This window comes from Topomyia yanbarensis, chromosome 2 (assembly GCF_030247195.1).
Source record: "Topomyia yanbarensis strain Yona2022 chromosome 2, ASM3024719v1, whole genome shotgun sequence".
Taxonomy (NCBI): domain Eukaryota; kingdom Metazoa; phylum Arthropoda; class Insecta; order Diptera; family Culicidae; genus Topomyia; species Topomyia yanbarensis.
The window spans coordinates 187,715,781-187,787,869 of record NC_080671.1 but is presented as its reverse complement, the minus strand read 5'-3'; the positions used below and the strand labels follow the sequence as shown (position 1 = coordinate 187,787,869).

Here is a 72,089-nt window from a genome sequence, read left to right as displayed (position 1 = left end):
TGATGTAAGGTATGATAACTATGCTCAATGGAACTATTCAAATCAGTCTTGGATCACATACATTTGGAGCAATATCAGATGTTGCTTCAAGATGTATTTATTTTATTTATTTATTTATTTAAAGGCTTTAACCTCATAGGTCATTCGCCTTGCGAGAAAGAAAAAATATGTTAATTAACATCGCATTATATACATTTACAAGTTTGTTATATAGGTTTTGTTGCTTGGTGTGGTTGATTCCTCAGAGAAGGTCGAAAAGTCCCGCATTTTTGAGAAAAGATAGTAGCACTTCCTCTCGGGCGTGGTCGTTGGCAAGAATCTCTCTAATGGAGTTCGGTAGATTATGGTGCTGTCGGAGGTCACTGTACTCCGGACAGTTCACTAAGATATGTTCCACCGTGGTTCGGACTCCGCATGTGACACATGTTGGTGGAGGGACACGCGATACGGTGTGGGCATGGGAGACTTTTGTATGCCCAACTCTGAGTGGCGACAGTACTCGTTGTTCTCTTCTGTCGATCCGATCCGTCCAGCGGTCGAGCGAGCCTTTGATGCGCTGGAGGTGTCCGCTATTGCTTCGCCAATGACGCACGAAACTTTCGGCTATCTTTAGCTTCAACTTGCCTAATATATCTGCGGCTGGGACGAGTCTGGTGAGGTGTCGGCGGGCGTGTCTCCCTCTGGCCGCCAATCGGTCAGCCCTTTCGTTACCGTCGATGCTGCAGTGACCGGGGACCCAGCAGATTGTTGTGAGTGGGTCGTACTCGGCCTCGATAGCCTGGATGAAGGGGTGGCGGGATTTTCCCGACTCGAGGGCGGAGATGACTGATAGAGAATCCGACAACAAGACGACGGGTGTATCTTCCGGTTTCTGGACCATAGCGAGGGCGATAGCTGACGCCTCCGCTGAGAAAACCGAGCATTGTGCTGGTAGGCGAAAGGAGAGTCCTTCCCCTATTCCGCTTACTCCTATACCGACCTCATCGCCAATCTTGGAGCCGTCGGTGAAAATCCGCACGTGATTGCTATACCTGGTAGCCATTAGACGATTGTATTTGGCTCTGGCTTCACTGCCAGCTGCGCCGGCCCTCAGTTCTGCAGACAGACTTGTGTCTAGGTTGGGTCCGCGGACGTGCCAGGTCCGGTCACGAACTCGGTGTAAGCGGGCGATCGGTGGCAGATCCACGTCTGTGTATTCCTGGTGGATCTCGTTAGCTGTCTGTAGCAGGAAGCAGTCCTCTCCGGAGGTTCGTTCTAAAAATGCCAATGCTCTTCTAGCTATGGTGAGTGCAGCCGCCCAACGAAGGGGGAGAATCCCGGCTTCCATGCAGGCCGCCTCAGCAGGCGTGCTGGGTAGCAGACCAGAGGCGGCACGAATTGTTCCGTGGTATAGCGGGCCTAAAATGTTGGTAAGTCCTTCCGTATTGCAACATGTCAGCTCAACCCCGTAGAATATCTTGCTGTGAACTAGGGCCTGGCTAATATTCAATGCGGTGTATCGATTGCAGCGCTTGTGCCGGGAGCAGATTGTTTTAATTAGTCGCAACCGGCTCCGGCAGTCGGCTTTGATACGTTGGAAGTGTGGCGCGAAAGTGAGCCGACGGTCCACGGTTATCCCCAAGATCTTCGGTTCCTTACGGTAAGGAACGACCGCCCCGTCCAGAAGGATCGGCCTCCCTGTTGCAATGTGGTTTTTGTTGCAGCAGTGTGTAATTACGCTTTTTGCGGGTGCCATGTTAAAACCGACTGATACTGCCCATCGGCTCACCGCGCTTATGGCAGCTTGAAGTTTTCGACGGGTTCGCCCGATTGTCCTTCCTATGGAGACCAACACGATGTCATCGGCGTAGACAAAAACGTATATTCCAGCCGGCAGGTTGGCGAACAAAGAATTCATGGCCACCAGGAACAATGTTACAGCGAGAACGGATCCCTGGGGGACGCCGTTGGCTTCCGGAAAGGCGTTGGATTGGGCACCCCCTATTCCTACGCGGAAGGTACGGTCGGATAGGTAATCGCTTAGGAAGCGGCCCATTTGTCCGGTGATCCCCCAGTTGGCCAGCTGTTGCAGTACTCCATGACGCCACACGGTATTATATGCCTTCGCAACGTCGAGTATCGCGATGTCGGCGTGCAGGCCGTCGTTTACGGATTGGCGTACCACCTCTCCGAAGCTGGCGAGGTGGAGACCGGTTCCTGCTCCACGTCGGAACGCGAACTGGCGATGATCCAGAAGTTTTCGCTCCTCCAGTAGGTCCACCAGCCGTCTGTTGACCATTCGCTCCATTGTCTTGGCAAAGCAGGGGAGTAAACTGATTGGGCGGAAATCATCTGGCGTTCTGCTCCCCTGACATCGCTTTGGGATGGGGATTACTAGGGCTTGTTTCCATGAAGCGGGCATCGGTTCCCCGCTCCAGATGCGGTTAATACTGTCCAAAATCGCCCGCTTGGCTACTGGTGGGGAATGTCGAAGTAGAGGGTAACCAACGTCATCCAATCCGGCAGACTTGCCGTGTACCGATTCTAGTGCCGTACATAGTTCGCTTCCGGTGAAAGGTAGGTTGTATACTTGACCTGAATCAGGTTCGAAACGAACGGGCCTGCTCTCAGCCCTTCGCTTGATTCGCAGGAACGCGGCTGGTAGGGCGGTGTCTGCGGATAGGGAGGCGAAGTGTTTACCTAGTTCGTTACCGATGGTCGTGGGATCGATCGTCGTGCACCCGTTAACGGCGATGGCGTAGCCACTATGCCGCCGCTTTCCGCTTAGAGCGTTAACTCTCCGCCAGAGTTCTGTAGTCGATGAGTCAGGAGATATGCCTTCCAAAAATCTAGTCCAGCTGGTGTTTTTTGCCTCCTCTATCGCTTTCCTGGCCTCGTTTCTGGCCTTTCTGAAGTCATCAGCTCGCTGGCTTCGGTGTGGATCGTCCATAGAAGTCTTCTTTAGTGTCCGCAGCGCAGTTCGGCGTGCTCTGATGGCTCTCTTGACTTCTGGGCACCACCAGTGCACTGCCTGTCGGGGAGGGTTACCACTTGACCAGGGAATACAGGAAACCGCGGCCTTACTGAATATTTTGGTGAGTTCATCCGGAGTGTATGACTCGTCCCGATTCATAAGGTCGTCGACGATCCCTTCATAGCGCGACCAGTCCGCCTGATCGTAAAACCACCGCCTTCGACGGGTTGTAGCTGGTGGCGTCTGGGCGTACGTAACTTGGATAGGGAAGTGGTCACTGTTGCATGGGTCGGCAAGAACAGTCCACCCGCAACATCCTGCCAGCACTCCCGAGCAGATAGTGACGTCGATGGCGGATTCCGTCTGTCCGCGGATAAATGTTGAACTGCCGTCGTTGAGAACGACCGCGTCGTTGTTTTCGACTACTCCGGCGATGTCGTTTCCTGTCCTATTACACAGACGTGAGCCCCACATCGTATGATGCCCATTTACATCTCCCATGATGATGAATGGTGTCTCTACTTGGTCGATGAGACGCTGGAGTTTGCAACCCACGTTTCGAGTTCCGCCAGGAATATATAGGGATATAACGGTGCACTGAACTGGATATTCGATCCTTCGGGCAGCGGCTATTAGTTCGGTATCCAAAGTTATCGGACGGGAAGGTATATCGACCCGAATGGCGAGCCCCACCGTCCGGTAGATGTTGTCCCCGCTGGCGGCGTCCCACGAATACCGGTGTCCGAACCACGATGCTGGGTTCGTCTGATCCCGGATGTGTGTCTCCTGCAATGCCAGGCAGATGGGCTGAGTCTTGGCAATAATCATTTGCAGGTCGCCAAGGCATCCTCGCAGTCCATTTGTGTTCCACTGGATGGCCAGTGTGGTTGAATTGATGTTAGAGGCGGTAGACTGGGGGCTAGACGAGGGCTGGTCCAAATCCGCTTCACCATCTTCTCTACTTATTTCGATTCCGCCGAATGCTTCTTGGTGGATCGGCGAGGTGTTTCCGTAACCTTCGGTGGCATTGTTGGAGGTACCTGCGAGGGATATATAGACAGCAGACAGTTCCGGACTGAGTGTATCGTACGAGCTTACCCGGGGAGAGGCCGGGTCTCCCGCACCAGCAGCCGCCGGGGGCGCGTCGCGGATAGGCGGAACTTCCCCGGACAGGGCCGGCACAGGGAAGCGGGCGCTCGTGTTTAGGCCAGTTACGTTTTTAGTCGAGCTAGTAGTGTCTTCGGTCAGGGTACCGTTGCTCCCGTATTGGCAAGGATTAGTTTGCCACTGCTGTTGGGTGGTAGACTGTTCGCTGAGTGCTTCTGGGCTGTAACCTTTTCTGGTAGTGGTACCTGGGGGCGAAAATTTGCCGGCGGATGGATTTCGATCGGGCTTGGGTTTACAGGTACTTACCCGGGATGAGCCCGGGCCTCCCGCACCAGCAGCCGCCGGGGGAGCATCGCTGCAAGGCGGAACGTCCCCGGTCAGGGCCGGCACGGGGAAGTGGGCGTCACGATTGGTGACTACTGGATTCCTGGATGGTCTAAAACGTACCGGATGCCAAGAGCAACCGGGAACCGGGCTGAGGTCTCGTCGTACTCGTTGCTGTTGGTGAGTAGGAGTTTCCCGGCTGAGTGTTCTTCCCGGTGGTCCGCCAGGTGCGGGGATATCGGGAGACCTGAACCGGTTCTCGTTGCAGAGGAGTTGTTCGCTTAATTTTCCTGATACTGGTGTCATTTTTGAGATCAGGCGGGAAGATCGCCTACTCTGGGGCCCGGCAAGATGCGGGGCGCTGGAGGCGGTCGTGGTTCCCGTCGTTTGGGATTGCTGTGTTGGTGGATTTTCTAGATTTCTGTCTGGTTGGCCTGAGATGGATGGTGAATGCGTAAGTTGAATGCTAATGGGGATGTTAAAGGTACTTCCCTGTTGGTGCTCCAATGGTCCTGTGTCAACAGCCGCCGGGGGTGCGTCGGACGTATCCGGAACTTCCCCGGTCGGGGTCGACACAGGTAGGCTTTGTTTTATATTACGGTTGAATGTTGTGTTATTTGTTGTCATCCCAATTAACATCCTGTTGTTAGTTCAGTTATATGGAAATATCGAGCGACACTTGGGGCACGGGGTTTGGTGGTGCTTCGGTGTCCGAGATGTTCCAAGTTCCGACTGATGAAGGGCTGTTGTTGCGGGAGCTCGATCGGGTTATCCTTTGTGTTTTGGGTGGAGTTGGGTCTGTGGTGCTTTTTATCGGGCTTCTAGATTTTTCCCCATCACCTGCTCGATTGCGATTTTTTTGCTGCTTGCGTTCGTCACGTAGTCTGGGGTCTCGCTGGGTCGCGCTGCTCGTACTGGCTTTGTTGGCGTTTTCCTGATCTCCCTTTGCTCCAGTGTGTTGGTTGGTTTTGCTCGTTACCTCAAGTAGCTGTTGTTTGGCAATTTTGAGTTGGCGGAAAGCGTCCGTCAGGTGGTTTTTCAGACGTAGAATCTCGACGTCCCGGTCGTTTTCTGCCTTCAGTTTTGTTATTTCCTGCTTTAGTTTGGCGATGGTGCGGTCCTTCTCGTCTCCTTTCGGGTCCGTGCTGCTTCGAGCCTGTTCGGCGTAGCTGGGTCCTCTGCGAGTTTGGGCGATTAGCGCTTTTGCTTCAGGGAACGAAATATTCTTGGAGACTTTTAATTTAACGATGGCCTCTTCCTCCATATATTTGGGGCACGTTTTTGATTTAGTTGTGTGCTCGCCGTCACAATTTATGCACTTCGAGACGTTCTTACATGGGTTGTTTCGGTCGGATGAGTGTTTCTGACTGCAGTTTAAACAAGTTTCCTCGTTGGGGCACACCCTAGTACCGTGCCCGTATTTACCACAACGGTAGCATAACATGGGGGAAGGGTAGTAGGGCCGGACACTAGTGCGTACTAGGCCGAGATATATGTACTCGGGAAGAAAAGAACCGTTGAATGATATCACCGCTAGGGGGGTACTGCTTAAAACCCCGTCGTATAACTTGGTGATCCTACGAACCGATACAACTCCTTGACCTTTTAGCTCCGTTAGAAGGTCGTCATTGGCCATGTCTTTGGTGTCGATGTCGTAGATCACACCATGAGTGATGTTGAGCGTGGGGTGAGAGACCACCTCAACCTCTTGACCGTCGATTAACTTTTTCATGCTCAGCAGGGCGTAATATGCCTTTTTCGAGGTCGTTCTTAGGACATACCGAGCTCCTCTGCCCTCCTTCGTGGCCGAAACTACTTTTGTCGGATCGCATCCTAGTACGCCCTGTACCGATTTCAAAATCGTGAACGGGTTTGTAGTCAGTCGGGCGTCGGACTCACCGTCCGATGATATAGCTCTCAAAAGCAGAGTCTGTTTATTGATTATGTCACCTGAATTTAGGTACTCAGGCAACGTGCGGCTTAAAGGAGGGGCGTTGTTCCCCTGTTCAGGGGGAAGGGGGGGATCCCCCATTGGGTTGGAGGGTGTCTGTGCCTCGTAGGGTGGACACTTTGGGAAAACAACGCAAAATACTACACTACCCCGTCACCGATGCGCGTAGTGGAGACGGACGGTTGTTTTTACTCTCCGATGCGCGTAGAGGAGACGGACGGTTGTTCAGAGTTTGAAAATTGTTGTTTTGGTGGAGGCGCGTTGGCGCCCAACTCCTTCGGCGTCTGAGCTCCTGGTATCGGTAGTGACGAAAAGAAACGATTTTGCTTATGCTAAAAAAAAATCAAGTAGTCTTTGCACTGACGACGACACACTGGATCTAACACTCGCGGAAACGGGCCGAACGAAAGAAGGGTACTATATTACCCTGGTGGCTGAAGCCGAACTTCTGGATGTACACCGGTGGCTGAGACCGAGCAAAAGTTTTGGTTTCTAAACGCGGAGCTTGTGTTGATGACAACCAGCGGCTCCGAGTGATTGAACCTAACTGCTTCAAGATGTTCTCAACCCCGATTTGGCAGCTTTCACGCCGCCACCCACGTTACGGCTTGGTAAGGCTAAACTGGTGTCGAAAGGGATCAATTAAGGCTGTCTGACGTATTCTTGATGGTCACATCATTACCGTTTCATGCCTTTGTTGATTTTAAAATTAGGGAATATGTATGAATTGACATATAATATCTTTTTTTCTTCAGATAGTTGATATTTACACCACCAGAGTTCCAAAGAAAATGGCGGATTCGATGACAGAGATATCGATTCTATTGGGATTTTCGATTGATTGACATCGGTGTAGTGGAGTGCACTGGACCTGCACCATTTTTGCACTTTCTAGCAGAAGTGCAGAAAACTGGGTATGTTCCATTGACACTTCTGCTAGAAAGTGCAAAACCAGTGCACTCCACTACACCGGTGCGCATCAATCGAAAATCCTATATGTAAGTTTTAAAAGAGGACCCTGAGATGTAATCTGTAAGTAGCACTAACATACATTATTATTCCAGCTCAAACAGTTCAGGGACTGTACGGGGTGGCGCTAGGCCTGTGACCTTCGACTGGTATGGTCCATTCTCATTGGTTCGAATGTCTTCATGGCTGGTTGGTATACGTGTGCTTCTACTTACAAATGGATATATCTTTTCCCTTGGATGGAGGGATATGTGGATCCGGCGTCGGCGGTAAAACATGATGATGAGTTATGTTCTACCATAGACCATGCGGTAGACTTGGGTGCAACGCCCAACTCCTACTCTGCAGAAGGCAAAGAATTCTTCACATTTCCTTTCGATCATGCCCATATGAGCCTGCCTAGTTCTAGTTTTCCGTTCTAAGTTTATAACTGATTCGCTCCTATCCTATACCTATCCGTCTTTCAATTTCATTGCTTTCGTTTCTCTTAGTCTCAATTTTGCCGAAAATAGCCAACAAAATCGATACAGAAGGTTATGTTCGGCTTACGTTACAACATCTGTGTGCAGCTAGAGCGTACTATACCGGTAGGAGATGGAATGCACATGGAATGAATGTGTATCGTTCAGTAATCAGCTGGCTGATTTTTTACCGCGTGTTTCATTTGTTTTGAAAAACAAAAAGGTACAAATGTCCTAAACGAATCAAAATTCCGTGAAGAGAATCTATTCATCTGCTTATGCTAACATGCGTCCATACAGTGATACAATCTCTAAGCAATCTGAGCTAAGACATTCAAGTTTCAAACGATTTTGTCTTGCACGCCAATGCAATGTTTTGATTTTGACGGTGAAATAAAAAGAAGCAGAAACGACGGCAGCCATTTTCGCTGCCACCTTGTGACTCTGTTCAGGATGTCCTTAACTGCACATTTTGGTGTAACCTAATAAAAAAAAATTATACACGAACTTTAACCCATATAATCCAACGATTCCACATATTGTTTGGATTATACCATGAACAGGTCGTTAGGCTCTTGGATCATAATATGTTTATTAGGGTAGCCAATACAACAAAACAAACAATAGTGAGAATTGCGCATTGAATCCGCTTACGTCTCTTCCTAATTTTCTAAACGCTTTTTGTTTCCTTGGTTTGAAACGGATCAATCGACTGTTTATGAATGCGGTAAAAATACTCATCATTAGATTATTCTGACTAACTGGACAAATGAAGACATTTCAAAGTTTCACAAAAAGAATCTCTGCCCATAAAGAATTTGGGTAATACTTATTCGCGATTCCCCATAAAGTTTTCTCGAACCGAATGTCCATCTGGTTCGCCTTGAACAGATCATACCGACACCGACCCGAAAAGGCTACTCAGCATTTCTAGAAGCTGCTGTATTTGGTCGAGCTAAATAATCTTTCCTGATTTAGATTCATACCAAAGGTTAAAAGACTAGCAACGACAACTAGCAGGATCCACATGTCCCCCACCCAAGTGAATTGATCTATTCACTTGCACACATCTACCAAACCAGCCAAGAAGACTTCCGAACCAATGAGAATAGACTATGCCAGTCGAACGCCCCAGGTCCAGCGCCATCCCGTTCAGTTCCTGAAATTATATATGTATTAGTGCTACTTACAGATTTCATTTCAGTGGTAGTAAGTGTCTCAGTCCCTCTCTTCCAGCATTTCATCGAAACCTCCTTCGTAACTCGTATATGAGACGCTCAAGGAGCTTTGCTGGCGCAAAAAAGACATTATATATCACTTTATTCCCCACATTCCCTAATCTTATAATCAACAAAGGCTGTCTGCCAATTCTAATGCAGAAACGCTAATTATGTGACCATCAAGAATACGTCAGACAACGAAGTGAAAACTGCAAAATAGGAGTTGAGGACAGCTTGAAGCAAATGTATGTGATTCAAAACTGACTTGGATAGTTCCATTAAGCCTAGCTTGCAAAGCTTACATAACTAGTCTCACTTTTCTCCTTTCACCCACGAAAACAGCTTAGCAGCCATCATTTAATAAAAAATGTTTAAGTTTGCAGGTACATATGCAAAATGTATTGAGACTTTTCGGTGTTTGCTGGAATGGAACAATAAAATAAAATTCAAATCGTGTATAAAAATTCCTCTGAAGATGAGAAATTTGAATGAAAAGTTTTTGCGAAAAATGCATTTTCCCCTTAAATTGTTGTTCTGAACCACTGTCCATTCTATAAGGATTATGGTTGATGGACTTACTGCAATAGGTAGTAGTACCACAACATTATCAGCATAAATTACGATTTAGGAACACCTTATATAATAAAAACCATTGCTGTTTCCACTAAATTTAAAATTTGTTTTCAATAGGGAAAAGTTAAACGATGCGCCAACGTATAATAAATGGCTAAAATAATGACCCCAGAATGTTGATCTAAATTTAAATGCATGATCAAATTCAAAACCAATTGCTTTAAATTAGCAATCGCTTACAATCATAGATCACGACCTAGATTAGAGTGGTTCTTTATTCACAATTGATAAAAATAGGACATTATTATACGGTTCTAGCTAAACTTCTTTTGGTCTCACCAAAAAAAAATCTGTCTGTCGTTCGCCATAACAGACCAGACGGTGTTTTCCCGACGAAATGACAGATCCCCAATCAATACATTTCTCAAGCAGCAAAACTGCCCAAATAAAAAAAAAATTATACACAAACTTTAACCCATATAGTCCAACGATTTCACATATTATTTGGATGATACCCTGAACAGGTCGTTAGATTCTTAAATCTTACGTTGTAACACATTAGTAACATCAAAGCAAAAAAGTACTGATTAGGTGTTGAATGATACCTTTTAATGTGTAGTTATTACATATCAATCTAGTGTATATTAGGGTTACCAACCGTCCTTATTTTAAAGGATATGTCCTTATTTCCGAGGTTTTTGGAAAGCGTCCTTATTTTACCTCAAATGTCCTTAATTTTAGTATCAAACCTTGGCATATATAGGGTGGTTCAACATGAATTTTTTTTTAACAGGGCATTTTCTAGTAGTTAACGGGTACTTACTGCAAACTGTCATGCTATTGTAGTATAGTATTGTTTGCCATTTAATAATGGAACGACTTACACTGGCTCACCATCTTCAAATTATTCAACTATATTTCGAAAATCAGTGATCTGTGGGAAATGTGTTTAGTGAACTCCGACCATAGTATGGTCGACATCATCGGCCAACTGACTCAACTATTCGCTATACAACCAAAAAGTAAGCGTTGTAGTTCTTGTTATTGGATGATTAGCGAACAAATCGACCACATCTAGCACGCAGTGAAGAAAACATAGCGGCGGTGACATCCCCAAGCATTGAAAACCAACATTACTCGAGTAATTAGCCAGATACCACTTGAAATACTCGAATCCGTCATCAAAAATTGGACCAGTCGAATGGACTATCTGAAGCGCCAACATGGTCAACATTTAAAAGAAATTGTTTTCAAACAATAAATGGCAAAAAATGTTCTTTCGATTGACGAATAAACTATTCGCGATTCACTCAATTTTTCTTTTTTTTTTACCCTGTATTAAATTATATAGATCTCGATTGAAATTCAACATCCCAGTTCAACCGCTGGAAAATTAGTCACTGGCATAACATTTGGCAGGGATGTCCTTAATTTGCTCACAGTCTATTTGGTAACCCTATGTATATGGAACTGCGAATGAAACAAGATTTATATATTCGTAAGAACGCAGAAAAATTTATTTTCGAATTTCTGTGTCCAATGAAACAGTAACTACGAAACCTGGCATTCGAAAAAGAACTTCATGGTAGAGTAGATTAGTCATAACATTATTATTAAGCTTATTCTGCATTACGACGGATCAGTTTTCGAACGAATGTGATTCGCATTCTCAATATAACGACACGAGTCGGATTAAATCGAACCGCAATCGTTCAAAAAATCAAACCGTCTTAATACACAATAAGCTTGTTTAACTTTATACTTTTTAACGATTCATGCCGTTCTTTGATAATGCTACCAGTGCTTTTTACAAATACAAACTTATCAGTGAGCGTTTCCGTGTTAGTTTTTTAAACTAACAAAACTACTACAAATAGTTGTAATATGTTATACAATTGCTTTAAAAAGCAACAAATACGACGAATACCAGACAATCATAATATAAACGGACAACGATTCGATTTGATGTTTTTTTTCCACCGTCGTCATCTCTCATTTTTTTCTTCACTTTGTTGTCACCTAAAACGACTAACAGAATGCGGTGACACACCAGAATAGCGTGACAGAGAGTCACGTGAGTGACTCGTCTCACCTTAGGTGACTTCGGTGATCGCGCGAGTGAGAAAAAGTGTCACCTCACCTAAAGTGACTGTTCGGAATAACCCCCCGTGTCTCATTTTCGATTTCGCAAAGTGCTAGTGGTATGGAAAGAAGCTTCGTTCTTTCGTCAGTTTCGCCTGATTTTGGGAAATGAAAAAAAAACATTTTCCGACTTTGCATGCAATATTGAAGCAATTAATGTAACTTGTCTTTTAGCCTAAGCGAACACCCTTGTTCTTGGTTACGTATCGTTAATACTGTAATTTTTATTTCTCGATATTATTAAGTCCGCATCACGAATTCGAATTCATCTTCCTGTTGATTCCAAATAAATTATCTGTCTCAACAATAACAAAAAAATCAAGTAAACTATGGAGCCTTTAATTGGCTAATAGAATTGTCAACATGGTTCAAAATCCAAAAAATTCGATGGATTTGACAACCATACATATGATTGAATTTGTTTCTGGGAGTTAAAATTTGTTCGGTGTTGGCTTACACTAATTAGTTCAGGTGTTTGAGTTTCGATTTCGTCTCTTCAGATCCACGGCACTTGACCAATGCACCGGGCTGACGCTAAGTCCAAAATTGGAAACACTACTTGTGAACACAAAACGACTTATACCTTACGATGTCCCATAGGTGAAGAGGTTTATCAGCAAACAGAACCTCTTCACCTTCAGGATATCGTAAGTCGAAACGCAAACTAGTTAGGTTTTGTGCCATTCATGCATAAAGACGGTTTTAAACCAATTTTCTCCTTAGGGAGTAATATGACTTTCACTAATTTTGTTATGGCAGCTACCGATTCTACCGTTTTACAGAAATGTATGCACAAGTTACGCTGTAATAAGCTTTAAGAGTTGCACATTCACGGAAACATTTGACCAAGATGATACCAATTTATTTCACTAACTAGTAGTTCACTTTCTATACTCCCACCCCATTTTCATACCCGCTACCCTCTCCTAAAATGACCACGTGGTATATGGATGGCCCCTTACTTCATTAGAGCAAACAAAATTTGAGTTACAAGATGTTTGTTCCAGTACACTGAAGTCACTCCGGAGCAAAAAATACTTACTCCTTTTTACTCCGGTTTGCTACCAGAAGAAAAAAGAGAGTACAGGAACGATTTTCTCCGGAGTACTTCCAGTTTCTCCTTGTACTGGAACAAACCTAAGGTAGCATAAGCTTAATTTGGCATAATTCACCCTTATTGTTTACGACGAACGCGAGATTCGTTCAGAAGTGGTTCGAACGCCCATTTAATTTTGCCGTCGTTAACAAGAAGACGAACCACTTTCGTTCGAATCTCTCATTTGTCGTAAACAAGAATAAAGGTGATTATTGCACGATTAATTGCTTGTTTGATAGCTAATGCATTGCAGCTTGATGCTGAATGTTTTGAATGTCCTCAGTATGTTGTAGGCCTTCATCACGATGCCATGCACACGTCCAGGTTAGTTTGTTATCCATAAGTAGTCCGAGGGTTGTCACACGATTGCCGAGAGAGATGCTGTGCCACTGAACGTGACTTCTACTTCTGATACGACTGAACCATTTTTGCTGAAAACTATCGCTTGCGTTTTCTTTGGGTTCGGGAAATGGCGATTTCGCTTGGCCCAGTCGACGATCGAAACTAAGTCCTCGTTGATGGTCCGTACAAGTCGGTCTACTTCAAGCGCAGGTTCAGATAGGTATATTTGAAGGTCGTCTGCAAACAGTGGCCGTTCTAGGTAAGCTGTTAATGTAGAGACTAAACAGTGGACAGGATGCTTCCAACACGCACAACTTGAGAACGCCCTTCTAAAAATGATGCGATCAAGTTGCATGTAGCTTGAGAGGACTGGAATTCATTCGTTCCGTCGCGCTAGTGCACTGAGTGCACGCTGCTCTAAAAATCTAGCCAAATCGTCTTAGCGCACCAGCGACTGCTCGTTCAGTAGGCCATTTGCGCGACTTCCGGAGGGTTAAGCAACTTTTCCTTCAGAATCTGATGATCAACCTAGGGGCAGATCACTGGTGATGCATTTTTAAAACATACCACAACACCACATAGATCTTCATTCGTACCGTGACTCTCAGACAGTTCGGTTGTTTTTTAATCTCGGAGCAGTATGTGAATAGTCGCTTTGTTTCGGCTTCGCCTAGAGTTCAATTTTTCAAGGCCATTTTCGTCAAGCCTTCCCTCCCCTCGACCCAAACAATAACCAGAGACCTTGACCGGTCCCTTTGCGGTCTTTTTTCGAGCCAAACAAAATCGTTGAATCTCTTACCGATTTCTCGGCTGTGACCGAAATAAGAAAGGTCCGTTCAGACAAGGTCGAGGTCGAGATGATTAGGAACCATTCATAAATTACGTAACGCGTTTAGGGGGAGAGGGGGTACGACAAGTTGTGACATGGGGAGGGGGAGCAGAGATGCCAGATTTGCAGACAAATCTGCAAATTCGCAGACTTTTAATTTAAGCTGCAGATTTCTTCGATGGCGCAGATATTTGCAGATTTTTTAGTTTGGTTGCAGATATTTGCAGATTTTTTTAGTTTGGTTGCAGATATTTACAGATTTTTGAATGAAAAGGCTTTTGATTACACTAGCTTTCCTGACATTTTTGTTCTTCCCAGACTTTTAAAATTATTATTGCAGACATTTGAAAAAAGTACCTGGCATCTCTGAGGGGGAGTAAGTTAGATCGTTACGTAACGTGTTTTCACAGAACAAAAATTTTTTTTTGAGGGATTTGTTACGTAATGGGGGAGAGAGGGATAGAGAAATTTGTGACAATTTGTTACATGGGGAATGTTGGGCAATTTTCGCGTTACGTAATTTATGAACGGTCCCTTAATTCAAATCAGGCACACGGTATCAGGTTTGTTCCAGTACACGAAAGTTACTCCGTAGCAAACGAGCAAAAATACTTGCTCGTTTTTTCTCTGGAGAAGAAGAGAATACAGGAACGATTTTCTTCCTGCTGGCCCGAAGTACATGCAGTTTCTTCTGGTATTGGAACAAACCTATTGCTTGTTGCGAGCAGTTTACGCGGAACTATTATGTGTATATTCCAGCAGCAAGTGTACGTACTGAAGGCGTCGTCAACGATGAGAATTTGACAGACGAAGATCTACTGCAGATGTTTTAAAGACCGCTATACTTGATTGCAAGCATTTCAAAAATGCTGACCCACGTGGCTGAATTCACTGTCAAACGAAGACGCGTTTACATTTCTTTTTTAGAAAATCGATTAAAAATTATTCTGAAGTTTTAAGGGTGAACATAGCATAACAATGAGCTCTATCGGTTTATGTAATAAAAATCTCCTCTCCTAAACTTCCTTGTAAAGGCCAGAAGGTTTCCCTTGACGGGGCTATTACACTTCTTGGAAGTATTGCGATCAAACCGAAGCAAATAGTTCCTGGTCTCAGATGATTAAGCTGAGAAAAGGAGTTCCCAGTACTTTCCAGACCATCAAAACCCCAGGTGTTCCTTTGTTTCAGTTGGGGAATAAGCGCGGCACTGGAGTTGTGGGTTGGATAATAAAAATTTTCAATATAACTGCTACCCGAATAGAAAATAACATTTAATGTACATTAACAAAACCATGATTTTCACTGTGACAGTACAGTAAGTTTTAGTGTTATGCTGCAATACAAAAACAATAAACTTTAACGTTTTTACAGTAAATTTCAATGTAAAATAGACTTTTATACATCTTAACATTAAAAAAAATCAATTTTTCTCCATACATTTTTTTTCTCGAAAACAGTAAAATTTAATGTGAATACACTGTATCAGTTTTTTTCTGAACAGTGAAATTTATTGTTACATGAAATTGCATTGTAAATCTACTGTGAGAACTTGGCATCGAACAATGTTGAAACAGTAATAACTATAATATTTATTGTTTTGTGATTGTTTGTAGGGTAAATGCTAATGTAAAATTCTATCCGGGTACCTACAGTAAGAACATTTTTGAAACAGCTGATTGCGAGATGGCCCCTCCTTTCAGTGATTTTTTCGTTGGATGGTTACTCATCGAACAAGATCACGGCTTTGTGACCTCGTTCGATGACTACAGTGGGCTTGCAGAAGTATCATCCCAAAAATTGATGCTTTCAAATGTTTAATAAATAGCTTGAGCTGCAATCCATTCGCTTTATGTAAACCTTGGATAGCTTCTGGTATAAACCCAAACCCCATTCCCCATAATATTATTCGCTTAGACCGCGTTACCCCCTACAGAGTATTACGCACCGTGATCCAATCTCAAACGAAACGAGCACCGGGCGCGAATTGACAACGAACGAAAGCAGTTTTTACGGATACCTAGAGTGTCGAGCTGAATCAGCTGACGACGGTTTTCGTAGCTCAACAATTGAAATCCGTTTCGCGAAGAAATATGTTGGAGTGCAAAGTGATTCTGTCAACCCAGCTCTGGTAGTACAGATTCCAAACAACAGAACAATATTCTAGTATTCTCTTATCAAACCTGGATATGGGAAACATTCAAAGGTTATTTTTGATGGTTCGAACGAGGTGTATTCTGACGAAATTACGGCAGAAAAACTTAATGAGTTTTTTTTATCATGAGCGTTGAATAAATTCACGAAGCTCTTCCACCACCTACAGGGCGACTAGTGGAGGAAAGCGAGGTAACCAAAAATCAGTTTTGTTCGGGAACGGACAATGTTACTAAGCGGGTGCTGGTGGATGCGTTTGACATAATTGCTGATAAACTGTTGACAATTGTTAATGAGTCGCTCCGGCAAGGTGTTTTTTCGGAAACGTGGAAGAAGACGGTCGTAATTCCAGTTCCAAAAGTTCCAAATGCATCACGAGCAGAGGATCACAGGCCGATAAATATGCTACCGATCTACGAGAAAGCTTCAGACACGGTCGTTAAAGAACAATTGATGGGCTTTGTAGATAGTGCTGGTATACTGTTGTGTGAACAATCAGGATTCCGGAAAAATCATTTGTGTGAAACAGCGCTTAATATATTATTGTTGAAATAAAAGCAGGCCACTGAGAATGGAAAAGTTGTCTTGGTAGTTTTTGTTTACTTGAAACGAGCATTTGAAAAAATTGATCGCCGTAAACTGGTTTGCGTTTTGGAAAAATATGGTGTAAGAGGAAATGTTCTTGCGTGGTTTCGCAGTTACTTAGAAAGACGTACGCAAGTTACAAAATGGCGTGGTTGTTCATCATCGGAAGCCTAAATTAACCTTGGTGTACCACAGAGTAGTGTACTAGGACCACTTTTGTTTATCCTATACATTAACGGCATGTGGAACATTTTGGAAAAGGCGGAAATAAACCTGTTTGCCGATGACACAGTTTTGTTTATCATCGGTAATAGTTTCGATGAGTGCATCAGGCTAATGAACCTTGAACTGACGAAGTTTAGTTGGTTGAAGTGGAAAAAACTCGAACTGAACATTTCAAAGACCAAATATATGATTGTAACTACGCGGCAGATGGATGAAAGTACTGTAACAGTTGAAATAGATGGAGAGACAGTTGAACGAGTTGCAACTATCAAATATCTTGGGGTCACATTGGACGAAAAACTAAGTTTTAAAGAGTACGTGAACAATCCGGAAAGCTGCCAGGAAGTTTGGTGTTCTTTGTAGGATTAATAGATTTCTCACATTTGACTCAAAGATAACTGTTTACAAGACTATAATAGCTCTCCATTTTGATTACTGTGCTCCTATTCTGTTCTTAGCATCCAAGAAACAGCGTAAGCGAATGCAGATCATACAAAGCATGGTAATGCGACTGTTACTACGATGTGACAGACTAACTCCGCGACATTTGATGCTCAATTGTTTACAATGGATGGCAGTTCAGCAACGTAGCAAGGAAGAAAACAAGCGCAGTTGTCCATGAATACTGAGTTTGGTCAGCTTCGCTAATGCGATATCATGGTTGATTGTGTCGAAGGCCGCAGATACAGTATTGGACAAAACATGTACAACAAATATCGAACTTAATCAAAAAGCGTCAGTAAACTTAATTGTTCTTAAATCGAAACAAGGTAAAGCTCTAAAGTCGATAGTTTAGGAGTCTAATTTCATTCTATATCTTTATCGGTCACAAATTCAAATTATTTATATATTTGCAAGGAATTTTACGTGGCATTTTTGGCATCGTCATGGTAGAATAATGATTGCATAACACTTTGGTTGTGAAACGCAACCTTTTCCGCGTGTTTTTGTTTGACAAAAAATCAAGGGAAAACGAAAAGTTGCATTTGTTTTGTCCAATGCGAAAATGCACTTTTTACCAATCAAACCAAACTTTGCGACCTCAAATTTAAAAGGAACCAAAAAACTCTGGTTAATGACCATGTTGCTTAATGTATATGAAAGGCTCAGTGTAAGAACGGCCCAAGTTAAAAAAATATCAAAAGTGGGTTAATCACAAATTATGAATGTATGTTATGTAGGGCCCTATTCTCACAGTCACGCCATCTAGTGACTAGAAGGAAATTTTGTTCTAGTCACTAATTGACGTGATTGTGAGAATAGAGCCCGTAATGAATGCAATTACCCCGACTTCTGAACAAAAAACTTAATTTGAAGGTATTTGTTTGAATAAAAATACCGTTCAACATTCGAAAAAATCTTCGAAAATTCAATAACATACAATATTTTGTGATTAGTCCACTTTTGATATTTTTCGAGTTGGACCGTTCTTGCACTGAGCCCTTCACATATGCATTTGTTTTTCACGTGAGTTGTATGTCTAGTTTTTACAGTGTAGCGATCCTTTTCAAAAAATATATATGTGAACGACTTCCATTGAATTTGACAACCTGGCGAGTTTTCCGCCTGACAGGGATAGCAATAAACGTTACCGAACTCTGGCTGTTTTGCTAGTGCTAGAGCGAGTTGAGTAGAGTTCTTTTCTGCACGCACGCACACTGAAGCAGAGCCGCCGTAGAACTTAATATAGGTGGGGCGAAAAAGGAACCGAATGTGAAGTTTTTCCTCGGTCGCCGTCGAAGTGTTTTTCGGACTGCTGATAAATTGCTATTTTTGTGATTGAATTCGGTCTTGTCGGATAGTAAGTGATACGTTAATCGCTAGGGTGCATCTATAACTACATGAAACGATCCCTGTTGGGTGGAATCTCTCAAAGTTAAGCGAGAAAAGTGAATTTTATTGGCTGCCATCTCCTGAGTGAGCAAATAGGAAAAAAAAGTTCACTACTTTCGCATTCATAGCAGACGGGGCGGTGTACGACTGTGAGCGAAATGAACCGCGCATAAAGTGTTGGTGAATCGAGCACACACTGCAAAATACGGAAGCAGCGCTAAGTAGTGTTGGTAGTGCTTCAAAAAGCGTTCATTCATGATTGCTGAATTGGCTTGGAAGTGAGCATTAAATCGTAAGTTTGTTGTTTTCTTTTGTTGTGACAGTTTAGCACGATATGCGAAGTTGTTTTTTTTCTAGATCGAGCATAAGTGTTTATGTGATTCAAGTTTGAAAGTAAGGTAAAGATATTAAAGTTTTCTGGGTTGACATTAGCAGCTAGGAGTTCAATTGAGAATAAAAGTAACAATTCAAACATAACTTGCCAAAATATTTAAAGACGACTGGACGATTTCAAATGAGCTAAATCCAATATATCTTGAAGCACCGTGTTTTTTCTTATCGTATTTTGGTTAGATTTTCAATTGCTGAATCGAGCACGATTTGATTTTCATGCTCATGAAAGTTTTATGTTTTAGATCTTAATTTTATCAGATTTTGTTTAGATTACCCAAATCAAGATAATATTCAATAATATTTCTAAATGTGTAATTTTACACATAGATCAATTTAGTAAAGGGTTAAATTGGACAAGTTCTCGAGCAGAACGATAGTGTAAAGCTATCCGCGAACATCATTGTATTGTTAGCGAGCCTACCACCTACTGTGCCCGTATCTACGCATGTGTAAGAATTGATGATTTTGTTTTCACACTTTTTTTTCCTCGGAAGGGGCTGGGCGGATAATTTTCGTCCTTTTTGTTGTACTCATTTTCCTGTGTAAATGAGGTGATTTGCCTTCTAACTGGTGAACAACCTACGTATGTATTGGGTTATCGAAGCCGCTACCGACTGGCAGCTTGATGCATGTATTTAGTTTACATGCATTAGGCTTTTGTTTCCCCTATACTGTCACCAGACAAAACTTCTTCAAACGAGGGAAGGAAGAAGGATTTCCTCATTGTGTCCGTTTACCGTGTTTAGCTCTAAACTCTTCTTGTGCAACGTGTGATACAAAGTCGTTTCCAATGAAAGGTCAGAGTGTACAAGTTCTGAACTCGTAAAACCTCACAACTATGATGCATAAAAAACTTACACCCCCATTGAATATAGTTCCCAAAAAGAAGCAGTCGATACGGAAACTATATTTTCCTACGCACGACCTTTATTTTGTCTATAGGACCACTCGTGTCGCAATTAATGATTCCATATTTGGTCAAAACAAAACACTGATTTGTTGCCACGTCGTACTTGGTACGTCTGTGCTTGAGTTAACCACCAGACCACACGAAAATAACCCTGATGCCTGCGTAAAACTGTTGTGAAGGTGAAACTTGTAGCAAAGTTAAAATGCCTGCTACGGCACATTGTAATCGCGTTAAGTTCTCACGAAGTCGCTCTATCCAAGAATATCTGAATAAATTTGTGGGCAGAAGCAACAATACGCACTATAAGATAACATGGAGTTTTTTTTCCAAAAGAAATCTAATAAATATTAATAGAAGAACCAAAACAAAATGATTAAATGTTACCATATTGAACATGCCAGATTCTAGATATTTTTAGTTCTCCATTTTATACATAAATGTAACATTCATTTTGAATAGTTGGGTGTCTATGACTGCTTGCACTTTAGACCTACAAGGTTTGCTTGAAAACATTCGGAAAACTGCTAACATTCTCGAAATGGAATACGGACAATATTGGTACCAAGATCTAAGTGAATAGTGTTGTTGAAGCGAGATTTCCAATAATGAAAACATAACTTTTTGCAATTTAACAAATTCTTGATCTCTTAATATCAATAATGAATATTTATCATAGGTTGATGGGTTTCACGGTATTGCAAACATTATCAATCATATTTCGTGCATCGGTTTTAAAAAACCTCGGACAGACAATTGCTTAGAGATTTGCTATTGCGCCTCGATAGTGGTCTATCGAGAGGGCTGGCCTTTTTATGCTTTGTGGTTTTTCATGCTCTGCACTTGCCCAAACTAACGATCAACCACCAGCCTGTGCACGCTGGCGTGGTCGACTGAAGGGATTGACTTTTGCTGTTGGCCGTGTTTGCAAATATTGTTCCACAGCTGTTGGTGGACACGGCTCCCAGTGGAGATCTTTGTGTGTCGATTTATCGGTTGACTTCGTCATCGTGCTCAGGCTAAATTATCAAAGAAATGTGAAAATAGAAGCCTATAAGCGGTCGTTTTGTAGTAACTGTAGTTTATAGTAGTAGTGTACATTGTTATGTGCTAGTCGTATGTCTATCTGTGTATGTATGTGTTCGTCTGATTATTTGTGACAACTGGTTCAGGAAATGGATGCAGAACGGGAGTATATGGTAGAATGGTGGGTAATCCTGCCAAGGATTTGTTGGTCATTTTTCCAGTGTTCAATTCGTGCATTCGATTCGATTTATTAGAGAAGATCGAATTGGATATACTAAGCTATATGTTACGGAAACTTTCGGACTTCCTTTCAGCGAAACTCGTGGATTTGGTGGAGTTTGCTCAAAGCTGTAATTTTAATTTAATTCATCGTTTATAATAGTGTAAGTTTTAATTTGTTGTCTACTCACATTTGTTAGTCCATTTGATATTTTAACCGTAACAATGTTTAATTTAAGCAAAGTGCATTTTAATTATAGGTTAAGGAAAAAAGAAATACTGTACTGCAAAAAGCGCGTGTCTGTTGAAACTAGATTACAGGGTTTTTTTCTGACTGTTGATCTGACTGAGCTGTTTGTTTCTCCCTTGTTCGTTGTGTTGCCAGATGCATCATTTCCGCGCAACATATCGAGATTTCGTGGCTAGTTCACAGATGACGGTACCTTGGCCTGCTGATACATGGAACATTCCCCGACCCGTATCGCTGGCTGCTTGTCCTCAGCTATACTACCATCCATTACGTCCAGCAGAGCGAGCTTCAAAACTGGTCGTACAAGTGTACCCGTAGTTGTCTGCAGAAGCGCTTTCCGAATCCTGCCATCCTTAGCTGGAAAAACCTGCAAAACCCGTCCTCTTACCCACTTATTTCTGGTATTATCATCAGCCATCACTACCAAGTCACCCACCCGTATTGCTCTTGTTTCCGAAAACCATTTCGTTCGTCGGGAGATAGTCGGAAGGTACTCCCTAATCCACCGTTTCTAAAACTGATCCAACATGTGCTGAACGATGTTCCAACTGCTTCGTAGTGCTACCTTCTCGTCTATAGGCGCTTTTACTGGCTGGCATATCCCCTTCGAGCTAAGCAGAAGGAAGTGATTCGGCGTTAGTGACTCCTGCTCAAACGTATCCAGGGGAATGTAGGTCAGAGGTCTCGAGTTGACCATTGCTTCCGCTTCAGTCACCAAAGTTACGAACGATTCTTCATCCAGCTTCCTAGCGGATGATAAACAGCTCATCGCCTCCTTAACCGAGCGCACCATTCGCTCCCAACATCCACCCATGTGTGGGGAGGCTGGTGGGTTCAGGTGCCATTGCGTGGTCGTATCCGTGAAGGTGCTCGCCAAACATCCATTGATTCGGTCAACCTCGCGTTCAAGCTCCCGTTTTGCCCCCGTGCCTTGGTCGCTGAATATTTCCTGTGGTGCCCCTCGACGAGCCACAAATCTTCGTATCGCTTTTTTACAGGAATCGGTCGTTAAGCTCGCTACCACTTCCAGGTGGACTGCACGAATTGTCAAACATGTGAACAGCGCCACCCACCTTTTGACATCATTTCTCCCAATCTTAATCAGGCAAGGGCCAAAATAATCGACACCAGTATAGGTGAAGGGTTTGACAAACGGTGTCACCCTGGACTCCGAAAGTGCTGACATCCGTGGAGCTTTTGGGGTAGCTTTGAAAACTCGACAGTACTGGCAACGTTTCACTGTTTGACGTACTTCGACCCGCAGACGTGAAATGGCAAACTTCTGGCGAACTTCATTGACGACGATTTCTCCATTCCTATGACCCTGCTGTCTGTGGTACCAATCCAGGATCAAGTTGGTGATGTAGTGTCCTCTTGGCAGAACCACAGGGAACCTGGTATCGTAGGAAAGAAATTCTGCTTCCTTCAGGCGACTTTCCATTCGCAAAACTCCGAATTCGTCTAACTCAGGCGACGATTTAAAGATACTACTCGATTTGTCGAGTGGTTTCTGCTTATCCCTCGGCAATTCAAGGTTTCGGCGTAGAGTAATTACTTCATCTTGAAATCCCCCGTACTGGGCGATTTTCCAGGCGGTTCTTTCTGCCAAACGAAACTCGTCTCGAGCTGCATCCCGTTGTATTGAAGCATCTCTATTTACTCCTTTCTTACATAGTGAGATAAAGCGATGAACGTATTTCAGCGCTCCTAGTAGGCGTTCCCACTTCGAGAACCGGCGGAAGTCAACCAAACTTTGAAGGACTACGTATCTGTGGACATAAACCGGTCTTAGCTCCTCAGATGTATCTGGTGGCGGTAGCGGTTCTTGTGACTGATGATTGTTTTCTTCGTAGAGTACTGATGGTCCTTGAAACCACCTGCTATCTTGTTCAAGCAACGGCCTTTTGCTCCACTTGGTGGCTTCATCTGCGACATTGAGCCGTGTGCTGATCCACCTCCATTCGGTTTCGTTCGTTTCATTTAACACTTCGTTGACCCGAAAGGCGTTGGTCTGACTGAATCCAGGAGAGAACGGTACTGGAATCGCTCCAAAAGACTCGGCGAGTTATGGGTATACTATGCTGCTTGATCACAGTTGCCGCCAAACGTACCCCTATGACTGCTGCTTGAAGTTCCAGTCGTGGTATCGTTAACGGCTGTAGAGGAGCAACCTTCGCTTTTGCGGCTACCAACGAGCATCGAATGTCTCCTCGATCAATTATCCGGAAGTAGGCGACTGCTGCATATGCCTGTTCGCTAGCATCGACGAAGACGTGGAGCTCCAGGGTCAGGTAACTGAACGGATCATAACCAAGAAAATAACACCTTGAAACCGCTACCTTTTCTAGCGTTCGAAGTACGTCTACCCATTGCTGCCACCGGTTGATAAGGTTATTCGGAATTTGGTCATCCCAGCCGATTTTTGCGCGCCACACGTCTTGGATTAAGATTTTCCCATGAATTGTTATAGCTGCGATCAGCCCAAGCGGATCGAAAACGCTCATGACGACTCGAAGTAACTGTCTTTTGGTGGGAATCGCACTACCTTCGATCAACGGACACAGGTCGGGCCGGAATGCGATCGCGAAGCTGAAGTCGTCCCGCATGGGGAGCCATACCATACCTAGAACTCTTTCGATATCGCTATCTTTCCCAAACTTGAAGCTGCGCACTGTATCGGTATTGGGTTCCCCGACCCGTCTCAGGACTTCGTTCGAGTTCGATGACCAGTTTCGTAGTTCGAAACCGGCTTTTTTGTGGATTTTCTGCACATCCAGCGCTTGCACGATAGTTTCTTCCACGGTATCAAAACTATCCGAGAAATCATCCACATAATGATTCTCCAGTATAGCCTTTGTCGCTTTCGGATAGACCGCTGCGTGCTCTTCAGCATTAAGGTTCTTTACAAAGTGTGCTGAACAAGGCGAACATGCTGAACCGAAAGTGGCGACATCCATCACCAACGTCTTCATCGGTTGATTGGGATTGTCTCGCCACAAAAACAACTGTGACTGGCGATCCTGTGAACGTATGTAGAGCTGATGAAACATCTCTCTTATGTCACCAGTTATCGCAACCTCTCGTTGGCGAAACTGGAACAGAACGGCTGTCAGCGACGTTAAGAGGTCAGGTCCCTTTAGCAGCATAGAGTTCAGTGACACACCTTTAACCTTCGCTGCTGCATCCCATATAACTCGTACTTTCTCAGGCTTTCTATGATTCAGTGCTATACCAAGGGGTAGGTACCACATACGCCGAGGATCGAATTGAGAAAGTTCTTCGTCATTAGCTTCATGAGCGTATCCTTTGACTTTGTACTCATGAATCTGCCGCCGAACATTTTTGTATAGCTCTGGATTTTTCATCAGCTTTTTTTCCAGACTTATTAGTCGTTTTTCTGCCGTTAATTTGCTGTCTGGAAACTCCACGTTGTCATGCCTCCATAGAAGCCCAGTTTCAAATTTCCCGGACGACGTTCGTTTTGTAGTTTCCTGCAAGATTCTTCTGGCACGTTTGTCTTCTTCCCCTTCGACGGTTGGAGATATTGTGACTCCAATGCTTTCTATGGAAAAGAACTGTTTGACGAGATCATGAAGCTCTTCATCCTGCGTACGAGCTAAGATGTGCATGCTCCGATGCTGCAATTGCGACGTGTACACTTCTGACTCCGTTCCATAAAGTGCCCATCCCAGCCTGCTTTTCGTGGCAACAGGCTTTCCTTCTGGACCTTCTCGCACTTTCAAAGAAGTTAACAGATTAACGTTGCTCAAACCGATAAGTATACGTGGAACCGCACGATAGAAACTTTTAATTGACAAACCTTGTAAATAAGGGAACTGTTCCGCAAGTTTCTCAAACTGCACTGTCTGAACCGGTAAATCGAGATTTTCTACTGTGTACACATTCTTGACCGCATACTGTTTTTCCATACCACGACCCGAAATATTAAGATTGATTACTCGTGTATCTGGGATCCGCTTCGTTACACCTCCAGTCCATTGCAAACACAATGTATTTGGATGTCCTTTTATATCCAGTTGATCAGCAATTTCTTGGTCCAGCATTGTGATTGACGAACCTTCGTCCAGAAATGCGAAGGTATCTACCGAATTGAATTTCCCGTAGAGTGTCACTGGTACTACACGAAATATCGGTTGACCTTGTGGATGACGATGTACGGCAACTGTGCTGTTAGTGGTTTTTGACTCAGAAGGGTGAAGTAGACGATGGTGATTCTCCGAACATCCTTGGACACCACATGTATTCGCTTTACATGGCCAGCGCCCATGCGCAGATAAGCACCTACGACAGAGACGATGTTGCTCAACGGCTTTCAACGATCTTGGAGAGAAAAGTTCTTGAACGTAAAACACTCTCGAACAATGTGTCCAGTTTTCGAACATACCGTGCACTGTTTTTGTTCACTATTTTTCTTCAAATTAACATCCTTGTCTTTGAAATTCTCCTGCTGGGGTCTCTGATCCGAAGACGAATGGGCGTTTATGTATCCTCGTTCCCTAGCCTTCGCGCGCTCTTCTTTCCACACCTTCTTGTCGCTAACGGCTATCGCGGTAACACTGCTGGCAGCAGACACGAGCGTTGACATATAATCACTAAACACTCCAAGATCTGATTCTGAATGTTGGCGAATAAATAATGCCCAATCCAGTTTGATGTTAGGAGGGAGTTTGTCCACAAGCTCCTGCATAAGAGTTGGATTCGACAAGTGTGTGTCTAATCCAACGGAACGCAAATATTCGCAAAAGTTCTGAACCACTAATCCAAAGGCGACCAGGGATTCCAATTTATCTGCTCTAGGTGATGGCGTTGCGCGAACCTTGTTTAAAAGCGTGCGAACAATCAGCTCTGGTCTCCCAAACAAAGTCTGCAACGTGTTGACAACTTTTGGTACGGACGATGGATGCAACAAGAAACAGCTTACAGCTTCTCTTGCAATTCCTTTCAGACAGCGCTGTAACCTCATAAGATTTTCAGAATCCGAGTAGCCACACATACGTGTTGAATTGGTGTAGCTACTGAAGAACAAAGGCCAATCACTCGGGTCCCCGTCAAAAACTGGAAGTTCCTTAGGAACAACATGTCGGGCGGCTAACTGTTGTTGATTAACATTGACAGCAGATGGATGTTGTTCGAAAGTGGGGGCTTCTGGATACCGAGCGATGTTCGATGCACTAGGGAAAGCTTCATGGTCACGATTTGGTACACTATTTGCCGCTCTCGGTATACTGGAGTTGTAGGCCACTGGGTGATTCAAACGAGAGAGTGGAACTATAGGGGGACTAGGGCTGTAACAATTGCCTAGTTGCTCCCTGCAGACCGCAGCCTGACATAGGGGCTTGTAATTCGGATCGGCACCATGAGCATATTCAGATACGGGTGGGACGAATGGCGAGAGTAGTGAATATTCAGAGCGACCTCCCATAGGAGTGCTTATATCATATAATTTATTATTCGGTCGTGATTTCACAGGGGTGAACAGATCTTGTGGAGGACGGGTAAGCATTTGATTGTTACTCACCGAAGCATATAGTGTCCTAGGTGGAAGTTCGATTGCCAGATCACCGGCTACAATGGCAGGATATTGTCGATGGTTTACGTCATCTCCAGTACACATTGTCTGAGCATTCCCCATGCTGCGTCGTTCCAGTTGATCATTCAGTTGAGACCCTTGTCTCGCTGAAGCTACAGGTGGCGAAATCGTTAAATCTGCTGCCGACCACAGCGTAGCAGAGCTTGTATGATTGTTCACAGCCGCTGCAGTAGGTACAGAAGGTGGTACGTTCATAAATCGTGCTCCTGCAGTTGTTGGAGTTGTTGCAAAACTAGCTGAGGTTACTCCTGGTAGAAGATGCTGCCGTTGACATGATGACGTTTCCATATGTAGGACTGTCGGCTGTAACGCAGTCTGATGCACGGTTAGTTGGGGTGGTAGCGGATTGGAGAACGGCGGTGGTTGGAGCGCCACAGTATTCGATTGTGGATTCTCTGCTTGAACCATGGCGGTCACTGCCGGTGCTATTAGCTGTGAGCTACAAGTAACTGTCCTTGAATTCAATACAGTTTGTTGAAATGATGGTACATCGGGTGCAACAGGTGCGAAAGTAAGTTGCGGGGAAATGGCAACTGAAGTAGGCACGTTTGTTTCAATAGATGATACAGTTGTTTGCGGTTTAAACGATTCTGGGTGCGAAACAGCAGCTGCAACGAGTGGCTCTGATTGCTCTGGAGGAATCAACGTAGAAGCCGCCAACGGCATCGCATCCACATCCGGTAGTACCAACGAATCTTTATTCGCGTTTCCCTTGCTTACCACCACTGGCATAGGGTATGTCCCCGGATCAGACCCACGCTGATTTTGAACCCACCGACCAACTCTTTTGTTGACACTATATGCACTACGACAGCTTCCGCCGCATGCATTATCGTTTGGCACTTCCAGACTAGCCCGTAGCATCTCGTACTTTTTGTCGACGAACTCTTGCTCCACACTAAGTTGCTCTAACTTTGCCCTTTCCTTCTCTGCCACCTGCTGTTTGCGCAACGCCTTTTCTTCTTCCATCTTTTCCAGCTCTAGCTGAATTCGGGCTTGACGTAAACTGCCTTTATCTGATCTTCCGGATTTACCGCTAGTTGAAGTCGCAAAATCTTCCTCCATGCAAAACTCGCATCTGAAGCTGTACTCTGCGATGCTTTCGTTCGCCCCCGCGCAGGTAGGGTGAAACCATTGTTTACAGTGATCGCACTGTACCATCCAGGCCTCTGCTTCGTCCGGCCGCTTGCACTTGCGGCAACTGAACTGAAGAGTGAGGTTATCTCCGGTTGTGGGCCGAGAACTTGCCATTAGCTCGGCGAAACTGATATTTCCTGGTATTTCCCGACGGGAATCCGTGGTTACAGCTTCTCAAAGCCGGATGATAACAAATCTTTGAGTTTGTTACGGAAACTTTCGGACTTCCTTTCAGCGAAACTCGTGGATTTGGTGGAGTTTGCTCAAAGCTGTAATTTTAATTTAATTCATCGTTTATAATAGTGTAAGTTTTAATTTGTTGTCTACTCACATTTGTTAGTCCATTTGATATTTTAACCGTAACAATGTTTAATTTAAGCAAAGTGCATTTTAATTATAGGTTAAGGAAAAAAGAAATACTGTACTGCAAAAAGCGCGTGTCTGTTGAAACTAGATTACAGGGTTTTTTCTGACTGTTGATCTGACTGAGCTGTTTGTTTCTCCCTTGTTCGTTGTGTTGCCAGATGCATCATTTCCGCGCAACATATCGAGATTTCGTGGCTAGTTCACAGATGACGGTACCTTGGCCTGCTGATACATGGAACACTATAATTAATTTACCGATGCGCGTGAATTATCCATTGCTGGTCAGCATAGCATGACGAAATTCTAACAGAATGCATTTGTCGTTAATCGCAAATAAGAATCATGTGCTGGCATTTATACCAGTTTCTAGTAGTTTGAGAGCATTTTACATGTGTTTTTTTCTTCTACTTCATCAGTCTATTTTTGTTGTAGTTCTAGTAGTTTGCTTGTCTATCACTCATGTATATCAAAAATAATATCGGTGAATTTATACGCTTCTACTTAATCTCTTGGTATTTTTTCGCATGCAAGCACATTAAAATGAGAGCCTTTGTAAGTACAAGATGCAGAAAATGTTAGTATAAGCTAAGTGATATTGGCACATTGAATTCCTTTTGTTATTTTTTAAATAACTTAATAATTGCTGACGCATACTCTGACAATTGCTCCGTTATTGTATTCCGCTTTCTCGACAGGTGGTATTTCGCTACAACGTCCGTGACAAACTTTTGCCTTTCTGCTGACAACTCCAAATCATCTGCTTTCTGAAGTAGCTTCTTCCCAAAAACTGACTGTTTAAGATGACTCTTCAAATCTTCCGGCGATAACACTCTTGCTTCTTCCTGACCTGTCCTTCACTGTGGCTATGGGTAATAAGGCCTTCTTCGGTAAACTCCTCTTCAGACTCAGATGCATCCGGTTCGCTATTTTGGATTGCAGTTCTGGTCTTGTTATCACCACAGCACTCACCTTCGGAATGAATCACTTGTTCGATTTCGCTTGTGTCAGAGTTGTCAGATACGTTTTCAGTAACTTTCCCAGTTTCCACACCAAGACTGCAATTTGCTTGAGTATTGCTGTCAGTAGAATTATTGGTCGCTTCTTTAGCGTCGATCTCGTTGGTGTTCGCATCAACGTCCTCATCCACAATCGAATGCCCTCCAGTAAGCACTACTGCATTTGAGAGATTCTGTGGAAAACATTCAACTCAACAATTAGATGAATTAAACATAATAATTTGTTTAATTTACGTTTCGCTCACGCCACTCTGATAATCATGTGACGTCGAATTTCCAATTAATATCGGCACGAGACAATGCCTGGCAAATTTTCTCTCGTGACCAAGTAATTGAAGCAACAGTATCTAAACCGCACTCTGTATACAAATATATGAGCTGAATATTTAAATATTATTTCTCATTTAATTACCTCTAAATATAGATAAAGCTTCTACCGGCACTGGAAGATCAGCGAGCAGCTTCTGTTCAAACGCCATTTTGTTCTCATTTGAAAGATGTCAAAAGCTTTTTCACACAAGAATTTCTTATAAGTTTCACTATCGCATCGTATGAAATCATATCTAAGGCGTATACATTCCGTAAGCAAACTTATGGAAATCATACGTGACGTATGAAATAAATTTCAGGTCGCATAGTAATCGTTCATACGAAAGATATTATGAATATAGTATGTTCAGTTTTCTCAGTGCACGCAGCCTACACCCGCGATCTAGCAAACATGATAACATCCCGGTGATAGTCTCAGCACTTATAAATTCTTAAGCGTGACCCTACAAATTCCCTCGCTCAATTGGACCAAATTAAATTGCATACCCTTTCTTTATATGAGAAAGGCAAAAAGGGCTTTTATACCCACTAGACAACAGGTTCCATGGCGACATGATCGGGAACTCCAGTGACGTGGTAATTCCCTCCCAGTGGGAATCTGGAACCAAAAATTAAATATCAGAATGGCACGGTTGCAAAATTGAATTTATACACGTGAGCACAGGCGACAAACACTTTAGCATATGAACGCTTACACCCTTCGCGATCATCCAACCGCACCTACGCCCGCAATAACGTGAACGTCTTAATACTTACGAAGTCACAAACGCGTTCTCAAACGCGAACCCACAAACGCCCGTGTTTGCGCGATAATGAATCAGTCACGTCCGGAAATCTTTGCCTCCATATTAGCAACTTAGGTCCATACATTCAGTTGGAGCAATCAAAAAATAACGCTCATGTCCACTAGGAAAAACATTCCGTGGTGGCATGAACGGTCATTCTAGTGATATGAAAGAACTGACTCTCTTCTAGTATGTGAACCGCACACTGAAAATTAAGTATCGGGTTCACTGTTCACGAGCGATCATCCAAGCACACACACGAATATGAGAAAGGACACACGGTCATAATATATAATTTATTCACGCTAAGTTACACACACGTTAGCACACGCGCCATACAAACGTACGCGTGATCGAATACGTTAACGTAAAAACGCTCGATTCTTTCGCGATGATATACGCGATCACAACGCCTTATGCCCGCAAATAACAGAACCGTACAATGAATATCATAGCCCACTGCAATTGGTCTCAAGCAGTGTTTTAGTCAGAGGCGACGCGTGGTTCCACCGTCAACCTGTTCAATATACCACAAATACCCTGAAAACGTCATAATCATCTCTAGGACCAATGAAAGATGTTCATCGACGGGTTTTTCTGTACGCAAGAGCTGAGCAAAACAAATTTGTTATCAAAACCCACCGATGAATTGTCAAACAAACGTCTGGTAGAATGTTTAAAAGAGCAAAAAGTACACTGAGAGAATATATTAGTAAATGTGCTACAAATAGGTTTCGTGCGATAAACTTTCGTAAAATATGAGAATTTTTCGTACATATGATGAATGAGTCGTATTTTTAGGCAAACGTTTCTGTTGAGTTCAACCATGGTGGGCAAACCCACTGGGTCTGGCGGAAGGCACAATTCTGTCATCGCACTAGAGACAGCTCAGTGACGGTCTACCTAATGTGTCATTTTATATAGGAAGAGGCAAAAGTGCAAATCACGTTCTTTCGAGCTCAGTCAATGTGCGGTAAAATATTATTCTAAATTAAAACTTATATACTAAAATATCACAGAAGTAAATCACAGATATAGGAAAATTATCACAGTTCGATTAGTTTATCACAGAAATATATTAATTTGTTTTTCATGTGAGTATACAGATTAAATTCTACAATATGTTACAAGTTAACCTAAAATAAAATGAAATTATAGGAACAGTAAGTGGAATCGGTACTAAAAGCAGCCGATTCAAATACCTGAACTTGTTACATTATCAAGGTAAAATATGAATTATTAAGACTAAATCTAAACATATATTGATGCCATAAACATATATTGATCTGTGCAGATTAGCTACCATTCACACTGCTGCGATTTATGTTGCTAGGGCTAGCACGAGGTGATTAAAGAAAAACCAAAAAATGTAATACAAGAATTATATTATATTTATAAACACACACTAATAAATTAAACATTTACAGTTTCAAGCTGCTACAATCAAAAGCTGCTGTGAGAAAGGTTTTGTCTGGAAATCCGAACAAACTTGAAAATTGTTTGATCGCGGATCTAACCTCAAAATGGCCGAAAGCACAGCTCCAGCGGAAGGAAACAACCAGAACTGTTCGTTCTGCGAGGATGTTGACGGGGTGGACGACATGGTCCAATGCGACGTTTGTGACCTGTGGGCTCATTACCGGTGTGCCGGTGTGACGGAAGCGGTCAAAAATGAAAGCTGGAGTTGCTCGAAGTGTAGCATTCAACTACAGGTACCAAAACCTGGTAGGAAGGCACCCGTGAAGAAGGGGCCGCCTAGAAAAACAGGTACAAAGAGCGACGCCGGGTCCGATATCAGCAAAGGAAGCGCATAAGGGTCTAATGTTGAATCTTCGCTCCAACAATTGTATCTAGAGCAGGAAGCTAAAGAGAAGGAATTGGAGGAGCAAAAATTATTTTATGAGAGGCGCTTAGAGATAGAGCGTTCCTTTCTGCAGCGAAAGCGGGCGCAACAACAAGATATGTTGCTTAAGGAGAGGCAACTATTGGAGAAACGTCTGTCCGACGAACGGGAATTTTTAGAACGGCAGCAGGCACTCCGGACCCAATTCCGGCACATGAAACTAGAGCTATCCCGTCAATTCGAGGGTACGGATGATGAAGTAGACGAGGAAAGTCCGGAAGGTGCGGCTGATAAAGTCCAGCAGTGGATGAAATCCAACCGGCAGGATCCTCGAGGTGCGTATCCGAAGCAGCAAGAGAGAGTTACTACATCTTCATCGGGCGACAGAGAGGCCATCGAAGATGAGGATAAGGCGGAAAAGCTAAAGCGAGACAGTCTAGTCGGAAATGTCATCGGTGCACGTTCGGTTGCCACAAAAGGCAACACAATACAAAGCAAAACAGGATCGAGCAGCGTAAACAATCGATTATTAGAACAGGTTATTCTCCAACGCCCATTGAAAGGATCTGTATCTTTTGCACATGAGCAGAATCCTCACGTGGAGACGGATTGCGAGGGAGAGGAAATAGATCCGTTGTACGATGCAGACTGGACGGAGGAGGAAGAAGCAACCATTCGTACACGCAGAAAAATGTATATTAAATTCCAAAATAATTCGCTTAGAAATCAAAAATATATATTTTTGAATCAGGGCCTAATTGCAATTTTTTTAGATTCAAAAATATTTGTTATTAGATTCCAAAAAAATGGTTGTTGTTTCTACTAACAAGCTCTCATAGGATTTTGTGTAGATTCAATAATATTTTTATTTGAATCTATGATATCTTTTCTTGAAACAAAGTATGTTATTTGTTAGTTGAAATATGCTTTTCCTTTTTAAAACAATGAAAAAATCTATTTGAATCAAAAAACTTTTATTTTGTTTTCAAAAAAGGTATAATTAATATTAATGTCTTGATTTTTGTTTTTTCTTCTACCCATATTTTGCACCGAATCCCAATCCCAAATTCCAATTTGCATAATTACGTAAATGACAACTTTTCCAAGCTTTCCGCTAAAAATGCTGTTTTAGCTCCTCTGCTTCCTCTCGTTCGATAAATTTCGACGGTGTATCAATTTTCTGGAATAATAACAATAATATTAGGTTCTTAAATATTACTCCATTAATAAATAATTTTTTCACCTATGAAAGCACTAACGACTGTATTGCACTTATCAAATTGTATTTACATTTTTATAACGCTCACATAGTCTAAACCTAGCGTCTTGAACTCCAATTCTTTATTCTCGACCTCCGATACGTCCAGTTTTTTATTTGTATGATACAACAAAGATCGAACCAATCCATTTTCAAGCAATATTTCTATTTCAAGCAATATTTCTAAATCTAACAGCAATATTTTTGTTATAAATAATGCTATTGTTCAACCAACCAATGTTTTTGGTTCAACTAAATACTTGAATTTGAATCAAAGTTTCAATATATTTGATACGTATATTCCCTGCTTTTTGCAGGGATTTTAGAATCAAAATTCAGATTATTTTGTCACTAATGCCGATATTTTTGTACCAACAATGTTTGGTATTTGAAACAGAGAAATTTTATTTCTGTTTCAACAAAATCTATAACTTTGAATCAAAGTCGCAAAATATTTGATTCGAATATGTCTTATTTCTCTGCGTGTAATATATTAAACCGTCGAAGGCAAATCAGGTCGGGGTTGTTACAGAGTAATCCGTCACCAACCCGTGGTCCAACTCAAGCGCAGTTAGCTGCACGACAAGCTGCTTCGAGGCATTTGCCAATCTTCAAAGGTGAGCCAGAGGTGTGGCCGCTTTTTATAAGCTGCTTTGAATACACGACAGCAGCTTGCGGTTACACAAATACTGATAACCTGAAGAGACTTCAGGATAGTCTACAGGGTTTTGCGAAAGAAGCCGTCCAAAGCCGCCTTTTATTACCCGAGTCCGTGCCAGAGGTCGTAGAGGACCTGCGCAAATTATTCGGAAATTCTGAAAAGCTACTCAAAACTCTGGTAGCGAAAGTTCGGAACGCTCAAGCCCCTAGACTGGACAAGTTAGAGACATTTCTTTATTTCGGGATCACCGTCAAGCAATTATGCGACCACCTCGAAGCAGCCGGATTGCGAGATCACTTGAGTAACCCTATGCTTGTACAGGAGTTGGTTAGCAAGTTGCCTCCTTCGTACAAACTTGACTGGGTACGATTCAAGCGAGGCAGGTGTGGAACTCCGCTCAGAATATTCACGGACTTTACAAACGAAATCGTTTCCGAAGTTTCGGAAGTAGCTGAGTTTACCGGAACTGAACAACATACGTTAAGAGAGCCAATGAGAAGCAGTAAACCAAAAAGAAATGAATATCTGCACGCTCATACAACGCATGGCGGACAGTCTGGAGGGATGCTGCTCCCGGCACAGCAAAAAAGCAAGAAGTCGTGTGTCGTATGCAAAAGAACTGACCACAAGTTGCGATTTTGTGACGACTTCGTTAAGTTGGGCCTGCGAGATCGGGCTAAGGTTGTGGAGAAACACAAACTCTGCCCAGTTTGTCTTAACGACCATGGCAACGCACGGTGCACGTTCAACGTCAAATGTAATGTAAACAACTGTAGAGGTGGTCATCACCCGCTACTTCATCGTGCCGAAGAAGTCATTCAGGTCGCACGCGTTGAATTGAATACTCACGAATGTCAAGCTTCTATTCTATTCCGGATGATTCCAATAACCCTTTACTACGGGGAAAACTCGGTAGATTCCATCGCCTTTCTAGACGAAGGCGCATCCACAACTTTGGTGGAAAGCACTATAACTGATAGACTCAACGCAGAAGGAATACCGGAACCACTAGTCGTAGTGTGGACGGCCAACATGAAACGTCATGAAGATCAGTCCAGGAGAGTAAATCTATCGATCTCGTCAAGGGGAAGCGACATTAGGCATCAGCTAGCAGAGGCGCGTACCGTTACAGATCTGGTATTACCGCAGCAAAGTATCAACTTTAAGGAAATGGCGAAACGTTTCAAGCATTTGCGCGGTTTGCCAGTGATCGACTACAATAAAGATACGCCGAGGGTGCTAATCGGATTGGACAATCTGCATTTGTTTGCGCCGTTAGAATCTAGAGTTGGAGGCCCTAGTGAACCGATCGCAGTGCGCTCAACCCTTGGATGGACAGTGTATGAAGTAACCCGACAAGAAATATCGCCCCGCGTTTTCGTCAGCCACCATTCAATCCAACCTGTGAGTAACGAGGAACTACACGAGATGCTAGGTACACAATACCGCTTGGAGGAGTCCTATACGCCTGTCGTTCCCCTACTGGAATCCAACGAGGACCAGCGAGCACGGGAGGTTTTGGAGAAAACTACAATCAGAGTAGGGGATCGCTTCGAAACCGGCCTGATCTGGAAAGAGGATTATACAACATTTCCCGACAGCTACCCGATGGCAATGAAACGATTGCAGGCGCTAGAACGTCGACTTGCCAAAAATCCGGAGCTACAACGGAATGTATTCCAGCAGATCGTGGAGTATCAGCAGAAGGGGTACTGCCATAAAGCATCGAAAATAGAGCTTGGTAATGCAGATGCGAATAGGGTATGGTACTTACCATTAAATGTAGTTCTTAATCCTAAGAAACCGGGCAAAATCCGCCTAGTTTGGGACGCAGCGGCGACTGTCGACGGAGTATCTTTGAACTCCCGCTTGCTTAAAGGCCCCGATCTATTAACCTCACTCCTTTCTGTAATTTGCAAATTCCGGGAAAGGGCGATCGCATTTGGTGGTGACGTACGCGAAATGTACCACCAACTGCGTATACGTGAAGCAGACAAATCGGCACAAAGATTCCTCTTCCGATTCGACCCCGAGAAGTCCCCCGATGTGTACGTGATGGACGTAGCTACCTTCGGGTCCACTAGCTCTCCATGCTCGGCACAATTCATTAAAAATCGCAATGCCGAGGAATATGCAACACAGTTTCCAGATGCGGCAAGAGCGATTATTGATCGACATTATGTCGACGACTATTACGATAGTCTCGACACCGAAGATGAAGCGGTGCGACGAGCTAAGGAAGTCCGTTACATTCACTCAAAAGCCGGCTTTGACATCCGGAATTGGGCATCAAATTCAACAGATGTTCTGAGCAAGCTCGGAGAATCCAATGTCGATAAGCTGGTACATTTTAGTCAAGAAAAAACCACCGATCAAGAACGAGTTTTGGGGTTAATTTGGGATACAGTACAGGATGTTATAACGCCGACGAATGTGGGTCAGGCACTTCGGGACTCCTACAAACGTTCTCAACAACTGGCAGATAACATGTGGCGGCGCTGGATAAAAGAATATATTCCGAGTATCAACCAAAGAAACAAATGGTTTGGAGAATCCAAGGCTTTGCAGAAGGGAGATCTAGTCTACGTTGTGGAAGGTGAACGTCGCAAGGTATGGATACGCGGGATCGTCGAAGAATTAATCGTGTCTAGCGATGGGAGAGTACGGCAGGCAATGGTAAGGACCAACGGCGGGCTATTTAGACGTGCAACCGCCAACCTAGCGGTATTGGAGATAAATGAGGGTAACGCTGATCCGGTGGCTGGTTCCGAACCAGGATTACAGGTCGGGGAATTGTTGAGTTCAACCATGGTGGGCAAACCCACTGGGTCTGGCGGAAGGCACAATTCTGTCATCGCACTAGAGACAGCTCAGTGACGGTCTACCTAATGTGTCATTTTATATAGGAAGAGGCAAAAGTGCAAATCACGTTCTTTCGAGCTCAGTCAATGTGCGGTAAAATATTATTCTAAATTAAAACTTATATACTAAAATATCACAGAAGTAAATCACAGATATAGGAAAATTATCACAGTTCGATTAGTTTATCACAGAAATATATTAATTTGTTTTTCATGTGAGTATACAGATTAAATTCTACAATATGTTACAAGTTAACCTAAAATAAAATGAAATTATAGGAACAGTAAGTGGAATCGGTACTAAAAGCAGCCGATTCAAATACCTGAACTTGTTACATTATCAAGGTAAAATATGAATTATTAAGACTAAATCTAAACATATATTGATGCCATAAACATATATTGATCTGTGCAGATTAGCTACCATTCACACTGCTGCGATTTATGTTGCTAGGGCTAGCACGAGGTGATTAAAGAAAAACCAAAAAACGTGTGTGTGTGTGTGTGTGTGTGTGTGTTAACCTTCCTATCTCCCACTAGCTGGTAGTGATTTACAGAAAAAAGATGTTTGCATGTATTTAAACATTCATGCAAATAACTTGGTTCACGGATTTAAGAAGGTGTTAGCTCAATTGACTTTCCGGTGACCCATTTCGTGTACAGTGCCAGACATGTTCCGAGGTCATCGTTCCATCAACTAGCCCCGCCTTACTGTAATGTTTGTATCAATTGGATTGTAACATTACAGTAAGACTTTCGATTCCATTTAAGCAGGAAATCGACGCGTATTTAGTATATTGGTTCAATTTGTATATATAACATAACACATGTGTACTAGAAAACTTACCAGTTTTTGCAGTTTTCTACCTTCATTTCTATCTCCCATTTATGTCCCCTTTGACTCTCATCCACATTTCTTGAATTCCTGCTTATTTAAGAAAGAAAAGGGGAAATAATAAAAAAGAACCGATGGACTCCGTGTTTTCCTCAGCGCTTCCGTTTCTCCTAGTCTGGTGTCACTGCCTGTTGGACTTGTGTAAGTTGTTCCATTGGAGATCTCCAAGGAGCTGTAATTGGAGGAAGATCTGACTTCTATCCAGAAGTATCAGTTTTTCACATTAATAGATTATATGTGTACACCACAAAACAATCCCGTGTATAATGCAACCATTTTTTGAACATTTATATAAACACATAAACACATACACATATATACACACATGTATACATAAAACCGATTTAATCCACCCATCAGTGGGATGAGACACCTCTCATACATATAACTGTTGTATTATTCATTAAATTGCCAAACGCACGCAAAGCTGGCAAGCAACTATATGTGAGACAAGCACAGCCTCGAGTCTTGCACGTATAACACGTATAATAAACAGAATAAATTAAAAAACAATAACAAAACAAACCAAAAATCAAAACAATTATGAAGCAAAAAAAAGTTATTCATAAAATGGATAGAATGATTCATATAAATCAAATTAATAAAACAAATCAAATTAGCTCAAATGAAAATCAGACAATATTAAAAAAGTTATGAAATTAAGAGAGTAAACTAAATTGTTTCAAGCTAACTGTCATCCAATAACTAAAAGAACTGACTAAACCGAATTAATAAAATGAAGAAACTGAACAATATATGAACTGGGAAAAACTTACAATTTAATAAAATGATTAAACAAATGAAACAAACAACATGATTAAAACAATAAAAAAAATTATTGAATTAATAAGATAAATAATATGAATAATGTGGATAACACTAACCGCCATGTTTGAAAAATGCAAAAACAACCAAGTCCATTGCAGCCGCCAGAAAATTTGTCGTCTAAGTATTGAAATTACCTTTAAATCGCATTCGCAAACAGCATTTGTTCCTAGGGGCAATTAGCAAAGGCGAGTTGATTCAAACGTCAAACCATTCAAATGGCCTGACGATCTTCGTCCGCATTTTTTTGACCGGGTACTGACTCCATTCAGATATCCGAACCGGTTCCGGAATGAGTTTAACTGGGAATCAGTGAAATCGTTGCATCAACTAGTCAAGTTCAGATGGCGCTGTCGATGCTAAGTGGGAACATTTTTTTGGTAGCTCGCTCGAGTCGCGCACATACATAGTAAAATAATTGTGATGTGACGATAAAATCACTACGTCAAATTACACTATTCCAACGATATTTTTGCCTACCAACACATAACGCAACAGGAGAAACGACCTACCGAGCGATTAACTTCGATTTCCTATTAAATATACTATATTTCACTGCAAAATTTTGTAAACTATGGGAGGAACGCAAAATCACTTCCGAGAGATTCGGCAGTGCTGCCACCAGCTTTGTCTTTTGTTCGCCCTCTTGATGAAAAAATCTACAGCCACTTACATTAAAGAAAAACCAAAAAATGTAATACAAGAATTATATTATATTTATAAACACACACTAATAAATTAAACATTTACAGTTTCAAGCTGCTACAATCAAAAGCTGCTGTGAGAAAGGTTTTGTCTGGAAATCCGAACAGTTTCTATTTTAATAACGAATTTTTTGTAAAAACCACGAAACGACTTTCGTAGGCTTATTACATTTCATTATTTAAACGAATTTTTTGATAAAATACACGATCGTCTTTATATTTACGAGCATCTTTCGAACATTTCATTCTGAAAAATCCCCAAAATAAATATGCACCAAAAATTCGTATTGCCGAACGTATTTATTTGTAAATCTGCTAAAAATAGATTAGATGCTTCCATTTCGCGAACTACCTAAATACATGGCGACTTGATGAACGAAAATTTTCGTAATTTTAAATGTTTAGTGTACATTGCACAAAATTCACCACAGAAAACGAGACTACGATAATTTCGTGAATACTTATAAATAATGGTATGATGTGAATTAACTTGAAATTTAGAAGCTTATGTCCCACACACCAAGAAATAAATCACATGCATAAGAAAGATTGAAATATTTGTCAACCAGTTAAAAGTCATCCCTCAATTCTTTCAAATGATATATAAATTTGGATGTTCCTCGTGTAATTCGTTGAATTCAGAAAAAAAATATTTTTCTCGTAAAATATCGTAGGCATGACATATTTAACATCAACTCGTTCATTATTACAATAGAACGCAAGATCATTCGAACAACCCCTGGTTTGAGTTTACGTCCATTTTACACTCTCACCCAGTCAAACCCATTCCGGAACCGGTTCTGATTTTTGAATGGCGTCAGTATGGATTCCAACTCAAATGCAACAACCGATTCCGACTCAATCGGTTTCGTAATCGATTGTTGCATTTGAGCTGGAATCTTTATTGACTCCATTCAGGACTCCGAATCAAATTCTGAATGGTTTAACAAGACACTAGACAAGTTCTCAACATGTAAATACAAAGAGCAAACAACTTTTAGAGCAAAAGTAGACGGTTCATTATTATCGTTGAACCAACGAAATACATACACGCCTAAAACCAATATCCCCCAAATGCAGCAACATTTGTTCAGGCTACCCAAGAAAGCTTTCGACCACCTGTTATGAACGTACGGCGACACACGCTCAAAAATTATAAATTACTCTCGTTTGCACATAACTCTAACGCCCATATGGACATCGCACCAATGCACGCTAGTTCAATATTTGACTTGAACCGGTGCAAAAGGAAAGAGAAGAAGCCATCGCCCATGACACTCACGCTGCTGTTTCTTCACGCATCGCTCATACAGCTGATCTATTCAGAGCATGTGCTGAGTATGAGATGCGTGCATGTTTGTGGTTGAACTGGTCATGGAAAAACAGAAATTTTTTGAAATTTACTCGCTTGATATGATAGGTTGGTTTATCGTAATTGTCGAACTTCAAGGTTTAAAGATAATCACTTTCAGTTAAATTAATTTTCGTGCTGCTGCTACTAATGTTAATTTTAACTGAAGATAAGTTTCAGGTCGTCAGATTTTGCTTACCTGTTCAATGAACAGGTTGAACGTACCGACGCGTCGCCTCTGGTTTTAGTGGGTGACATTTCCCTTCTCGTCTGCAATTGTAGCGATTGATTCTAACTAGGAGCCCTTCCGAGAACCTAGCTCTGCAGCTCCAGTAGTACAACTCTCGAAAAAATACAGGTTTTATAGTTCCAAGCACATGCGCTATTTTGCGGAAATTGCGTAGTGCAAAACGTTCTAAAATTCAGGTGAAATCGCTACATTAGAACTTCTTACGGTCGCTTAAATGTGATGATTTTAACACAACTGCTAGAGGGTTGACGTATATTAGAATAGGCAAAGATAGACCTATATTATTTGTAAATCTGATCTTTAACATACATACAACTATCAAAATATGGAAAAAAATATGTATATAACTTTCCTGCGATTAAGCTAATGTGCTGAAGCCTTCCGTAAGGAAACATTCTATGAACTTAATGGTTCAGATATGTACGAAACGCGTCATCATTTCCATAGATCTCTTTTTTGTTTGCTGACTTTCCTATTCTTCGACGCTTCAGTGCTCTTGAAGGCCAATAGCAGTTGAGAAGATAACGATCCGCCGTAACGTCGAAAAAAGGATGTCAGACATACAAGAGGAAAATGTCAGCAAATCCTTTTGCATCTTTCCGCGTAACCCTCTATTGTCACGAAACAGTCAAGTGCACGTTCAATTGCACTTGGCTGCCTCTGCCTAGGGGATGTAGAGGCAAGACCGCCACTCTGTAGCTTGTATGTCTGTAAGGCCAAGCAGCAAAGAAATATCATTATTATACTGAAACGTAGTTTAAAAATTGTAGCTTTTCCGATGAATGTACCTTCTCAACTCGCCCGATAAGATAAAAATGTCTCTTTTCCCCTATTCTTTGTCATCACTGAGAAGGGTGGCTGAATCTGAAGTTGCTTCACTGTCCCGTTTATTCTTTTCTATTGGGAGGATTGTTTCACAAGGATGGGGTTATTTCTTTAAAACCTGCTCCTTATAGAAATGGCCAAATTTCATGCATTCGATAAGATACTCGGGTACGACCCGAACCTGTTTATACTATTTCATTCTAAATTTTAAAAGCTTTTGTATGAATGCAGGAGCGTAATAAACACTCTGGTTTTCATCAAAATTTAAAAACATTGTTTATAATGATAATTATGGTCACAACTCATAACTCCTAAAGTGATTTGAAAGATTTTACCAGAACATAATTAATATTTTGGCACATGATAAAACCAGTAAACAAAAGAAAAGCGAAAACGATTTACGTGACCACAAAAGTTTCAAATATTTAGCAAACAATCAGGGCTCATCAAGAAAATTTTCATCCTTGGAAAATATATAATAACATTTATTTCTTATCTGGGAACGCCTTAAACTGATTGGGAAGTCAATTTCGATGGTGTGTCATTCCAGAAAGAATCATTGAAATCATTCAGTTAAAACTAACTCCGCTATTACGATCATCAAACAGTGATGCACGATGGCAAAAACCCCAAAAAATTGATTTAATGAATGTTTTATATTATTTTTCCTTAGCTGTCGAACGGTACATCAGGAATCATTATCCCAACTTTTTTTTAATATCAGTCTTAAATTAAGTTCTCAAGTTTATTTTAAAATAGGGGTGTTGAATAGTGTGTTATTCGTTCAGTTGAAAACATGTGGCACATAAATAAAATATATTTTTAAATAGATAGGAATTACTCTGATCTTATTTTGTGGCAATTTCTATTTTTATATAATCTTAGCGTGATCTAGCGCAAATCTGCTCTTTTTGAGCAAATATGATAACATTTCTCACAATTATCAAATATGATAACATTTCTCAAAATTAAGTTTTTAAAAGATCGCATCGGGTTAATTTAACATCATATCATTTTTTGTCAAACGGTCGACTGGGTAGATCGCAGTGAATTTCTATCAACAAAAACACCAAAAGAAAAACAATGTAAGCTTATGAATAATGCTAATTTAGCTAATGTAAGCTGGCAATGTTTTCTGAAACGTAGCAAAAATTGCTCTTTAAAAAGACAAGATACTTTTACATCTATTAAAATTCATATATAATTTGCAAAATATGCAATATTGGAATCAGAGGCGGGCCTGGCATAGTTGGTAAATCGATTGCATTGTACGCAACTCAACTGGATTAAATTTACCAACTCTGCACATTGGATTTGAAATTTTTGTAAAAAAATTTCTTCAACCCGAAAAAGAGGCGAATGACTCTAAAGGTAAAACAAAAAAAGGGGTGTCTTACAGTTTATAGTACCTAACATGTATTCCTCTTCCTCTCGACTAAAAGCAGATTTGAAGCTTATTTCCAGGTGCTATTCAAAACAAAATGTTTTTTAAACTTTTTTCAATGCGACCTAAGAACTTCGTTATGCCGTATAGCATCTATTTGTATGTATCGTATGAATAAGAAATGTTCCCGTATCTTAGAGCTTGAGCTTGTTCGACCACCCCTGGCTACTACCCCATTATCGATCTGGACTAGCTGAAGTTTCACATGGAATCAGTAGATAATTGTTTGGGAATAGCGAAACATCTTTCAATGTGCAACTCCTGGTAATCCTAAAGTGTTTTATTGATCAATACCGGCGTCGGCCAGGCCCGAACGCAGATCGCGGAAGGAAAGGGAAGGAATGTTAGTCCGATACTTGCTTTTGCTAGAGGCCGTATATACTACTGCGCACTCCACAAGTATTATCACGGAAGGAGGAGATATTTTTAGTAAGTATAGAAGTTGGATATTACATCTTCTTTACCGACGCCAGAGAGGTGACTCCGCTATCTGGACGAGTGATATCGATCCATCAACTCATGGACCGGGGACCAACGCCTTTACTCCCCTTCCGAAGGAATACGTGACCACCGATCTCAACGACCTCGGTTGGGATGAAACCCAGACCAATTGGAATGAGTGGCGATTACGCTTACCACTCAACCACCGGCGCCGTCAATAAGAAATATTACTGTATCTTAGATACCCTAAAGTTCAGGCCTTTAGGTTTTACCGCTCAAGCCATGGCTGATAACCATATCCAGATCGACGACCAATTAAGTAAGGACATCACGAAACATGAGACCCTTTAATAAGAATGTAGGATTTCCAAAAACAATTTCGAATGTAATTTGAAGAAAGGGGTTTAACATGTTTAAAAAACATGATAATTTCTACTTGGTTTTCTGGAATCATACCATAAATTAAAGCAGTCTTAGTCGAACTTGACAACACGCTTTGAAAAATGGAGTAGTAGTCGTCTTTCAAAGCAGTATTAATAATATAATAGCCTTTCTGCTCCACGTTTCAACGCGTTTCATTGAAACATGAAATCAAATAATTATCATGTTTACAGTTCGGTTTCTCATCTTGCACAGCTCAGGAGCTAAAAACCGCTGCACTACTGTAGAAGGGTAGATAATCAGGTTTACCCGTGCGCCGCTTTGTCTAGCTGTAAAAGCAAAATTCGATTCCTACTACCTAGTGTGTGAAATGTGAACAAACAATGAGTACCAATGCCAAACCAAACCAGTTTATTACCCAATTCGGCTGAACTGTGTTGCTGCTTACTTTTTGAAAGATCCGGTAAGATCATCGATTTGATTGGAGCAATTGTTGAAGGTGAACATCATACTCAACATAGCAGAAGTTAATGCTGTACAATTCCACCATCTACGTCATGAGGTACTGATTAAGTTAGTTCAAAAACAATAACCATTCACTACGCAGAAAACTTGAAACAAGTTGTCGAATGTAATGACATTTTATACAGCATCTCAACATACATAGACAATGACACCATTGAAGTTAACCCTTAAATGCATAAAACTCATTTTTCCTTGTTACTCATTTTTCTGGACTAATACGATGTATACCGCTTGTTAAGGATTTATATCACGGAATTCGGTATGTTGCCAAATGGCAACAGTATGCATTTAAGGGTTAAGCTACATGACCTAGCACCGCCTAATCATATCGCCGTTATCAAACAACTCATGGCAAAATTCTGTGATGTGGAAACTGTTAAGGGGTTACAAATCTTTTTGTGAGAAAAATGTAAAGAAAGTTTGAATTTATGTAAAGGCATAAAGTAATGATTTCGTTACGTAAAACTTATTGAATCTTGGTAGTGTAATTCAGTGAAATAAACAAGCATAAGTTTATAAAAATATGTCGATAATTGACGGAGTTATGGCCTTTTCCCAAAATCTTTTTTTTATTTAAGAGGTTTGCGGTGATAACGATTGAAGACCAATAGATCAGCTAGAATAAAACTCAAAAAATTCCAGTAGAATATGAGTTTTTTCCGTACCTTAACGATTAATTGAATAAATAATTTATTTTCCTGCAATCGGGAACGTTTTTCCCAAAATATAGCTGCTTTAAGTTCTAAAAATTGTATTAAAAAATTCTCATTCACAAAATAAAAATTTATGCATAAAAACTGAATCGTTAAGGAATAGCTGGAGAGAATTTAGTATTTGTAGACATTACGGTTGACAGCGCTCCCTGATTTACTTAATAGTGGATCACTTCAGACCTAGGCGACCCGAGAGGAGATCAGGAAAAAGCGGACAGAAGTGAAATCAATGCGAAGTTTTAATTGCATCACTGACGACTTAACACGCGTTGTTAGGAGCAGGATAACTTGGACTAGATTATTCTATCAGCCCGCAAAAAAAGAATACGTATTTTGGCTAGAACAGGGATAGTCGAATTAAGTTATAAGATAGAGATGAAACAGCACAGTTGTACGAAAAAGTATTCGCGAGTAAGCACTAATACTGCTAGCATGTTTACCGCATCAATTAATAGTCGATTGATCTGCTTCGGACCTAGGAGACAAAAGAAAATTAGGAAGAGACAGAAGCGTTACACGCTTCAAACCTGTGCCAAATAGTACACCCAGCCAAATCATACAGCGAAATTCATAAGAATTATCTTATGATGTATAGAAAAATAAAACTATGTTTTCATGAGATGATTATGAAAAAATAAGACTTTATTGGGTATTGCATACATTACTCGATTCAGTTTCATACGAGCATCTTATGATTTACATAAACATAAGAGAAATATATAATTTTGTCTTATGAAAAATCGAAGATGCGTTATGGAAAATTAAATCATAGCAAACCGATTTGACGAAATAAATGCCGCTTCATAAGATAATCTTATGATTTACATACGTCCTGCTTGTGGCTAAAAAATATACGAAATACTTATGAAGTTCACTGTATTTTTTGGCTGAGTGTATGTATGTATGAATGTAAGCCCGTATGTATGCCTGTATGCATGGATGTGTATAGGAGCAAAGTATCCCTGAGTAACATGGAAGGACAGCCTCTGAGCCGCCAAAACGCTCATGAGAAGCCAGGTGCGCGGTCATAGGTGTGACCGTAAAGCACTGCACACACTGTCAAGTGCAACGGTGAGACGGTAGGTGTACAGTTAATGCACATAGGTTGCAGAAATAGGTTGTTGAGACAGCCTGATTGCACACTGGTAAATAACAAATAAAAAGGAATCGTTAAGGTATGAGAAAAATTAATTACGAGCAATAGAAAAAAAATGAAATTGAACATTTGAAGTTGCCACTGCTCTTGCTAGACGAAGCGCACTTTGAAGCGCTGCAATTTTCGATCTATTTCTCGGATCTGTATAAAAATCTCACTTTCAAAAGATAAAGTAATAAAAAAATCAATTTTTTGAAAAATAAAAGGGTATGTAACCCAAAATGTAAAACAACATGTTTTTAACTTTCATCGCATTGTTCTCAATTGGATGATTTGCAACACAGGTCAGATATGATTGGAACGGCAATACAGTACTACACCATAATACAGATGTATAATAGCGTGATTTGTGAAGAATGCATCACTATGCTTATCATGTAATATTTATCGAATAACGCAAATCTTACTTTAATTAACATCACGTAATGCAAAGGACTCTTTTTATGTGGCTTCACCCGCAATAAGTATTATACTAAATGTCCATTATGCCAAATGTTGCGTAAACCCCAATAGGTATTATGCCAAATGTCCATTGTGGTAAATGTCCATTATGCCAAATGATCCTACCTCTCAATAAGTATCATGCCAAACGTCCATTATGCCATAGGGGTCCACCCCGATCACAGGATGTAAACTATACCTATAAGAAACAGAAATAAATTTCTTCCCGGTGGGAAGTAAGTAAGTGTAAGCGTTGCAATAATCTCATGTTTTCCCGTTGGTGTTGTACATTTGGTTTTGGTGCTACTTCAGTTAATAACAACGAATCATTATTTTTTCTTTCCCAGATGTCAATGGTCCCTTCATGACTTTCACTCCAACAAGATCACTATACCAATATACAATGATATTACGAAGTGAGCTCTATCAAGACTCTAGAACATTATAGTGTAACATATAAATCCGAGCCGATACATTCTGCTCAAACAAACAACTATCTGCATCGTATGACATAGCTACAAACCACATCTTACTGTGAGCCTGCTTTCCACCGCTGGCGGCTGCAGGGATCAGAAAGCGGCATAAACTACAAAAAAGGAAGAAGTATATACTTATCGGGCAACTGTCAGGATAAATGCTAGCGGAAACAGCTGAGTATATATCAGGATAAGACATTTTTCAACCGAATCCAACACACATACATTGTGGCAGTGGGAGCGGCAGGTGGCGCCATTCTAGATACGAGCCATCATAGTCATTAGTTTGTAAGTGGTTATTAGCCCAATACTTGTGTGGGAACACTAGCAGCTGTTTTCGAGGACACTCGTAGGTGCTGCAGTAATCCGTAATCTCCGATGGCAGGAAGCATTAAGCAAGGTAAACCAATCTAGGACCAATTATGTGCCTGTATTAACTAGAGTAACAATATGTTCTTTTTCCAGACGATGTGTGCTACGTCGTAGCCAAGTATGATTATGCTGCACAAGGTGCTCAAGAGCTCGATCTTAGGAAAAATGAACGGTATATGCTGCTGGACGACAGCAAACACTGGTGGCGAGTTCAGAACGCGCACAACCAGTCTGGCTATGTGCCAAGTAATTACGTTAAGAAAGAAAAAAAATCGGTTTCCTTGTTCGACAGTTTCAAGAAGAAGGTAAAAAAGGGTTCCTCGGGCAGCAAAACCCTTCCAAATTGCTCACCTTCTCGTCAGGTGGATAGTCCAACAATGAGCCGAAGGCTACCACCGGATCCATCGGAAGCAGTTGGTAAGTGCTTTTCCAGAGTTTCTACAATAACTGTTTGTCTACACCGCAAATCAGTTATATCTGTTAGGAGATTATATGTCTATATAATACTGATTTTGAGACATAGACGATTATCGAACCTGTTTCATTTTACTTACTGCGTGATCGTATTTGCAGCTTCAACTCCTATTGGAACTGCCATAGTAAAGTATAACTACCAGGCCCAGCAGCAGGATGAGCTATCGTTAATCAAGGGTACACGAATACTGATTCTCGAAAAGTCCAACGATGGTTGGTGGCGTGGTCAAAGTGGTTCCGCCACCGGATGGTTCCCTAGTAATTACACTACGGAAGAAACTGAGGACGATACTGTTCACACCTATGCCATGGCAGAAAACGTATTGGATATTGTTGTGGCGCTTTATTCTTTCAACTCGAATAACGACACAGAATTATCATTCGAGAAAGGAGATCGCTTGGAGATTCTCGATCGACCTGTCACTGATCCCGAATGGTTAGTAGTTCAATATGATTCGATGAAAATGTTCAATGGCTTTTTTGTAATTTTTGTTAGGTTCAAAGCTCGAAACAACAATGGTCAGGTCGGTTTAGTACCACGCAACTATCTGCAAGAGTTGTCGGAGTATCTGGCGCAACCCTATCGTAGTAATAATGGAAGCGGTCCCGATTCGTTAGATCGACGACCCAATGATCAGCAAACGAACAACAATAATTCAAGCTCTGCCAACAGCAACAACAATAACTCCCAACAGCTGGATCGACCACCGCTTACTGGGAAAAGCTGGTACTACGGTGCTATTACGCGGAGTCAATGTGATACGGTGCTGAATACTCACGGTCACGACGGAGACTATCTGATTAGAGATAGTGAAACCAATGTAAGTATTACTAAGTTCAATTTATCTTGTCGGATTTAATCGTAATTTAGGTTGCAAAAGCAATCACAAATTCCATCGTGCAAATCGTGTAAAAATGTGAAAATTCGAGAAAAGTTAGAAAAGAGAAGAAATAGCGTTTCAATTAACTTTCAATAACTTGTCAACTTATTCAGTTCATTCTTATACGACTACTGGATGATTGAAAAATCAATAAGTTATAGGGGTTGAGCCTTTTCATCGGATAGAACAACTTCCGTTGTCTTTGTTCAACACATTAACTCGAATTGTAGTTGGAAAATTGTGCGCTTGGTTGATTTGAATAACCATGAGTTTCTCTCAATTTCTTGCCCACAGTTGACCTTTAAACATTTAAGGTAGAAAAACCCTTGTAGCCAAAATCAGTCTCCAGTCTCTGCTAGTCCTAGGATCTTTGCTCAACATTACTACAACTCTTCCGGCATTCGCAATAGAGATACCCAGTCCAATCTGCCGTGCTTTATCAGTCTTCCTATGTAATGATTAGTTATGGAAATTACGCTTCGACTTCGTCTCATCAGAATCTGACACTAACTTAGTGACAGGACTAAGCTAGCGCCGGATTGACGCTAGCTCCATAAAATGGTGACACAATTTGTGTTTCTGAGTCAAGCGTGATGTCCCGTAAGAAAAGAAGCTCATTTGCCTCATTTTTTCTGTTTTTTTTAGGTTTATGCAGAATCTAAATATGGAAATCGTTCTGGTTTTATTGTTTTGATCACTTATTCATCGATAGGTCGAAAGCATGCGATATCGCTTAACGAAAAAAATTGAGCTCTTCAAATATTTCTGCAAATATTGTTCCTCATGTGGCATAAAAATCTTGGCAGAAAATTCATTTGGCGTAACTTCAACTAATCATACCCTCTATGTTTGACTAAAATGGGAAAACGAGTGGATTATAGATTTGTTTGCGAAGCCGCTTCTGACACCATAAATAAATTTTAAAAAATGCAGCCGGGTAATAGGGCTACGCAACACCGCTGTCATCTCGTGCTGTCTGAATTCGCTAGCGCTCAGTCGGACTTAAACCTACCATAACCCTATGTTTGAGTAAACCAGGCAACAGAATGGATCACAGGTATACTTACGCTTCCGACGCTATAAATAAAAAAACTCGCTTTCCTTCCCGTGCCTATGCCAAGCGACCGTTGTGCCAAATGTCCATTAGGCCAAATAATGTTTATGCCAAATGACTGTATGCCAAACGTGCTTATACCTAATGACTTCATGCTAAATGGCCTGACACAGTTTGCAAATATAACTAAATTTTTAAAAAGATAAGTTTTTCAGTCCGGCTTGAACCTTCGCTCGATCCGGTCACAAATCTTGATAGCTTCTGTTTTACGTAGAGTTTGTCAACAGCCACAGTCTTTCTCAAGACTACCTATATTGTCGCTCGATAAGTCTTTCTCGAGACCCCCTATATCCAGTCTTTCTCACAACTACCTACTTTTTCTACTCAATCAGTCTTTTTCAAGACTAAAACATTTTTCAATAATAATTCAGCCTATAGAAATATTTAATTCTTCCAACATGTCTGGGACCTCCCAGAAAGGTCGTGTGCCAAATATTAAAAATAAACGAAAAAGGGTGGCTTCTCCACCCGATAATTCAATTGATTGCAGCAACTCATTCGATTTTTTATCCGAATGTGAAGCAGAAGAAATTTGTAAATTTCTTCGCATTGTACGTAATGCCAATGAGAACAAACAACAATCTTCCCCGCCCATAACAGTGATGATCTCCGACTTCAAAGCCTTTCGAATTGAGCTGTTGTCGTCCTGCCGGATTTGAAAGCCTTTTCAGATTGGCCGACGACGAGAATGTCGAGTTACAGCGAAGGACTTGATTGGCCACAAACGACTACCCCAGAATCTCACGGAGAAGTTATCTAAATTGTATTCGTATGATTTCAAGACAGAGAAACCATTCAAGACTGTCTTGAAAGGGCTACCGCAAGGTCAAAGCTTAGACGAAATTTCCAACGAATTGAAAAATTGACTTGGCTTTTCTCCTTCTCAAGTTATTCTTAGGAAAACAAAGGCCTGCGGCACTAACATGTCAGCACGCTCTGCAATTATCCAGGAACTTTATTTATTTTAACCATAATGAGGTTAATAATTTTCACGTACGAGAAAAGTGGGAACACAATAGGCGACATGGGGGCAGAATTCAACATATGACCCAGTGTCGTAGATGCCAATTCTTTGGGCACGGCACAAAGATTGTCATTTGAATTACAAATGTATGGTCTGTGGTGATAAATCGCACACCGGCGAAAAGAACCACAGAAAGTTTCAAATGCGTTAATTGTAGCGAAAAACATTAATCGAAAAAAACAAAAAACTACCTCTTTCTTCAAGTCACTTCAAGAAAACAAGTTTAAATGTGTTAATCCGCTTCAAAATAGAATTACCCCTTCTCCACCTATGCAATGGTGGAGCATCTTATGCTTCAGTGGCAGGCAATACGGCCAAAAGAACGAAGACTACCACGCCTCCAATTTCGTTTTCACACAACGTTTCTTTTGCTCCAATTGAGTAGCATAACGAAAGAAAAATTGAATTTCTTGCAACAATCAATGTTTTAGCTGATGACTGCAATGTTCAATTCTACCTCCATGTTTGAAGCTTTTCAGACTGGGTGGGAATTTGTTAGCAAAATTGTAATGGGTTTAAAGTTTAATAATAACTTTACATAATCATTTAAATTTATTAAAAATCGTTCGAAGGCGAATTTTTCAACTTATTGAGGATATGTATCCTCAAAAGGATGAAATTGTACATATCTTGATATCATTTTATTATGCTATATTTTTTCTTAGGGGGAAAAGGGAATTTTTTAGGTCATCATGTTCGGAAATTAGAAACTCCTGCGAGAAGATGGAGCTGTGGTTTGCGACATCAAGCATAACTTCGTAATTTTGCAATATTTTGGAACTTTAAAACATAGTATGTCGTGTCTATGTGCACAAGTAAACTGCCCATAATCGCAATGTACCAATGTAATATAATGTACCAATTTATAATTTTTCTAAAGACATCTTTCGTTGGAATTATGCGCTATATTTAACTACAAAGCCCACCAAACCGAAAGTTTTGTCTGATATATTGTTTAATATCTTTACAGAAAATCGTTAACTACCATTTCATTAAACTCTATACAACTTATAACGACGAATACATTTTTTCGAATCTTTTTTCCAGATGGGCGATTACTCGGTATCGCTGAAAGCCCCCGGCCGTAATAAGCATTTTCGTGTACATGTTGAAGGTAACATGTACTGCATCGGGCAACGAAAATTCCACACACTTGATCAGCTTGTGGACCACTACCAAAGAGCACCTATCTACACCAATAAGCAGGGCGAGAAGCTGTATCTCGTGCGGCCTCTGCCGAAAGCGAATGGAACCTAAGGACGATTTTGCTTTGCTACCGATTTTGTTGGTTGTCAGGTAAGCGCGCATGTTTTAACTGTTTATATTCAAATTGCATGGCAAGCAAAATCATGCACGCATCATAATATTAGGCTACAACAAGGGTTACGTAGGACGAAAGTATATTGGATGACTTCGTGAAAAATGCCGCGTATATTGGTAATTATTATAATTATTTATTTATCAAGACTTGGACATGTTGTAAAACAATCTGGGTATAGTTTTTCCTACGCGTGAAACTTTTCTGGATGTGAAAGCGAAAATAAAACAATAAAAATACTCGAAGAGCAGAATCACAACGTAGTCATAGAACACGAATCCGAATGAATGTGTTCGAGTATTCGTGCAAGCAGAAAAAAGACTATTCTTTTTAAACAAAAGTACGTGTATTCGTACGTCCTACTAAGCAAAACAAAGTACAGTACATTACCCCTCAAGAAAGAAATGTATCATAGACTTGCAGTTAAAAAGATCATATTGACATTCACTAATGCTTAGTAAACAGTACATAACATTCAAATAAAACACAATTCAAATAAAATGGTGCAGCTTCAAGACATTTATAATAACATTAAAATACATAGTGCATGAATGGTTTTTATAGTCACAGAGAAGAGTAACCGTATGTGGATATACAGTAAAACTAGTATTCCGGCCAGCATTTTTAATCTTGCTTTATTTCGATTGTGCTTTTACCAGATTTTCCATTGGTGTTGCATTCTAGTAACCACTGCTAATGATGCAGTGAATTTTAGCATTGGCTGATAACAGATTTTTATTATTGTTGGCACAATGTTGGACAACATCCGAGCGATAAAGAAATATTACGGTTTTCTAAGTATTTTTATAGCTGGCGGCGCACGAACATGAAACAGGTTTGTGTTGTAATATTAAAACTCAGGCATTCTAACCACCAAACCGAACCGAGGAAGAAAAAAAAACAATCGCGTTTCTGTTTAACTAAAACATTCCCTAACACCAACACCACTAAACTGCAACGTTGTAGACAACATCGGTATTGTAGCTTTCGGCGGCTCTTTTAAGTCATTAGACAAAATTGAGAACTGTTATTTGGCTAGTTTTTATATGCAAATTATAGTTCTGAATTTTAAAAGATTAGTATTCCTATTTGATTCGATTTTCGCTAGCTTTATGGGGCCGCGAAATTGATCGAACTTAATTTGCTGCTTTACTTAAAAAATAGGCACTAGTTAGGTGCTTGCAAACTACGGCATTTTATCTCATATTTCCAGATATATCAGTAATGGTCACGAACACCAAACCAAGATGGCGGTTGTCAAAATCCACATATACTTGATCTGCAACCAGAATATGAAGGACTTTACATAGATTTTTCTACCATTTAATTCCACTATGTTAAATGCTAGAAAAATTTATGTAAAGTACGTACATTCCGCCAAGACCTCCGTTCGCGTATATAATTTGTCTGACATTGAAGCACTTTTTTTAAGTTAAAGAGGTCTGACGAAGCGCTAAATGCAACAATACAAGAGGTAAATAACGGATTGAGACTTACAGCTACACGAACCTGCTAAGTTATTCAACATTGCGTGCAAAAACAGTGCAGTGTCGAAGCAAAATCATGCAATTGTTTTCTCGTTTTGATTTAAAAGCAATTTATGCATGAAAAACACACAATTTGACTATTAATCTACTCGAGCAAAATTTCATGATTTTTGAGCAAATTGGATTAATCTTCACGCTATTATACTTACCAGACATATGCAAAATGTTACGGCTACTTCGACCATTTAAATTTTCCGCTTCCACACCAGCTTAAAATTTGCTGTAGAAGTTTTAAAACACCAAGGGTTGCATTGGTTATCTACGGATATGAATCTTTTTTATCAGAGCAAATACCTCCCAAAGTCCTGTATAGAGATTTGCCATTTTTCGTAAGCAAGACCACGATCACTTCGTGAGTGTGTTTATTATTATTATTTTAGTTTATTAGGTTGTGAGTGTGTCATACCCTAAGGAATGATGGGTGTTTCCTGGAAAACGTTTTTTAATGTAAAAAGTTTTTATCAACTATTAAATTTTCTGCTCGATTTTTACTTCATTTTCTACAAAAATGTGAAAAAGTTTGGTTGTCACTATTGATTAATTGACGCACATTTATAGATTCTTCGACAGTTATCTTAGCAAAAAAACATTGTTCTTTGTAAGCAACATGTTATGTGGCCTTGTTAAAAAATTATCACAACCTAAATGTTTAATTATTTAACTTCTAAGTATATTTCACACTAGTTGTACCGCATCTCCTGATCCAATTGACTCAAATAAGTGCTTCAATGACTCATTGTTTGTAATCTCTTAATCCATCATCGATAAAATTAAGCACAACTAGTGGTACAGCTGGACTATTTGGTATCTATGACCGACACCGTCACTTTATTATGATGTTTTAACTTGATCATTAAAAAAGTTGAATAATTGTATTTTCATGCTTTAGTTTTAACTCCGTAATTTGAAACTGGTAAATCTAAGCAAAATCAATTTTATTTGAAATATACCTAAAGCCTGAAGGCGATTGTTAGCTGGGTTCATGGCCTGAATTTTGCAATATTTTCTATATGTAGTGATCATGATCCGTATATACATAGAATGCGCGTAATTCATCATATAAATGGATTCACCGAAACAAAAACAATAAAAAAATATTAGTCAGAAGCGAACAACTTAAATGTGGTAGTCAGTGTTGTGTTCGGAAACTCAGATTACAGGAAAATGAGCAACCATGTTTGCTTTTACTGCAGACGCCTTCTTTTGTATCAACGGACGAACGAAACAAATCGAATATAATTCAATTGTTTAATCACAGTTCTTGGATTGACTGACTGAAAATTTTGGCATCGAATTTTGGCACTCTGCTCCCAAATTTTTAACTAAACCCGCTCGCATTCAAAATAAATAAATTTGATAGGCCTGCCACATTTACCTAAAAGTGTTGTACGAAAAATGCATGGTGACCTATGCATTATTGATATCGTCACTTGTTTTGTTTAATTTGCGTGTAGCATTTCGTAATAAATTCTAAACAACACCATTAATTTTTAGTTTTTGGTTGTTGTGTAGATATGATTGTATTTCCTCATGAAAAAATAATAATTTTATTGAAACATTCAGCTTAAACTTTTCCGTGAATATTTTTTTATTAACGGGAAAGTTTGGACTGCCTTAGCTTCGTTTATCCAGTACATTACCTTATTTTCTCCATGCTATACTACCATTCTATCTTCGATACATCTATAATCCACGCTTTTCTATTGTGCAGTAATACTAAGTGAATTCCAATCATTGTCACGATGAATAAACAATTAACAAGTCGTGTAATAACAATATTGTATGAAGCAGAAACACACGTTAGGAAAATAAATAAATCAACTTATACCAAATCGTAATTAGTGTGTAAAAGTCGAACCAGAGAAGATGAGCAACTGTAACTATGGAAACTATCAATTAGAACAAAAACATACACACGTAAACTTAAAACATATACAAACCACGCATAATACAAATGCGCGCTAGACCACTCACATGACTGGCCGAAGGAACACAAAGTAGTTAATCATTCCGTGTTCAAAATCCAACCATATTTTGCTTTCTAGTTTGATACCGAAGAAACCTACCAAACTATTGGTTTTAGCGTTTTTTTCAAATGCATAACTGTATAAGTCAAATCCGATACATCAAACACTCCATTAGGATAGGCATTTATTGCCGGATGACAGTGAAAACAGAAAAGTGAAATAACACCCAAATCATAACCAACGCTAGGGAATTCGGATAACGAAAAATCTAAACTTTTAACAAAATTAAGCGTTGCGCGATCGATATTCGGTTGTACATTTGAGAGGGAGTGGCTAGAAGCTAGGCATCAGAAAACTCGAAGATTGCGTCGCTTTTGTAAGCAGGTTTAGTAGCGAAACTAAAAAGAATATTTCTTCTTTTGTGGCATTTTTTAGAAAAGTAACACTAGAAGAAACATGTAATGAATGAGCCGAGAAATAGAAAGAGAGATAGAGCGTGAAAGCTTGTAATCAAGTAATTAATTAACATAGATCTATGACGGATAAAACGATTTGTGAATTAAAAAAATATTAAAAGATAAGTTTGTATGAGTTTCATTGGTCTTTAAGTTATCTTTGTTTCCCAGATTTCTAAAGCACACCGAAAGCCAACTTAGTTCCAAAAAGTAGATGTGAGCCTGGACAGTAGAGTGACAAGAAAAATATGACCCCTTTGAGTCGATTTCTAGTCCCATCAGCAGTGCCTGTTACAAATTTCACCAAAAGCAGTGTCTAGGTACAGAACCAACGTGCTTGAAATGTATTGGAATTTACCGCAATTTACATGGAGAAAACCTATTAGCTCTCATTTTCACTACTAGGTGCCAATATATGCAACGGATTGTCAAATTGATTGTGAAAATTTTATTATCTACAACTTTGTCCATCTCTGTCTTGATAGAAAAAGTTATTAATCTTTTAACAAAGCCATGTCTGAGTCAGTTTTGCACAGGGCCAAACCGCGTAGGAGGCAATAAACCGGTTCCAGCATACTGGTGGAATGCGAAGCTCGGTACTCGCCGCGCTAGCTTCCGCGGACAGAGGGGCGAAATATAGTGTTCCACGCCGCAAGAGCCACACTAAAACGTGAAATGAAGTGAAGTGTGGCGATGGGTTTTCTCATGATGCCCCCGGAAATGTGTCCAGCCAAACTAGAAGTTATTGTAGAAATGATCTTACCGAAGCAGGATCTAACGACATCGTTGATTACACTGTATGGCGAAGCAGAGCTGGACAACGTCGAAGTGTACAAGTCGAAACTACTGGAATCTGAAGATGATAAGCGAGCTAGAACCATCTTGGAGACTGCAACCAAACGAGTTTCATCAGGAGGATACGAGACGGGTATTATTTGAAAAACCGACGATAAACAGCTATGGAGTAGCGTATAAGCGTCGTAGCTCATTAGAAAAAAGATTAAACAAAGACGTACCTTTGTATGATAGAGTTCGACAGTAAATTTGCGAATATCGAATCAAAGGATGTGCAATGTTAGCCCCGTACAATGAGTTGACTATAACCGAACCTAATAAAACGTGGTCTTTGCCACTAGGGGTTGTTTTTCGAAAAAGCCGGCAAAGATACGCATGATCTGGGATGCCGCGACCAAGGTAAAAGGGTGTTACATTAAATTATGTTCTGATGAAAGGTCCGGACATAACAACCTTCTTGCCCGCAGTACTTTTCAACTTTCGTTTGTATCGTTACGCATTGACAGGAGACATTAAAATGTTCCATCGCATAAGAATAACAGAAGCAAATCACCAGTTCCAACGCTTCATCTGGCAAGATTATCCTGAACAAGAACAAGTGTTTATAATGAACGTAGCGACGTTTGGGTCATAATGTTCCCCATGCTCTGCCCACTACGAAAAAACTGCCCAAGAGCTCTCAAGCAGCAGATGCCATTATTCGTCATCATTACGTGGATGATTATCTGGATAGTTTCGGAACAGTTCAAGAAGCGATTCAGTTAGGGTGTGAGATTGTTCCCTTGAAAATGTTAACTATTTCACGAGCGAAACTAGAATTGCTTTAATGTATATGAAACTCCCTATAGGCTCACCGAAAAATTGCATAACCTCCAACATTTGCTGAAAATGTTTTTATTTTGGGAATGTGTCGAGTTAAGACGAAAACGTTATAGAATTAATAACGAGAAAACCATTTTCCAAAAGTAGGGGAATTTATGAAAAATGGCGTTTTCCGTTCCACCAATTTCGCAGGTTAAGTATCTTCGATGAATTTTATAAACGTTAAACAGCACATCATTTGATAAAATAATTTTGGCGTTATATCCTCCAAGAAGGATTTATGGCGAATTTACTCTTCAAACAAATTTAGTTCCAGACTTAATGTCTTCAGCAAAATTTTGGAGAGTGCTATTACAAACCACTTTCTTGAAGACATGAAGGCTCCATGGGTTCAAGGTATTAACATATTTTAGGCTATTTCTATTTAATTTTAAAATAAATTATTATGATTTTACTGTTTATGATAAATCTCTTCTATTGTTTATAAACGATACAATTTACATTTTATCCAAAACTTGAGTTTGTGAAGCTCACAATAGAAAGTTATTTTAGAAAAAACTAGATTAAGGAACACTTCGTAAATATCATTTATAATTCGATATACTCCATATACGTTGTATTCATGCTTTGTTTTAAATGAAAGTCTCAACAAATTCGCTAAAGACAGGAACTCTGTTAAATTTTTTGAAGAAACTGATTCTCCATAATTTTTAAACTTCAAAGATGGCGGTTTCGTATTTATGCCATTTGGACAGTAAGTTAGATTTTCACCAAATCCCCACCAAACCGAATTTCTGACTACGCCACTGACTCCAAGTAAGTAGAAACAAAGTCGTTCTACACTCGTCCACAAGAAGCTTCTTCGAATACTGCCCATCTATGATAATACATTGAAGACCCGATTTGATCAGCCCCTAATTTTATCAGCCTCATATGAAAATATGTTTGATGGGCTCTAGCAGACAAACAAGGCTGAATTTTAGTTAATCCTTTCTTGGCCATGTTTTCCTTATCTTAACATCGCGAAGCATCAAGTTCTAAATTTTCTCAATCGTTATAATACCCAAAGAAAGCGATGAGAGTTATAATAAATGTATCAACGCACTGTTAGGTGGATTAAAAGCGTTTTTCGTGGCAAAATCGCAAAATAATGATTGATTTCATATTATTGACCCAAAATCGCATATTTTTAACAAAGGGCATAACCTAGCATACCGTTCAAAAGGTAATTTCTCTTTCTTTCCAGAACACCCACAAATTTGAAAATCGGTTGAAAAATGACATCGTGTAAAATTTGTTAGTTCCGAAAGTCCTGAAAAATATTTTTTTTGCTATAAATCAAGATTTTGATGGTATACTGGCCCCGTGGTGGTGGAGGAACGCTACGTGGGAAGCTGAGCTGCAAGCAACCGGGCGGGTCATAGGTGGTGGATAATGCTTAATCGCGATAGCAACTAGTTGTGATTCGCGACCCGAACCAGCAGCGGGGGCTGACTGCGGGTGTGGTAGGACGAGGTAGTGGGCCCTATACGTTCTAGGCCTAAATACCACATGCCCTAAAGCAGCCCTGACAAGGCGAGCCAGCCCCGCCTTCAAATAAGCGCTTAGCCCAAATCCCTCTCCTCCCGTTATCCTTCCTTCCTTCTGCGGCTGTTCGCCCATCTAAATATGGAAGCTGTTCTTCAATGTCAGCTTCTTTCACCGAACAGCCTAGATAAGCCGTGTAGTGTCGGCAGTGGTTGTTTCAACCGGCTAAGAATTACCCTACGGACTACCTGTTTCAGTGGTAAAAATCTACCAAAAAGGGGGACCCCAATTCCATAATGTCATGCGACCCGTGCTATGGGTAAAATTGTTGAGGGGGTTTAAAACATTCTTAATGGCGAACGGAGCCTGGGAAGAGTTGGGCGAACTCCCCAGTATGCTGCATTACGCAGCGGAACGTTCACTCTACACACCGATTTTTTTTCACCGATGATCCACTTAATTTTGCCGAATTTTTGTTGGCTGGGGGTTTGCTGAGACTCTCGGCTGATGGTAGTTCGGTGAAGTTTTGTTGAGTTTCGATTATCAAATTTCGATGTGTACAGATGAGGCCGTGTGGTATCCGGCCTAGAATTGAGCCACTGGAGTCCTGCTCCCATGTCGTAGGAGGCGACTGAAAGTAGGAGACCCTAAGTCAAGGTGTAGTTCCGTGCCGAGGACTTAATGACTGGAGGGTCTAAAATATGCCAGTCGCGCACGGAGCATTTTGGGTTTTGCCCTTACTGTGTTATGCGAATCTCTGACACAGTGGACCATTATTTTCTTCGCATATCGTGGGAATTAAATGATCATGTCCCATTTAAACCTGATATGGCTCGCTAAATGCGTTAACATCCCAACTCGCTTGGTGTCCTCTAGTTGTTGTGCAATTTGTGTTGGAGATGAAATGTACAGTTCTCTAATCAACAATGGTTAGAATAGCACAAATCAATCTCCAACATAAACGTACAGCAACTATGAATTTATCTCGACTCATGCAGGAAGGTAAAGCTTCCATAGCATTGGTTCAAGAACCGTATTTCCATAAAGGAAACTTCTATTTTGGAAAGTTACTTAACACTACCTTCATTGCTTACAACAAGACAGGCATGACTAACCCACGTGAAATGCATCGTGCTTGCATTCTTGCAAATAAGGCTATTGACGCGTGTCTCATATCGGAGATCTCTCTCTCTCTCTCTCTCTCTCTCTCTCTCTCTCTATATATATATATATATATATATATATATATATATATATATATATATATATATATATATATATATATATATATATATATATATATATATATATATATACATATATATATATATATATATATATATATATATATATATATATATATATATATATATATATATATATATATATATATATATATATATATATATATATATATATATATATATATATATATATATATATATATATATATATATATATATATATATATATATATATATATATATATATATATATATATATATATATATATATATATATATATATATATATATATATATATATATATATATATATATATATATATATATATATATATATATATATATATATATATATATATATATATATATATATATATATATATATATATATATATATATATATATATATATATATATATATATATATATATATATATATATATATATATATATATATATATATATATATATATATTGTTCAGCATACCTACCGCATAACGAATCATCTCCTTCTGATGATTTCAAAAGCGTTGTATCATATTGTAGCAGAAATGGGCTTCCGCTCATTATCGGCAGTGATGCGAATACTCATCACATCATTTGGGGCAGCTCAGACATCAATCTGAGAGGCTCTGAACTGATGGAGTACATAAGTAGTACAAATCTCCATATTCTGAATGTGGGAAACCGACCAACTTTTGCGAGGTCTGGGAGGGAGGAGGTGTTAGACATAACACTTTGCTCAGATAGAATTTTGCATGAACTGGGAAATTGGCAGGTTCCAAATGAAACTGAACCGTCTCTATCCGATCATAAATATATATTTTTCGATCATTTTGATGTCACCTTCAATGTGGTGACATATCGTAATCCTAAATCTACAAACTGGGACCTCTTTTTGGAAAACTTGGCGACTAAATTTCATGGATATTTTCCAACAATTAGTCAACTAGACGACTTAGCTGACGTCGTGGATACGACAAACTCATTCATATTAGCATCCTACGAAGAAGCTTATCCACTTCGTACTGTTAAATCGACTAGGGGAACCCCTTGGTGGAGGGCTGAGCTTGAAAGAATGAAGAAAGTTATGAGAAGAGCTTGGAACCGGCGTCAGCGTGATGACTCCAGGGCTTTCAGGTCAGCTCGTAGTGCATATAAGAAATGTCTTAGATCTGCAGAACGGGCTGGCTGGCAAAACCTATGCACTAATGTCTCTAGTCTGAACGAGGTTAGCAGATTAAATAAAATTCTCTCCAAATCGAATGATTTTCAGATGAACTCCTTAAAAACCAGAGATGGTGTTTATGTGACGGACGAAAAAGATGTTTTTAATTATCTCTTCGACACACACTTTCCAGGTTGTATCGATCCGGAGTTGAACAATGTTCACAGATCTCATTCTGGTGATTCGGACTCGTGGGCGTTAGCACGCACATTGGTTCCCACTGAATCGGTCAAGTGGGCAGTTGACAGCTTTGCTCCATACAAATCACCCGGAAAAGATGGAATACTTCCCGTGCTACTGCAATAGGGATTTGATATTCTTAAACATGTCTTGAAAAAGATTTTGCTTTCCAGTCTTGCTACCGGGTATATCCCGAAAGCATGGCGAGAAATAACTGTTAGATGTATTCCCAAAGGGGGGCGCTCAAGCTATGAACAAGCCAAGAGTTTTAGGCCTATCAGCTTAAGTTCTTTTCTTCTGAAAGCTTTGGAACGGATAATCGATCATCACATCAGGAATGTTAGTTTAGTTGAATATCCACTGCACAAAATGCAACATGCATATCAGTGTGGGAAATCCACGATCACTCTGCTTCACGATGTTGTTTACAACATTGAGAAAGCCTTCTCGCTCAAGCAATCTAGCTTGGGTGTATTCCTAGATATTGAGGGTGCTTTTGACAATGTGTCCTTCCAGTCTATTCTGGAAGCGACGCGCGGTCATGGGATACCTACATGTATCTCAGGTTGGATAAACGCAATGCTTAGTAACCGCATACTTTGCTCGTCACTGCGACAGGCTGAGATACGGAAGTTGAGTATTTGCGGTTGTCGTCAGGGCGGCGTTCTGTCACCTTTGTTATGGAACTTAGTAGCTGACGGCTTGTTGAAGAAACTCAATGAGCTTGGATTTCCAACCTACGGGTTTGCTGACGATTACCAAATACTAATTACTGGATTTTGCATCGGAACAATCTTTGACTTAATGCAACAGGCATTAAGAGCTGTCGAACAGTGGTGTCGACAAGTTAAACTATCAGTTAACCCAAGCAAAACTTCAATGGTTCTTTTCACGAAGAAGCGAATAACAACCGGAGTTCGTCCCTTGCAGTTCTTTGATTCTGAGCTACTGTGTGCAGATCAAGTCAAATACGTTGGAGTCATATTGGATTCCAAACTGAATTGGTCTGCTCACATTGAGTTCAGAATCAAGAAAGCGTGCATGGCCTTCGGGCAGTGCAGACGAACTTTTGGAAAGACCTGGGGTCTCAAACCTAAATACATCTACTGGATTTACACGACAATTGTACGTCCAATACTGTCATACGGATGCCTTTTGTGGTGGCAGAGGGGAGAGGTGGTGACAGTCCAGTCAAAGCTAAACCATCTGCAAAGAATGGCGCTCATGGCGTTGACTGGTGCTTTCACCACGACTCCGACTGCTGCTCTTGAGGCACTTCTAAATATCAAACCATTACACATACACTTAAAACAAGAAGCACTATCATGTGCATACAGACTGCAGGTTACTGGGCTTTGGAACAGTAATCATGTTGATCTTGCTACCAGTCATACACGATTGTGGTCACAAATGGTTACATGGGGTGAAGATATTCTTGCTCCCAGCGATATTACACTCACTTGTAGTTTTCCTTACAGGACATTCCATGTGAAGATTCCCTCTCGAGAGGAGTGGTTGTCTGGCTTTATGGAAAGACAACAAACGCAAGTAGTCTGTTACACTGACGGTTCTCTGATGGAGGGACGTGCTGGTGCTGGTGTCTACTGTCGTGAAATGAGATTGGAACAATCTCACTCACTAGGTGAATACTGTACTGTATTCCAAGCAGAAATCTTTGCGATTATGTGCGGGGTGCAATCGGCCCTTTAACTGAGTTTGTTCGGCAGAGTTATAAACTTCTGCTCCGATAGTCAGGCTGCAATCAAGGCCCTTAGCTCAGACAAATCCCGGTCCAAGCTAGTGATCGCGTGCCGAACCCAAATCGAAGAACTAAGCATTGTCAACACTATCTACCTTGTCTGGGTGCCCGGACATTGCGGTATTACTGGAAATGAATGGGCTGACGAATTGGCCAGGGCAGGTTCAGCGATTGACTTCGTTGGTCCTGAGCCCGCGCTGCCAATTTCGACAAGTTGGATAAGGGAAAAAATACGGTCCTGGGCTTCGTCCGAGCACCGCAATTATTGGAGAAATCTACAAACGTGTCGCCAAACAAAGGCGTTACTAGAACAACCATGCCCAGTGGTTTCGAAAAATCTCTTACATTTTTCGAAGCTCCACTGCGGCATGCTGACCAGGGCTTTAACCGGCCACTGCAAACTCAATTATCACATGGCAACTATTCAGCGCGCTGAGTCTTTTTCATGTGATCTTTGTGAATCCGACTACGGAACCTCATATCATCTGATATGCAACTGTCCAGCGGTAGCGCAATTGCGATTTCGAGTCTTCAGCCGTCCTCATATAGACGAAACCATGTTTGGTCGACTGAAACTCAGAGACATACTAAAGTTTCTTATCCAATGTGGTAAAGAGCTTTAGGCTTATTCGCAGGCAAGTTGAACTACTTGTGAGTTTAACTTACCTGTTGTTTATTTTTGTTTTATGCTGTTATTTTTCCCACCCTTCCAATTCTACTTCTCCACACCTCCTTGTCCTTTCTTTCCGCTCAGGAAATGATGAAAACCCACGGTAAGGCACAAATCCCCGACTATGTACGGAGAACGTGCCATTTGAGCCAACATATTCTGATTCCTGATATCTTAACATCGCGAAGCATCAAGTTCTAAATTTTCTCAATCGTTATAATACCCAAAGAAAGCGATGAGAGTTATAATAAATGTATCAACGCACTGTTAGGTGGATTAAAAGCGTTTTGCGTGACAAAATCGCAAAATAATGATTGATTTCATATTATTGACCCAAAATCGCATATTTTTACCAAAGGGCATAACCTAGCATACCGTTCAAAAGGTCATTTCTCTTCCTTTCCAGAACACCCACAAATTTGAAAATCGGTTGAAAAATGACATCGTGGAAAATTTGTTAGTTCCGAAAGTCCTGAAAAATAGTTTTTTTTGCTATAAATCAAGATTTTGATCAAATGTGGCCTTGTGTGGTATTTGACCAAACCTACAACCTTTAACAGATTACTTGAAAAGCACATTTTTTATTTTGTAGCACCGTGTTATTAGTCAGTTTCTCGGATGAATTTTAGATCTTGTTGCTGCCTCCCATCATTTTTTGTCAACATTATCAGTCACCTTTTATCACCACTTTTCCAAACAAGAAGTTGCTTTTCCCACGTTTCGTCAATTTACAATAGATGATTGCTCAAAATGTTTCAAGGGGAAGAAAATCTGAACTGCATGGTGGATTATTTTGAATATGGTTTATACAAGAAAGCCTTTTCGATTGCCATCGTTTCCAATTTAAATTATTTATTTTTGTAACATTTTTACTTTTTCCCTTAAATATTGTTATATCACTTTTTGTAGGCATCTTCTGTTTATTAATTGAAGCAACTTTTGACAATCAAACTGTATTAATAAAAAAACACATCAATTTAGTTTTGTAACATGAAGATGCGAATTAAAAACTTGTATTGTAATAAGAATTACTTTTTTGTCGTATCAAACAATTCAGTGATCGGAGATTTATTCTCTTCCAACCTGAGTAGTCCATATCAATTAGTCGCAATTAGTCGAAATCAACCGACTGTTGATCGATGGTATCCTGGCGGAAAGTTTCTACGTCCGCTTGACTGTCGGCGTGGTAAATAGTTTTAGCCTTGCTTCCCGGCTGGAAAAATATTAACGTTACAAGGGATATTAAACAAATTTTCTTCAAAACATCTTACCTTAGGATTCATAAGAACAAACGGTAGTTCAGCCGATAGCTCTCCGCCGAGGGCTCCGAGGAATAGTTTAACTTTGACAGCATAGGAAATGATCACACCAAAGGCATCACGTTGATCAGGTTGAGCCAACCTATTTGATAATGTGATATAATTTTCAGTTTACAACAATAAGGTAAATACTTACAAAGTCGTCGAAGCCAGACACTGTTCTTGGTGCTTGATTTGTCCATCCAAAGCAATTCCACGTTTATCTTTGTTGGAGCTTAATAATGGTGTCAAGTACATCACCTTCTGCAGACAGGATCCAGGTTGAATTGGGCATCCCTCGCTAGTTTCAATGTGAGCAACGGTGTTACGATAACTTCCATTCTGGAACAGTACCACATCGACACCTTGTTGGATCATTGCCTTCAATTTCTTGACCACCTTGTTGGAGTTATTTCTGATGCATAGATTAACACCGATTCGCTCGCCATGTAAATACAACTGCTTGTCCAGAGTTACTTCAAGCTCGAGCTCTCCAGGGCTCAGCATGAAATCCTTGCGTACAACGGTACACGGTTGCTGTCCCTGTTTCGACGGAGCGAATTGGATCTTACGGATTCCCAAGGAGACCGTGCTGCGGCGATGTGTACGATCAGTATCGTTCTCACCGGTGAAGATCTTGACGTAGTATGAAACACCACATGGTTCACCCTGATCGGTGTTACCCTGCTGCAAAGTAACCGATGACGGTGCCGTCGGAGCAATATTGAACGTGAAGGGGAATGCGTTCGGGCCGAGTTTCTTCAACAGACGATCCTGCAGTTTGGTTTGCTCCTTGCCAGATTTCTCTGGCTGTGGGTAAATTTGCTCCGATGCCAGATAAAGTTCCTTTTGGAAGTTCAGCCCCATGACTTCGTCCTCCTCGCGTCCATAGCGGAAGCAGCAGACAATTTGTCCAAATACTCTGCGGCGGTCACGAACATACTCGTCGTCGAGAACGACGATACCGTCTGTGAATTGAATTTTGATAATTATTTGATAGGAATGTTGTGGAAGAAAAGCTTTAAACTTGTTCGTTATTCGTTAATTGATCCAACAGTTAAGTGAATGGATAATTTTGCCGAGGAATAAGTTCACGTTAGGTGTGTAGGATCAAGGTATTTATCATTTCATTCAACTAAAAATGATGCAAAATACTGCATCAACTAGTAGACAACTGTATATTCGGTCTAATTCGGAAATATTTAATTACTTTTTATGCTCAATCCTCAAATGTCATATAGCAAAAACCACGCAATAAATATAAACATTGTCGAATTTTTGAAAAATGTTCAAACGGACCGAAGAATGGTTGTCCAGAATTACAAACAATGCTGTACAGCCCATTGGTCTATAACTGTAGTTGGAAATGAACATTGTTATTACTTCGAGAAAGCGTAGTAAAATTGCTATAATTGGATTTGATTATTTCCTCTGTAAATATGTTGATGATGATACCTAACTTGGAAATCTTCGAATACAATGGACAAATTCTTGATTGTGAATGCCAAACTACACAGAAAAAAATATTTTGTGATTTTAAGTTTATTTTCATGCACATACTTGGAGCATGAATATAAATGTAAAATTAAGTTCCACCAAAAATCCACACGACTTGTCGTGCTTTCTTCAATGAATTTTATTATAATTCTACACGTGGGTTGAAAATTACAGTTTCTTCAAACGGAAAACCAATGCACTTCAATGTATTTTTACACGCTTATTGCTGTAAAATGAATGACATGTAATATTACACGAGTGAAAGTGTAAAATTGTATGCTTTTTGATGCTCCAAATGAGTGCATTGATTTTAACGTAATTTTTAATCAAAGTTTTGATTCAATCTTTGTATGTTTACATTCGTATTGATTTACATGTCGCTTAAATTTCATTATATTTTTGTGTGTATCTTAATTGTGAAACGGAAATTTCCAAGCAAGCACTCTAGTACTGTATATACTGTTAAAATACTTTACATTATCTTCTGTATGCAATTGTCCTAATCGATTTGAACAAGATTATGAGTCACCATTCGTACAATTCCGTTGCGTAATCCATATAAATAGAAGCAGATCCCTAATTGAATTAAAGCTACTTGATACACTGTCATGCTTTTCGTCTAAAACACATCATGCAGCACTTGAACATGCTGCAACGGATACACACCTATTGGTTCCACTCCCGACACGTGGTCAACGAAGTCACGTTTACCCATGTAGATCGTGACCTTGCCATTTGGCGAACACTTCTTGAAGACTTTGAAGTTGTAAACCATATTGATAGACGCGGCTTCGGCAGTCCTCCAATTGACGAGACCAACACGCACTTTCTCTATCGGTTATCAGGACAATGAAATCTTGTCGAACTCGTTTGTTCACTTGACAGTCTTCTTTGACAATTGTCGATAAACTTGGTGGGTGGTGTTGCTTCTCACTTTCCCTCTGCCGCTGTTGAAAGGAAACTAAGTTCTCACATTGCATTTCGCCTACCTTTATACAGTTTCCAGTTTGTAGGATTTTCCGGTCGCAAACAATGTCACGTGGAATTTGAATGATCCAATTATTGCCAGCGCGCAGAATGTTTTGGTTTTGCACTTTCTGCCATTTTCACCACCTTTGTTGGATATGTTTTCTTTTCCATGTATTTCACAATGCCCGTCTGGTGTAGCCTTGGTGATATCCTTAGACGGTGCTCAAGGGTGGTTTGAATAAATCATTGAAAAATATTACATTCAAATAAACTTTAATTTCACAGATAACCTAAAATCTGCACAGTAACCAGGGCTGTATAAAAGACACCTATGCTAACAGTATTATTAAAAAGTTTTGGAGGCTCGATTGAATATCGTAAATCAAAAAATCATTCAATGGACGATAATGTGAAACTTTTTCAATTGATACTTGCATAAAACACCACAAAATTCGCATCTTTTTTCGGGCTAGAAAAACTCCCTCTTAGAAAAATCTTTAAGCAGCGTTTTCTCTCTCTTTTGTCCCATATACATGAAAATCAATGTATTCGGGGTATTATTAGAATACTACTGATTGATGTTCATGAAGATCTTGCAACAGTGTGTAAAAAGCTTGTTTCGTTTTCAAAGATGGCTTTTTGAGATTTTCTCAGTTAAACTTTAAACATTTTTGGAAGTATTATATACACTAGACTGGTTCAATTTTTGACTTTTAGCTTCACCGAACTTTACTGATTCCTTTTATGGCCCTTAGCAATTGTGTAAATTTTGGTACCGATCGGTTGTGTCTACGGAGCCTCCAAAAATTTAAAAAGTTGTATGGAAATTAGTATGGAAAATTGATTAAAATTGAAAATAAATTCTTAAAAAATCACCTCATCAATCAATTCATGATAACGCTATATATTTCTAAAGGTATTCTTCTACTGAGCACATTCGTGGAACATTGTAAGTTTGTGAAAATCGCCTGAGAAAAGTTATTAACTAAAGAAGCAGCATGACTTCAAAATAGGTGGATTTTATTATTAATCATAGCAACCCTGTATGAAAAAACATAAAACATAAAAAAGGCCTATGGGCCTTTTTTATGTTTTATGTTTTTTCATACTCTGCTCCTGCCCATACTAACACTCAGCCACTAGCATGTGCACGGTGGCGTGGCCGACTAGCGGGTTAACGCGGATTGACTTTTGCTGTGAGCCGTGTTTGCAGACATTGTCCCACATTTTAATGGCTGTGTTGGTAGACGGGGCTCTCAGTGGGAGTCATTGTGTGTCCATTTATCGGTCGACTTCAGTCATCGGACACGAGTATTTGTGACAGTTGGGTCAGGGAATGGATGCACGGCACCAGTGGTTGAGCGGTAAGCATGACCGCCACTCATTCCAGTTGGCCTGGGTTCAATTCCAGCCGAGGTCGTTGAGATTTTTCTGATGTGAAAAAATCTGTGGTCACGTCTTCCTTCGGAAGGGAAGTACAGCCTGTGGTCCCCGGTCCATGAGTTGATGGATCGATATCTACCATTCCTTCCCTTTCCTTCCGCGATCTACGTTCGGGCCTGGCCGGCGCTGGTATTGATCAATAAACACTAGGGTTCCCAGGAGTTGCACATTAAAAGATGTTTCGCTAGTCCCAAGCATAATTATCTACTTATTCCCTGAACTTCAGCTAGTCCAGATCGATAACGGAGTAGCAGCCAAGGGTGGTCGCACAAGCTCAACAAGCTCAAGCTCAGTTGGGTCAGGCAATGGAGGCAGAACTAGCGTGTATGATAGAATAGTGGCTAATACTTCCGGTGCTCAATTTATGCATTCTATACATTCGGGATGGTCGGATTGGAATAATAAAGATACAATTAATTTATCGACCTTCGTGATTCATCCATTCCCGGTCAGCATAGCAGTATGGAATTTTAGACGAGTTAAAGTAGTTTGATTGCATGTTACATGAGTTTTTCAATTCTGCTTCATTAGTATGTTTCTTTTGTACTTCTATTAGTTTGCTTTTCCATTACTCATGTATACCAAAATAGCATGGTTAATTTTTACACTTCTAATCAATCTCTTTGCATTTTTTTTATTTGGTATATCATTATTCTTTAACACTATATCTATACTATACTCTATCTATACTATATAATATCTATATAATTCTTTTATTGCTATATCTCTATACTATACTCTTTCTATAATCATATATGTACAAACCTACAAACGCTCGTGGCTGATAACACTAATCTGGTCACAAACGCGACCATGCTATTGCAATCATTTACACATACGCTCGAGATTTCGCCAACATTAAAACACCCCGGTAGTTAAGCAAATGTAGAAACATCTACAAACTTACAAACGCGGTCTCAAGCATTAACCCACCACTCGCGCGATCATGAAACGGTCACTCTCGGAAGTCTAACCTCAGTCCTAGCAGCCTAAACTCATACCTTCAGTTGGACCAATAAAAAATAACGCTCCTATTTACTAGACAACACGTTCCATGGTGACATGACCAGGAACTCTTGTGATATGGGGAAACTGATTCTCTTCTACCATATGTACCATACACTAAAAATTAAACATCAGATTGACGGTCCGCGTGCCATCATTCAAGAATACACAGAAATTATACACGGGAAGTCGAATACACGTGACAAACCCGTTAACATACAAATGCTTGAGGCCTTCGCAAACATGATAACATCCCGGTGATCAGGTGAACGTCTCAGCGCTTGTCAATCTTCAAACGCGGTCTCAAGCGTGAACCTAAAAACTCCCGCGCTCGCACGATGAATAGGTCACTTCCTGGAGTTTCTACCTGTGGTATTAGCAGACTAGGTCCATGACTTCAATTGGACCAATTAAATAAAGAAAGCTCTCATATCCACTTGACAACATAATCGGGAACTCTAGTGATATGAGGTAACTCACTCCCTGTCAGAATGTGAATCGAGCACGTCCGGAAATCATTACCCTCCGTCCTAGCAACTTAGGTTCATACATTCAGTTGGACCAATCAAAAAATAAAACTCATATTCACTAGACAACACCCTCCATATAGTTCTTTGCAAATGATTTCACTCACACTACTTCCCGATCA

General features: G+C 40.6%; 5 protein-coding genes across 7 annotated transcripts; 2 read left to right on the top strand and 3 right to left on the bottom strand.

The window, feature by feature from the left end:
• Window positions 1-241: 241 nt before the first annotated feature.
• LOC131679945 (uncharacterized) lies at window positions 242-5,023 on the bottom strand. The gene has a single exon (XM_058960688.1). The coding sequence runs from the start codon at window positions 5,021-5,023 to the stop codon at window positions 242-244; it is 4,782 nt and encodes a 1,593-aa protein (XP_058816671.1).
• Window positions 5,024-18,627: 13,604 nt separating this feature from the next.
• Window positions 18,628-53,662, top strand: LOC131682438 (cytoplasmic protein NCK1). Of its 3 annotated transcripts, XM_058963901.1 has the most exons (7): window positions 18,628-19,053; window positions 47,723-48,251; window positions 48,317-48,640; window positions 48,797-49,133; window positions 49,194-49,518; window positions 52,764-53,012; window positions 53,087-53,662. In XM_058963901.1, the coding sequence occupies exons 2-6, from the start codon at window positions 48,230-48,232 to the stop codon at window positions 52,971-52,973; spliced, it is 1,218 nt and encodes a 405-aa protein (XP_058819884.1). In that variant the 5' UTR covers window positions 18,628-19,053; window positions 47,723-48,229; the 3' UTR covers window positions 52,974-53,012; window positions 53,087-53,662. The 3 variants fall into 3 exon arrangements, with proteins under 3 accessions (XP_058819884.1, XP_058819883.1, XP_058819882.1); XM_058963900.1 differs by having other exon boundaries at window positions 18,629-19,039; window positions 52,764-53,662; XM_058963899.1 differs by having other exon boundaries at window positions 18,629-19,053; window positions 52,764-53,662.
• Window positions 22,068-25,620, bottom strand: LOC131679943 (uncharacterized). Its single transcript, XM_058960687.1, has 2 exons — window positions 23,668-25,620; window positions 22,068-23,612 (listed from the first exon to the last, which is right to left on the bottom strand). Exons 1-2 carry the CDS (start codon window positions 25,618-25,620, stop codon window positions 22,068-22,070), a joined length of 3,498 nt encoding a protein of 1,165 aa, XP_058816670.1.
• On the top strand, window positions 32,325-37,440 carry LOC131679942 (uncharacterized). Its single transcript, XM_058960686.1, has 3 exons — window positions 32,325-32,568; window positions 32,656-33,321; window positions 34,571-37,440. Exons 1-3 carry the CDS (start codon window positions 32,325-32,327, stop codon window positions 37,438-37,440), a joined length of 3,780 nt encoding a protein of 1,259 aa, XP_058816669.1.
• A 12,385-nt stretch (window positions 53,663-66,047) lies between the features above and the next one.
• On the bottom strand, window positions 66,048-68,999 carry LOC131682437 (arrestin homolog). The gene is made up of 4 exons (XM_058963898.1): window positions 68,690-68,999; window positions 66,684-67,494; window positions 66,500-66,629; window positions 66,048-66,441 (listed from the first exon to the last, which is right to left on the bottom strand). Exons 1-4 carry the CDS (start codon window positions 68,796-68,798, stop codon window positions 66,340-66,342), a joined length of 1,152 nt encoding a protein of 383 aa, XP_058819881.1. The 5' UTR covers window positions 68,799-68,999; the 3' UTR covers window positions 66,048-66,339.
• Between the last annotated feature and the right edge of the window lie 3,090 nt (window positions 69,000-72,089).

Coding starts and splice junctions, on each gene's coding strand:
- LOC131679945 (XM_058960688.1), bottom strand. CDS start 5,023: ATGTTAATTGGGATGACAACAAATAACACAACATTCAACCGTAATATA.
- LOC131679943 (XM_058960687.1), bottom strand. CDS start 25,620: ATGCTGGACCAAGAAATTGCTGATCAACTGGATATAAAAGGACATCCA. Junction 23,613..23,667: donor TTCAAGCAGCAGTCATAGGG/GTACGTTTGGCG, acceptor TAACTCGCCGAG/TCTTTTGGAGCGATTCCAGT.
- LOC131679942 (XM_058960686.1), top strand. CDS start 32,325: ATGGCCGAAAGCACAGCTCCAGCGGAAGGAAACAACCAGAACTGTTCG. Junction 32,569..32,655: donor GGGGCCGCCTAGAAAAACAG/GTACAAAGAGCG, acceptor AATTGTATCTAG/AGCAGGAAGCTAAAGAGAAG. Junction 33,322..34,570: donor GGAGGAAGAAGCAACCATTC/GTACACGCAGAA, acceptor AATACACGACAG/CAGCTTGCGGTTACACAAAT.
- LOC131682438 (XM_058963901.1), top strand. CDS start 48,230: ATGGCAGGAAGCATTAAGCAAG. Junction 49,134..49,193: donor CCTGTCACTGATCCCGAATG/GTTAGTAGTTCA, acceptor AATTTTTGTTAG/GTTCAAAGCTCGAAACAACA. Junction 49,519..52,763: donor TTAGAGATAGTGAAACCAAT/GTAAGTATTACT, acceptor TCTTTTTTCCAG/ATGGGCGATTACTCGGTATC.
- LOC131682437 (XM_058963898.1), bottom strand. CDS start 68,798: ATGGTTTACAACTTCAAAGTCTTCAAGAAGTGTTCGCCAAATGGCAAG. Junction 66,630..66,683: donor TGTCTGGCTTCGACGACTTT/GTAAGTATTTAC, acceptor ATTATCAAATAG/GTTGGCTCAACCTGATCAAC. Junction 66,442..66,499: donor TTGTTCTTATGAATCCTAAG/GTAAGATGTTTT, acceptor ATATTTTTCCAG/CCGGGAAGCAAGGCTAAAAC.